The sequence below is a fragment of the Thermobia domestica genome, chromosome 5, assembly GCF_964235325.1.
Source record: "Thermobia domestica chromosome 5, izTheDome1.hap1.1, whole genome shotgun sequence".
Taxonomy (NCBI): Eukaryota; Metazoa; Arthropoda; class Insecta; order Zygentoma; family Lepismatidae; genus Thermobia; species Thermobia domestica.
Genome location: NC_137458.1, coordinates 62,027,988 through 62,100,076, shown reverse-complemented (window position 1 = coordinate 62,100,076; position 72,089 = coordinate 62,027,988). Strand labels below are relative to the sequence as shown.

General features: G+C 34.8%; 1 non-coding gene across 1 annotated transcript; it reads right to left on the bottom strand.

The window, feature by feature from the left end:
* Positions 1–44,973: 44,973 nt before the first annotated feature.
* On the bottom strand, positions 44,974–45,048 carry TRNAQ-UUG (transfer RNA glutamine (anticodon UUG)). Its single transcript has one exon. It is a non-coding gene; the product is annotated as a tRNA-Gln (tRNA).
* Positions 45,049–72,089: the final 27,041 nt, after the last annotated feature.

Genomic DNA, 72,089 nt, shown 5'->3' with positions numbered 1-72,089 from the left:
AAACTAGTTAAAATGTGAAGAAAACTTCTACATATCGGTTAAATATCAGCTGTAGGAAGCGGTAGGCGAATTGAATTTTGACGTTGGCATTACTCTCACAACCACCAATCCAGATACAGTGACGTTGCCAGCGCATTGTAGTCAAAAACTGTTTGGCTCGAAACTGCTATAGAAAGATGACATTTTTGATTGAAACAATACTTTAAGTAAAAGTTGCACAATATCAGGATGTCTAAAAAGTATTGAACCTTTGTAGGTCAAAATTGAAAACATAGTAGTTGTGATTTGAGAATAACTTATGAAACCCATATGCTCTATTTTGGTCAATGACCTTCTGCCAATTTTCCGGAAACACCGTAAGTCAGTCGCTATAAAACATTTATGCTTTCTAGTAAAAATAAAAATAAAAATAAAAAAATAAATAATAAATCTGTAACCCGTGGATTCCACATACCTCTTTTGAAATTGACGTTAGCTATTCAGAAAGTTCTGCAGAGACCGAAACAAATAAAGTATGATGGCGACAGGTCCGGGCCATACGCTGGGTGCATTAAAACCTCCTAGCCAATTTCTGGTACTATCGCGCTAACTGTCGACAGTACAGGTCCTAATCTACTGTTCTGCCCGACGGCAGGAGCTCGTGATGCATGATGCACTTCCAATTTTATCAAACGCACAGCATAATCTTCTTTTGCATCAGTGTGGGCTTTGCCACAGACTTTGTAGCTTCTCCTGAACTCGACCACGATCTTTCTAGCACATTGTTGTCATTGGTTAACCACTTTTCATTACTCGGAAACAACCACTTCAGAAATTGCTCGAGTTCTTTACATTTCAATAGACTTGCCGATAGAAATTCGATCGAGTAAATGTTTCTGAGCCATATCATGTGGTATCCAAATTTTGAACCTTCTTTCAGATCCAGCTTTTTCTAAATTTTGGCGATATTGGCGATATCCTAACTGCTTTATTAGATGTTTAGGTCATTGGCGATATTTTAACTGCTTTGGTAGATATTTAGGTCATTGGCGATATCTTAACTACTTTAGTAGATGTTAGTTCATTGGCAATGTTTTAACTGCTTTAGTAGATGTTTAGGTCATTGGCGATATCTTAACTGCTTTAGTAGATGTTTAGGTCATTGGCGATGTTTTAACTGCTTTAGTAGATGTTTAGGTCATTGGCGATATCTTAACTGCTTTAGTAGATGTTTAGGTCATTGGCGATATCTTAACTGCTTTAGTAGATGTTTAGGTCACTGGCGATATTTTAACTGCTTTAGTAGATGTTTAGGTCATTGGCGATATTTTAACTGCTTTAGTAGATGTTTAGGTCATTGGCGATATTTTAACTGCTTTAGTAGATGTTTAGGTCATTGGCGATATCTTAACTGCTTTAGTAGATGTTTAGGTCATTGTCGATATCTTAACTGCTTTAGTAGATGTTTAGGTCATTGGCGATATCTTAACTGCTTTAGTAGATGTTTAGATCATTGGCGATATTTTAACTGCTTAGTAGATGTTTAGGTCATTGGCGATATTTTAACTGCTGACATGCCAGTCTTTGTGAACTTTTACGAAAATATCCATTTTCGCTATGATTGGTCATCTACTGCAAGGAACATCTTGGAAGAAGAAATTTCCAGAACAAAAGCTACTGGACCAGAATTTGCCTGTTACTTTTGATGGTATATCTTGCCTTAAACAACACTAATTTCTTCACTTGCCTCTGCTGTTTTGTGTCTTTATCGAAATGAAATTGTAAAATACAGCACAGTTTTGCGCAAAGTTCATTCATCTTCACAGCACAATACCTTAAGAATTACAACACCTTTTGCATATGTACTAGTACTAACTGTCAAGCTGTGAAATGATGTTGAGCCTGCCGCTGCGACTTATACTCTCTGAGATTTGGGACTTTAACATCGTTTCGTGAGTAAGAGGCTTAATACCTCGTACTATTTAGATTACCAGATATTTTTCTGAGAATATTTGTGAAGCAACCATGATTCTAGCTTTCGTAAATCAATGTTGTTTTATTTTGCGCGTTTTCTTATTGCGTTTATTGTTTCATTATAAAAATTTATTTTATCAATTAGAGTCGGAATTTAAAGTAAAAGTTTAATTAGATGAAACACCTCTAACATTAAATTGCAATTTGTTAACAAAATTCAACCAGCTCTAAATCCAGATAAGAAGGAATCCAGACGTAACTGAAATTTACAACTACAGTTGCATTGTGGATTCCAAACTCACTGTCTGTCTTCCCGTCCTACATACTGTAATCTACAGAGTTGATCGAAGACACTGAGTTCAAAAGAAATCTCTAAAAGTTACATTACTATAAATATATAAATTAGAATATTGTTTTCAAAATGTGTTCCATGCAGCCCTGAATGGCCGCAAAATATTCAATGATATGATAATTGAGTATATTTAGTATTTATGTATGATATGATCGATATTTTTTACGTAGAAGTAAATTGTTTATTAATTTGAAGTATCTTAGTTGTTTATTTTTAATTTAAATCGTCTTAACTAAAGCCACAATGGCGTAGTAGATAGGTATCTACATATGAATCGGAGAGCTTGGGATTCATCTAAATGGGGGCAGGTTTTGTTTACCTTTTTTCCTCCTTCCAAGCCGGCTGAGGAATTCACGTCTTGCTAAGTGGCATTTTAAATCACTGCTATGGTTGGTGAGCATACTAAATTCTCCACTTTGGTTATTGGTCACTATGAATATACTTCAGCATTTGTTGCTGCTTTATTCGATAAGTAATTAGTTTGTGGATTCCTCCACAACACATGCTTGGCGCTCAGTTCAGTAGATTCGACTCGAGTAACTAAAATACAACGCTTAGAACGAAAACACTTACTTCTGGCATTTTGTAAGTGTTAATGTCCTTTGCTGACGAAGGATAGAAGAATAAATGAAATTACGATAATCGAGGAAAGAGGGGAATACCAGAATACCTACAAACACTTTTCCACCACGAGGTCATATGACTATAAAACGAATCAGGAACCCTTAGTATAAGAGGCGAATATTCTAACACTGTTACCACGTCCCTCGTACTTGTATTTCATGAATTGGTTGTATGGCACATCAGGAGCTCCATGTAAAAAAAAAAAAAAAAAAAAAAAAGGTAGGATATTGACCTCGGGGTTGTGGGGTTCTAAGCTCGATCCTCCGATGGATCTGTATCTTGATATTCATTTTCTTGTACTTCAAAGATCTGGGGCAAACGAAATACAGGGTGGGCACAAAGTTGCTTTCTCCAATATGCGAAGAAATAATATTTTGGGGAAAGTGAGTTTGCACCTACCTTGCGTATTATTTATACCTCCTCCATAACAATTACTATGATTATTATTAACGCATGTAGTACGACGATTTTAATGGTGTATATTTTGTATTGTTAAAACATGCTGAAAATTGTTAGCAAATCAATTATCTTATTATATACAATCAGGTAGATGGTTTTAAATGAATGTAAAGATCAGAGCCGGACGTAAGCCAATTGGTCTGATCGCTCCCAAATGGGTCACGTGTCTAAGGATGTCCGGTGCTAGAGTTTCATGTACCCTCGACTTGTCAAGTACAAACAACACATTCCAAAACAAATGTTCGACCAAAATCATTCCCAATTTGGTTCCTTACCTCCTAAGGCCGACCCTGGTACAGATCATAATGCCGCTTACAGCAGTTTGTTGGTAAAATTTGCAACACTGTTTAAAATTATGTAGTTGTGAGAACCTGTTGGAATCACAACTACCAAAAATCATTACTTTAATGTTGGATAATCAGAGGAAACCAACAATGTATTTTTAAAAATTCTTGGTTTCTGATACTTGATTTCAAAATACTTTTAAATATATACTTTGGTAAATAAACTTTCGATGTAAGAGAACGAACAATATGCATTATAAATATGAGCATATACATACAATGTATAAATATATATTCACAAATGTTCATAATATTATTGGTTTCATAACGATGTTAACCCCGTAATTATATTACCACACATGACTTCTGACGTCCAACTAATACCAAAAGTGTTTACACAAGGATACCTACTGTTGTAGGCTTTACAATCGATGCTAGGAGAACGTCAGCTGTTGGTCAAACGTATGTTATTTCAATGGCCTGTTGGCGCACTGGTTTGTTCAACGATTTGACTGAGATGCTTATACGTTACTAGTTTGCTAGCTTCTATCACTGGCAAAGCAACTGCTAGTTTAAATTAGCTTTCAGAGTCATGGTACGATAAAATTCAATTACACACAGTAAATCTAACATCATAACGTATGTATCCTTCAATAAGAATGAAGTTGGTTCTACGTTTGAAACCAAGAGTACTCAAGTATGTAATATATGTTTCAGTGACAGCGACTTTAGCCATGTGCAGGCAGAAGAAGAATTCGCGTTTATTTTTCCTTTTCTTTCCTTTGAATTCTGCATTTCGTATATTAAATTCAATGTAGGTATATGTGGAAAAGTCTGCAGTTTTATAAAGATTTTAAACAAAGTAGCTTAACAAAACTCCGAGGCTAATCTTGGGCATCCAATTTACTTCTGACAGTATGTAAAGCATAAGCATGCTTATCTAATTTAATAGACGTCTTATTTTGTTATCAATTAGGGGAAAATACATAGTTTGAAGCTATCTGGATAACTGCAATATGTTTCAAAATTTTGATGTTTATTTGTCAGGCATTTTAAGAGTTTCAGGAAATACTATCCACATCGCAGAAAATCGTTTCAAGTTTATGGTACGAATTCTATCGCTAGGTAGATGCATGTGCCAACTTGCCAAAAAAGCTATAGTTTGAAAATTCTGCTTGTATGTTGATTTACAGGGAGGATGAACGACTGTAGTGTTTGTGAGTCATGTAGCTCCGAAAATTCACCGGATATTCCAGTTGGTTATAATTATAACTGAAAAGGTAAACAATGAATGACAAAAGATTTCCGTATATTTAAGAAAAGGAACAACGCCATGTTGGATTGCAACAAAATGGGCATTCTCGCTATTACTCGCACAATCAATATCAGGTATTAATCCAATGTTCTCGAGATTTCTGCCAGAGTAGGTGTTGCTGTGCTGAGCTTTCGTTACCATACAGCGGCAACATCTTCAGAGCTATGTGTTGAATTGTGCTGATCGTACAGATTATATAGTGGTCTATAAGAATCGCTGTGTTCCTATTGGTTGTTTATGTTGGCCAATTGCGTGCTCTGATTTTGCTGGTGGAAACTGCTCTCTGATTGGCTGATGGTTCTTTTCGTACTGAGAAGCTGGAACCAGATGTCAGGTAGATGATAACCTTCGTCTCTGTTGATGGATGGCTTGTATGTACGGATGAATAAAGATTCATGTATTTTTCTGTCCCAGAACTGTTTACATTTCTTTAGCACTTCAATTTGGTCCCACATGGCCGTATGATTGTATTGTATGCAGTGTTCGGCTATTGCAGATTTGCACAATGGAAACAGAAACAGAAGGAAGACTCCCGTTCCTGGACGTACTCGTATACAAGAAGCCAGATGGAAGTCTAGGCCATTCAATCTACAGGAAACCCACACACACTGATCTCTACCTCGATGCGACCAGTTTTCATCATCCTGCACAGAAGATGGGGGTGTTAAATACTCTAATACACAGAGCATACCAAATAGCAGATCCAGATAATATAAGCACAGAACTGTCTCACCTGGAAACAGTATTCAAATTCAACGGATATTCGTCGAAACAGATGAACACAGCCATGAGAAAATACAGTAGCAGAGATTGCACCACAAAAGAGGACAACACGGCAGACAAGGAAAACATTGCACTTATTCCATATATGGGAAAAACCTCCAACCAACTAGCAAGACTATTGAAGAAATTCAACATCAAGACTGTACACTGCCCTCCACCGAAGATCAGGAGTTTACTACCAAGTGCAAAAGACTCATTGGGATTAAAGACACCAGGCATCTATAGGATCACCTGTGAATGTAACGCCACTTACATAGGTGAAACATGAAGGAATATTGAAGACAGAATGAAAGAACACCAGCGACACACCAGACTTAAACAACCTGGAAAATCTGCAATAGCCGAACACTGCATACAATACAATCATACGGCCATGTGGGACCAAATTGAAGTACTAAAGAAATGTAAACAGTTCTGGGACAGAAAAATACATGAATCTTTATTCATCCGTACATACAAGCCATCCATCAACAGAGACGAAGGTTATCATCTACCTGACATCTGGTTCCAGCTTCTCAGTACGAAAAGAACCATCAGCCAATCAGAGAGCAGTTTCCACCAGCAAAATCAGAGCACGCAATTGGCCAACATAAACAACCAATAGGAACACAGCGATTCTTATAGACCACTATATAATCTGTACGATCAGCACAATTCAACACATAGCTCTGAAGATGTTGCCGCTGTATGGTAACGAAAGCTCAGCACAGCAACACCTACTCTGGCAGCAATCCCGAGAACATTGGATTAATAGTAGACGCCAGCAAAGCTTCAAGATCATAATATCAGGTATCATATATCTATGTATCAAGGTCCGGGCTTACTATTTATGTCATGCCAATAGTACGTTCCTCTCCTTGGTGTGGCGTGAGAATCCACAACCTCAAACAATAGTAACGACAGTACAACGTTTCGGCGGTACCATGAAATTGCTCAAAATTGCTCAATTGCAATTTATTTGTTTGTTTATTTATAACCGTCACCAGGTTGTAGAAGCATTTTTGTGGGCGCTTTGTATATTTTGTGAAGACAGTAATTATTTTTCGATTTATAGTTTATTCTACGACGCAATAATTTCTTTCTTCGATGGAAACTGTTTCTCTTCCACGCAACAGGAGAAAGAAGTCTTTCAACGTTTATTCATATATATATATATATATATATATATATATATATATATATATATATATATATATATATATATATATATATATATATATATACAGACTGTCCCATAATTCGTGTGTAAACTTTAATTTCATAGTACTCAGAACTGGTAAAAGATAGAACTGTGAAATTTGCAGGCAATTTAGAGGAAGGTCAAAAGATTTGTTTGATAGCAAAACGAGATCGCGGGTATTATTGTTTGCGGAGTTACAGGGTCAAAGGTCAAAACGCAATTTTTTCCTTATGGGATTTCAATGTTAAATAGTAGTCTCACATGCCATTTTTTTGAATATCCATCTCCGGTAGCAAAAATTGGTATATCGACATAAATTCTGATCCGAAACAATGTAATAACGAGAAATTTGGGCAATCGTGACCCGGTGACCTCTAGCAGGTCATCTGTGACCTATGAAGAAAAAGCTCCCTTTTCAACAGCTTATTGTACACAACTAATTCAGTTGAAGATAATGTTAAAAACACATATGCACAAAGGATCTACTGAACATCCTTTTTAGCAAAACGAAGAGGTCAACAATATTACCAGAGGTCAAAGGTCACGTAGTTAAAAAGTCATATTTGATGTGTTAACAAATAAGAAACTGTGACATTGGAAATAATGCTTTGAAGTGACATAGAACACATGCATAAAGATCCTGCCAACGAGTGTGTATGGGCATAGGGAAAAGGTCATCATAAGAGGTCAAAGGTCACGCAGTTAAAATTTCATGTTTGATGTGTTAGCAACTATGAAACTGTGGCGTTTGAAAAATGATTTGAGCTACCATGGAACACATGCATAAAGGTCCTTCGAATTGGTGTATATGGGCATAGGAAAAAGGTCAACAATGTCATAAAAGGTCAAAGGTCACGCAGTTAAAATTTCATGTTTGAAGTGTTAACAAGTATGAAACTGCGATGTTGGAAATAAGGATTTGAGTTTCCACTGGACATATGCAGAAAAGATCTTCGAATTGGTGTGTGTGAGAGGTCAACAATATCGTAAAAGGTCAAAGGTCACGCAGGTAAAACATCACGTTTGATGTGTTAGAAAATATGGAACGACGACGTTTGAAAAATGATTTGAGCTTCCACAGGACACATGCATGCTGCACAGGACACAAGTCCTTCCAATTGGTGTGTATGAGGATAGGAAAAAGTCAACAATGTCATAAAAGTTCAAATGTCACGTAGTTAAAATATCACGTTTGATGTGTTAGAAAATATGGAACGGCGACGTTTGAAAAATGATTTGACGTGCCATAGAATACATACAGAAAGGTCCTTCCAACGGATGTGTATGGGCACAGGAAAAAGATCAAGAACGTCCTTAAAGGTCAAAGGTCACGCAGTTAAAATTTCATGTTTGATGTATTAGCAAGTATGAAACTGTGATGTTCTAAATAAGGATTTGAGATTCCATAGAAAATATGCATAAAGGTCTTTCCAATTGGTGTGTATGGGCATAGGAAAAAGGTCAACAATGTCATAAAAGGTCAAAGGTCACGCAGTTAAAATGTCATGTTTGATGTGTTAACAAGTATGAAACTGTGACGTTAGAAAGAATAATTGGAGCTCGCATAGAACACATGCAGAAAGGTCCTTCCAAGGGGAGTGCATGGGCTTAGAAAAAGGTTAACAATGTCATAAAGGTCAAAGGTCACGCAGTTAAAACATGATAATTTGTATTAGCAAATATGAAAGTGTGACGTTTGAAAAGTGATTTGATCTGCCATAGAATACATGCATAATTAATGGTCAAAAGTGTCATAAAAGGTCAAAGGTCACGAGATAAGAAGTTTATAGTTCGTATATTGGCAAGTATGAGACGGCAATGTTTGAGAACTAATTTAGTTGGTATGGTATATAAAATTAAGAATATTTTTTGGGCTCTCGGAAATCTTTTCTTTTAAATAACAAGAATACTTAATTTTAGGAAGTCATTATAGAATGCGCACTATTGTGTGCAGGACATTCTAGGGCATAGTGGGTACATGATTTTCTTTCGTTTAGATTCTAAAAAAAAGATATTATTTGGGTAGCATTTTCCAATGAAAATATCACATGTAAATGCAAATCACTCAGGAGTTCTCCAAAAATAAAAAAAATAAAAATCCTGAGAACAGAGTGTACTACAGATTGTTCGTTATTTCTTTGTATCCATATCAAAAAGGATAATGCATTGAAAATAAACTGTTTCCAAGCAATGCATTGTGCTGTGAAGTTTGAGGGGAGAACAAAGATGTCCCGTATTCTCATGAAAAATAAATAGGGCAGCCTTAATATTTCCTTGATGCTTATCCAGGAAATTGAGAAAATAAAAATAATTCCACTGGAAATAAATTGCTTCCCCATATGTAGGAAGGGACGCACTCTTATCGTTTATTTATACCCTTTTGTGACTGAAGCATAAACACGACCTGTTATGTTTTAAACTCACGTCAAATAATCAGTCTGTTTCGTTCACAAGGGTGGTTTGGTGTTACTAGAATGATAATCTGGTTGGACAGAGACAGTGAGGCAGTGAAGTGTGGAGTTGAGCTTAAAATTAAATGAGTTTCTGAATCTTGAGTGTTTGGGAATATTGTGTGTCTTGTGAGTGTGTACGAAAATAAAAGCTGTTGTATTTCTTATTTTCCCTATACTCATAGGCCTACGTGTTTGGAAGTGTGTGTGTATGTGTGTGTAATTGCGTAAGTCACAGTGGATATTCTAACAAAGGAACAACGTGCCGATTTGCACACAGTTCTTAGTAGGAAGTAGGTTACAAAAACGCGGAGAAAGGCGTTTGCACGGTGGGGTGTGAAAATAAGCAATACCCAAATTCTTCATCTTTGCAAACAGTTTCGGAATAACTGTTTTTAGAAAGGAACATCTATCTCAGCGACAACGAAAGGCAGGACCACCTGTAAGGATCTCTACCGAGGATACTAAACGCAAAGTGGTTCGTTCTGTGCTTAGTTCACCAAGAAAATCAATCCGTTGCTGGAGTGTTGTACCCAACGTTGAAAGAAGTTTGCTGAGTAGGATATTGCGTGTGCTTGAGGTTGAGGCGTACAGTATGAAGATTGTAAATAAATTATATGATGATTATTTTGGTGCCAGAATTTTATTTTGTAACTGGTTGATAGACAAATTAAATGAAAATCCCATATTTTTATTTCAACTTATGTCAGATGAAGCTTTAAAAAAATGGAAGAGTGTCTTCGTCACATGAACGGTTCTTGGGACCCAGTCCACCGGCGGAAAGAATTGAACGCTGTGCAGATCAAAGGGATATTATGGTGTGGATGGGACTAACAGCAACTGGTGTAATAGGGCCGTTTTTCTTCGAAGGAAACGTTAATAAACTTACATACCAAAATATATTGCGAGAATTTATTTTGCATGAACTTGATCCCTTAAATCTTGATCCACACAATGATATGTGGTTTCAACAGGATGGTGCTCCAGCACATCGTACTAGGGCAACATTGCAAATTTTAAGAGGAAGGTTTGGAAACCGTTTAATAAGTATAGTTTCTGATGTTGAGTGACCAGCTGGAAGTCCTGATCTAACCCCATGCGACTTCTTTCTATGGGGCTTTCTTAAGCAACAAGTTTATAAAACTCCTTCAGTAACACTTGAAGAACTTCGACGATCGATACAGCGTGCCGTTGAACAGATAACTCCAGACACTCTTGAAAAAATCTTCACAAAGACACTTATACACAGCATGAACTTAAGTTTAGCACATCACGGAGATCACGTGGAATAAATTGCAAAGTACTAAAAAGATTTACAGTCCACAAGGACGTCAGTGTTTGTTGTAGAGGTAAGACAATATTTCAAATATTTTTGTGCAATAAATAGCTATTAATATGTTTCAATAAGAAAAAAAAAACCATTTCGAATGCAGTTTTGCAAGGCTAAATAATTAACAAAAGTGGGACTCATACTATGTTCAATTCATTATTTTAAACATCACAGAAACATATTTACCATTGCCTACAGCATCTGAATTACAAAATTAGGCTTCCTCACCTTATAGCAGTATTGACCTTTTCATTATGGTCATGTACACCCCTTGGAAGGACGTTTCTGCATATGTTCCATGGAAGCTGAAATCCGTATTTAAAATGTCATAGTTTTATACTTGCTAACACATCAAACATGAAATTTTAACTGCGTGACCTTTGACCTTTTATGACATTGTTGACCTTTTTGCTATGCCCATACACACCAATTCGAAGGACCTTTTATGCATGTTTTCTGTAGTAGTTCAATGCATTTTTCAAACGTCTCAGTTTCATACTTGCTAACAAATCAAACATGAAATTTTACCTGCGTGACCTTTGACCTTTTACGATATTGTTGACCTCACACACACACCAATTCGAAGATCCTTTCTGCATGTGTCCAGTGGAAACTCAAATCCTTATTTCACCATCGCAGTTTCATACTTGTTAACACTTCAAACATGAAATTTTAACTGCGTGACCTTTGACCTTTTATGACATTGTTGACCTTTTTCCTATGCCCATATACACCAATTCGAAGGACCTTTATGCATGTGTTCCATGGTAGCTCAAATCATTTTTCAAACGCCACAGTTTCATAGTTGCTAACACATCAAACATGAAATTTTAACTGCGTGACCTTTGACCTCTTATGATGACCTTTTCCCTATGCCCATACACACTCGTTGGCAGGATCTTTATGCATGTGTTCTATGTCACTTCAAAGCATTATTTCCAATGTCACAGTTTCTTATTTGTTAACACATCAAATATGACTTTTTAACTACGTGACCTTTGACCTCTGGTAATATTGTTGACCTCTTCGTTTTGCTAAAAAGGATGTTCAGTAGATCCTTTGTGCATATGTGTTTTTAACATTATCTTCAACTGAATTAGTTGTGTACAATAAGCTGTTGAAAAGGGAGCTTTTTCTTCATAGGTCACAGATGACCTGCTAGAGGTCACCGGGTCACGATTGCCCAAATTTCTCGTTATTACATTGTTTCGGATCAGAATTTATGTCGATATACCAATTTTTGCTACCGGAGATGGATATTCAAAAAAATGGCATGTGAGACTACTATTTAACATTGAAATCCCTTAAGGAAAAAATTGCATTTTGACCTTTGACCCTGTAACTCCGCAAACAATAATACCCGCGATCTCGTTTTGCTATCAAACTAATCTTTTGACCTTCCTCTAAATTGCCTGCAAATTTCACAGTTCTATCTTTTACCAGTTCTGAGTACTATGAAATTAAAGTTTACACACGAATTATGGGACAGTCTGTATATATATATATATATCTGAAACGTTGCTTTGTGGTGAAAACATTTTAGTGAGCGACGAAGGTTCTCCATATTAATTAAGAATATGGAGTTTCAATATTAATTAAGAATGTATCACAATATAGAAACCAAACTGCCAAAACCGAAAACCAACGTGGTGTACACGGGACACTACTACTTGTTTATATATGGGATAATTAATTTAACAGCCATCTCTGTGGTTCACTGTTTGATCCACTTGCACGAATTTAACATGGAGATGCAGACAGAAGGGATTTATTAATAGTAAAATGCAGTTGTATTTGATATCAAAAGAATAAATAGCTATTATCATGTCATTCTGGAATCACTAATTATTTCCGATGAATACTTGCAGTTATTATGAGATTTATTTCTATACAATATCTCTGTTTAGTTATTTAGTGTAGTAAAATATACAAATTATATATATTTATAAATTTATTTATTCTTCTTTCAGGTAAGTGCTCTTCATGTTGCATTGATGTATCAAATATTGGAAGACTCTATGCCATGTGAAGGTAGTATATGTACGTAATTTTCATTAGTAATAATTAAGTTCAAGTATGTATTGTGTAAGAAAGAGAAGTCTATTTCTAATAGTATGTTGCTATACAGAATATTTGTTTTATGGATAATTAAACTTTTAGTATTATGACAAATTTAACCCTTTAGATTAGTAGTTCTGAAAGTGAGATCTGCGGGACTTAGCTAGGAGGTCCGCGACGCCTTAAATTTGAAATGTGTTGTAGTAAAATGGAAATCATAGCTATTATGCAAGAATTATTTTTTTAGTTACGAAAAAGAGAGCAATTAGAAATTATACCTACGTTTGTAAATTTAAATGTTTTCCTCCTTTACTAAATTTATGTTCTGCGAGTATGAAGAGTTGTCTAAAAATGCATTGAACGTTTGATGTTTTTCCCTACCATTTACTTACGTGAGCAGACAGTTTCTGCTTTTTTGCAATATTAAAAGGTTAAAGCGAAATCGGACCTAAGATTGTGTAATCGGACCTAAGATTGATGGCGATAAAACTTATTTCAGATTTCAATGCAGTTATGGAAAAAACAGAAAGAATTTCATTCCTCACATTAGTGACCCCCACATTTGAGAACATTGTTGATCAAGTGGATTTCCTTTTTAAAAAAATGATTTTCAGTCTTGAAAGTTACTGTATTCTCAATGGAAATTTCGTTCACTAGGAAACAATCATGTATCTTTAGAATAGATTATTTTCCTTGATCTTTTTGTTGCCAGTGGTAATTCTAATCAGTATATTTTTTAACACCACGGCGAAATTTCATATAGTATTGCAAGGAGGTCTGCAGATCACTTTCCGAATGAATACGTCTTATCGGAAAGTTTGAGAACCACTGCTTTAGATTATTGCTAATTCATCCCAAGAAAAGAATTTTGTACCGTTATTACACGCTTCTTTCGAACTATTGGACATAAAGGCACGAAATATAGTTTGAGATCTTTGGTACTTCAGACAAAACGAATATATTGTTTAATTTGCTTGACTGCAATATGGAAAATGAAGAAGGAGAGAGTTACGGAGAAAAAGGGACCCCCAACGAAATATTACCTACTTCAGTAACAACGTGAACATATTCTAGTGTTGGTATATTGTGTTGATATATTTCCTATATTGGCATTTTAGTATTATTGGCAGTTACGCAAAGAAATGAATGATGAAGAAAAAAGAAATGAAAATAAAGAAAGAAAGGGAAGAGAAAATAAAAAATGAAAAGAAGGGAAGGAAAGAAAGAAGAAAGAAAGAAAGAAAGAAATGATATAAAGAAACGAAAAAGGAGAAGAAGTTTCCTTGGAAAACGAAAGGAAAGAACAAAAGAGAAGGAAAAGGAAGAAAGAAAATGAAAACGAAACAAAAGAAACAAAGAAAGAAGGTAAGGAAAAGTACATGAAAAGAAAGGAAGAAAACGAATGAATGAAAGAAGGAAGGAAAAGATTAAAAGGAAGAAGGAACAGAAAGAAGGGAAAACAGTTAAAGAAAAGTAAAAGCAAGCAAGAAAAGTAAAATAAGGGAAGAAAGAAAGAAACTATTAGGACAAGAAAGAAAGAAAGAAGAAGAATCAAACTTAGTAATGATGGAAATTGCTCAAAGTTTCATAACACTTCGTTGAGTTTGAAAATGTTTATGTTCAATTACACCTTATACACTATGATTAAAGTAATATCCACTAATCATTTAATATATAGAATATTTCTGTATGTTGAACATTTTCCACTGCTTAGTTTTTTTTTCTTTTTTGAGGAGTCATTGATTTGGATATGCTCAAACTGTATTTGCTGAAGTGATACTAATTATACCTTTGCAATAGAGTAAGCAAGTCTCTTGGGGGTTTATACAGCCGGTATACCCGTTGTACCATTAGAGCTGAGAAGGTTAGTAAATTTAACAAGTTAATAGCTGGAATCGGTCACGTAAGATGGAGTTTCAAGTATTCACCTGACCTTATACGTATTATACAAATAATTATATCTAGACGTTTAAGTAAAACTCATGGTTAGCAAGACTTTCATTAGTGTTCTCGCATGAGGTCGATCCCTAGCCAAGTAAGTGTGTGGTGGACAACATCTTGTCTAGGGTTTCTCTCAAAGTACTCTCCTTTCCTCTCACATTATCATTCCATCCCTTCATTCATCATCATTCATTTGTCTTAGTCATTCATCGTCTTTATCCAAAAGGGCACAATCGTGGGACGTTAAACTGAAAGATTTTATTTCAGTTCATATTAGTATGATGTGTTTCAAAACGTGCAACCATTTCTCAACAGTCAGAACTAAAAACTAAAAATTGGATTAGAAATCGATTTGTGATGCCTGAGAAGATAACTAGTTTTCTGTTTCAAAATTGTAAACTCAATTAAAGTATTGTAGTTAAATAGTTAAATCAAAAGTACTCTTTACTCCAACGTTTTCTTACTCTCTTTTGTAATTTTATAGTTAAACTGGAAAGGAAATATAGGGTGGTTACAGAAAATCGTACACAATTTATGACTGTATGATAGTATAGCTTATCCCACATGTGCACCACAATTCTCGATGAAATATCTAATACGTTCCACCATATTTGATTGAGTTGTACAGTGTGTGAAGACGTAGTAAAACTGTTACAATTGGTATACTCTCCCGGGGATGATCCAGGTTATAGATATTGGCAGCTAAAAGAACAAAACAAAGAGGTTAAGTTCCATAATGCGGAAAGTAGTAATAAATGGTGTTTTTTTTAGAGGTGAAGAACTTTATGTTGAAATGAAACAGAAAAATATTTTTAATATCGATGAAATTGGCTTTATTTGACAGATTATGTTATGGCATTAAACTTTGAATATGATTTTGGGCATGTGGTCACCGCAGCTGACGCGCACATGGCGTAATCTGGAGGTCCAATTTTCATACACTCTTCGCAGTAAATCAGGATGTATTTCAACAATAAGTTTCTGGTTTCTAGACGTAGACACGTGACTTTACATATCTCCAGAGAAAATAATCTAATGCCGTCAAATGGCATGAACGAGGTGGCCAGTTAACAGGTCCATTTCGTGAAACTAATCGTTTGTCAAGTGTTTCTTTCAGTAAATTAATTGTGGAGGCACTGTGCGGCGCCATTCTGTTGAAATCGCATATCTGCAACATTAATTTCTTTCAATTGATGTACGAAAAAATTTAGTAATCATGTCTCTGTATCGCTACTGTTGGCTGTAACGTTCTGATCAGCATTATTTTTGAAGACATATGGACCAATGATTCCACCGGCCGATAGAGCACACCAAACGGCGAGCTTTTTTCGATCTAATGGTGTTTTGACGTATTGCGAAAACGATCCATAGTTTCTAGAATTAATCGCTCTGATGGACGATTATGAGCACCGTAAAATGCACATAATGCCCGATGAGTTTGTCGAATTGAACCATAGTTTTCAAAATAAATTTGCACCAATTTTGCAAACTTTGTTCCGGCATGAGTCTATTCATGATGAATTGCCAAACCAAACTAATCTCAAATAACCGATAACTGAAATATCAGCTGTCACAGAAAACAGTGTTGCCAGTTTAAAGTTCTCCACCTCTAAAAAAAATCCTTTACATGGATTAACGGGTATTACAACATTTATTACATCAAGACGCCTAAAGATGCACAGTGATCGTCTATCATATGGGAATCTTGTGTGATGCTTTGGTTGGGAAGCCTTTGGTTGAGAATGTTTCTGCAAACGTTTAAAAGATATTGAAACAAAATAAAAGACAAGACTCTCGGGGGATAAAGTGTACGAATCAGATTAGATTTGTTATACCTCACGATAATGTAATATTCTATTTGTGTTTCTGCAATGATAGACATCTGAGTTCCTTAAACCATAGCAATAGTTAGTTTGTAAATAATAAGATTATTAACAAATATTTAGCTTTGCTTCCTTAGATTGGAATCTTACAGCAGATGTGTGATACACTGAAATAAATATGGACATTTGTGATACAGTAGACCCATGCTTTACAAACACCCATTCCATATCACTATTCGAGAACCAAAATGTCCGCACACCGAAATTACTTATTTTACCTATTGAGATACTAGAAAATACAATTAATCCATTCTAGCCACAGAAACATGGTACTATATGTATTATTTTCTTTTTCACGTTTTAAAGTGTTTTCTGTAATGATGTATATACAGGGTGTTTCAAAATGAATATCAGGATTTTAATGCTTTGTGGTGTTTATTAGATTTAACGTACAATTATAAATAAGCATTAAATGAAAGGGCAATTCAAATTGTTTTGACTACAAGTGTTCCATGTGAGCACTATTCATCACACGGCACACATCGAGTCGATAGGCGGGTTCTTTCCAAACCTTGATCAGTGTGTTTGAAGTAATTGCTGCAACAACTGCTTCAATTTTCTTTCTTAAATTCCTCAATCTCCTTCAAATTCTTCACTCAGACGTCATTGGGATTGTTAATTCACTTCTAGCCTTCCAAATTGATTTCTTGGGGCTACGTTTGAATGACTCTCTCTCTCTCGTTCAATATGTTTTTCAGTCACTCTTGGTCGTCCCGTATTTTTCCCTTTGCGCAGACAGCCAGTGTTTTCAAACTGATGATATCATCTACGGATGTTATTATTACTTGGTGTATTGCAATTGAACTTAATACGAAAAGCATATTGCACTGTAATTACAGATTCAGTCTTTACACAATGTAAAACACAAAAAGCTTTCTCCTTATTGTCGCCATCTTTGCTACTAGAGCTTTCTAACTGCAGACAGAGGAAACAGTACATGCGCATGCGTGCGTACAAAACTATTTGAGTTGCGCTTTCATTTGATGTACTATTTTACTACAAAGCCTTAAAACCGCAATATTCATTTTAGAACACTCTGTAGAATGACTTTTTTAAAAAAATAACTTCCAGAATGAAAATAACCTTATCGTTTATAAAAACAAATAAGAAACATTAAACTAAACGAATCAGTATGAGAGTTTAAGAACACGAAAAAGTGACACAAAAAGATAGTTCTTTCTATTAAGATACTCTGACAGACAATCTTTAAGCAAATGCACAAAAGTACTGCTGAGCGCATGGAAATGGAAATGAAATGAAATCTTTGAGTTTTACGTCTCACAGTATGCCGGTGAGGCTAAAAGAGACGATGATTATGAGAAATGAGTGAAATGGTGGAATGAAGAAAGTGGGAGGAAACAGGAGAACCCCTAGAAAACCTACAAAAACGGTGTTTGTCCATCACAAAGTCAAAACAGGGCGAGCTGGGATCGAACTAGGGACCCCAAGCACCAGAGGTGAACGCTCTACCACTGAGCCACCGCGCACCCCCTTGAGCGCATGGAATTTTAGGTGCAGGCTTGTGCGTGTGTGTATTTGTACCCCAGATATATTGTTCGTATGGCAGAGGTAAAGAAATGATCAAAAAACTTGTACATAAACCGATTATTCGCTAACCGAGGGCTTTGTAACCTGAGTCTACTTACTATCGTTAGATATGAAAAGGAAATTAGTGAAAAAGAACACACACCGTGCTGTCCATTACAAGTTCTCTAGACCTGGGGTAAAAAAAAAATGGATCACTCACACGAGAGGTTCCCGAATTACTTAACAATCGTATCTATATAATTTCATCAACTGATATCAACGTAAGTTTGTATCTGTGTTTAAATAAATATGTCAGATAAAGAAAAAATAAATGTAGATAAGTAAATACGTCAGTTTTAGAATGTAACTGGATCTTTAGTAGATCTGCAGTAAAAATTGTTTTAAGACTTCTCGTAACTTCAAAATAATAATAAAAAAATACTCCCACTAGTTAAGAAGAAAAAAACCCTTAATAGATACTATTACAGGGAGAAAGGATTTTCTCCTTAAATTGGTCTTTGAGCAACTCTTGAACCCTGCTTCAGCTGCGGACATTATATCTATTGATTTTAGACAGGCTGAAGCTTCTTCCAAATGTTACTTCTTCCTGTGCATGGCTGCGGAAAATTCCAACAAAACCAATTAAGGCACTTAAGAGCTTTTTGTTTTCAGCAATAGATATCTGATACACTAAAATTCAACTGGAAGAAGACCAGATAATAACTTTATTCAGATTGGCGTTTACTTGAAGCCAGTTTTCATTTCATAAACGTTCACAATGTTAGCTTTTTAGTGGAAAATATCGTAACAAAGGAAACAACGTTGAATAATTTCATAGTTATGTTTAACATTAGAAAGAAATAATCATGATATGACGTGCTATTTGGACTTTAAACTATACTTTGCATAATTATAGAAAATAATATGCTACGCCTCTAATAGAAGCGGATGCGAACTCAAGTGCTTTCACTAAATCCGAAGATTTGTAACTGCAAACCCCATCAATTTTTAAGGATTTAATATGATAAGTATTACGCTTGAGAATTAGTATATTAAGTCCATCAGAGAGCGATAAAAACATCTTAATATTTCTTAATTAACTGGAAAGAAATATCTTTCATTTTGTATCACATTGTTATATTGTGAATAAATATAGCTGCTGTTGATTAACAAATTTATCTTCTGTTTGCTGGGGATTAGGTTTTTCCTAGAGAGATACAAAAGAGCCACTGTCCATATCATAGGATTACTTCACACCACAACATTTCTGAATGCTGTGATTATATAATATAGGTCCCATCATAAAGGTCTAACATAATACAGGGTGACGTAGAGTCGATTGACACTTTTCGGAGTAGAATATTGCACAGGCCTAGTAACTTATATTAATTGGCGGGGAGGGAACCGAAAGAGAAAATGAGTCACGTTATATGGTCAGTCACAGTAGAACGTTGCAACACAGAACATCATTTATCTCAATTCGTACAGGGTGACGCAGAGCCGACTGACACGTTTTAAGGCTGAATATTGCAGCTGCTCAATATTTTGGAGTGGGATACGGGTTGGATTGGAAGACAATAAGATGCCAATTTATAGGAATACCATAAGAGTTACCATGGACATTGTTGGACCGTTAAATAATATGATTTCTGTGTTCGTATTTATTACGAAACGAAGTTCGTTATTGAAGTGCAGCGATTGTTCAGATATTGTTCACTGACATTCTGCTAAAGATCCATTGCAACTGCTGCAATATTCTTATGAAATGACACACTACGTTTTCCATCCCCCAATCACAACCCACTCCAAGCTATCGTGCCTACACGGTATTCAACTTTGAAATGTGTGAGTCGGCACTGCATAACCCTGTATTAAAAAAAAAAAAAAAAAAAGTGGTGCTCTCAATAGCAAAATGGTTTAGCAAACACGTATAGTCATGGGTCCGATCTTTAGTGAAAAATCTGTTTATTAGTATGAATACGTAATGTTGAGTTTAATTTACAATGTTTTGATCAAATAGACTCAATAAAATACAAGGTCGTTTATCTTATTTGCCCTTTTTAAATGTATATTTTTAAGCTGCCATATATATATCTTTACTTTTGTGATCTCGTCTATCAAATATTACTTGTTCTGAAATTGTTTTCTCACTTGAAATCCACTTAGTCTTCGTAAATACGATTTTAAACTCACACCGTAAATGCTACTATTCACTCAACATCACTCTATATTTCTACACATTTATTTGGAACTTATATAATTCAATACTCAACTGTACCACTCTAACATAATAACTCAAGTCTTTATGATACACAGGAATATTTCCATATTTACCAGGGAAACTAACTTAATATTTACCACAACTCGCATCCATACACAAAAGCGATTTGACTCACTGAATTATTCATATGCTTCATAAACAAACTAATTCAATGACATCGTAAACTTCATCCTTTTTGCAACCTTTTTTTTATATAGCACGCGCTCATTGTTGTATCTTTTTCACCAAGAATACCTACATGTTATAGAGAAGACGATGTTCTATTCACACGATTTCGGACGAACAATATCCCAGTATGCTGGGATTGTTCACATCGCAACGTTTCGTCTAGTTTTTACAGTTTTGGAGCTGGTGGGGGTACTGCAATCCATGTACAGATTCCTACTCAAATTGAGGGGGTTAGCGCAACAGTGGTCTAACCCACATTTTTAAAAATGGAGAAAAATCAAGTTAAACTTAAACACGTGTGGTTTTTTGTACAATATAACAAAAGCAAGCACAAGTGGTTGAATGTGTCATACATTGTACATACATATATTGTACAAAAATCACATGTGTTTAAGTTTCACTTGATTTTTCTCCATTTTAATAAATGTGAGTTAAACCACTGTTGCGCTAACCCCCTCAATCCTCTTCTATAAGACTCTGCACAAAAGCCTAGTGTATATATAATTCATATGTAGGACTTATAGTTTTTAAACCAGAGTACTGCCCAAACTGATCTTAAAAAATTTCAGTGCGTATATTTCTAAAATAATTCCTTTTAATGCACATGTTTTTATAACAACTATTTTCTAATTTGGTAAAAGAAATCATCTTCCGGAATTTATGGTGTATTTTTCTGCACCCTGTACATAGGATGTTTTATCTAACGTTTTGGCCTCAAATATTTTTTTAGTTGAAACAAAACCTCCACACAAAAGGCTGGATTTGCTGATTGTGGATATTCTTTAATTCTGTGAACCCCGGATGGTGATCCATTCCTCTGGAAATAGACTTACCGTACTTTGTTTGGCGTCGAAAATAATTTTCGATATTATATTAATATTAGATTGAACACGCAGGGTGTATTTTGTTGAGCATTGTTTGCAATAAAATAGAACTACTTAGAAATTTTTAAAATTATTTGTTTTATTATTTTACTGAAAATGAAGTTGCAAACTCTTCAAATCGTTTTAAAGAATCGAAAATAGCTTCGTTTGCCAGATGTATGAAGAATAGTTTGGTGATATTTTCTTGTGTTACACATAAAAACTATTTGCGTAGAACAGAGAGGGAAAAAGCGCATGGAGTACGTAAAAACGTAGGTTTTTATAGCTGACGTATGCAACATACGGATACGTATGTAATATAGAGAAGAGTGTTAGATGCCAGACATCCTGCAGCGGTATGATGTAACATCTAAGTGGGAAAAGGACAGTACGCATGTAACATATGGATAACATATGCTTCGTGCAGATTTCCGTAGGAAACATGAGGATGTTGTATATTTGTACAATATACTGCTCTCCGGATAATGGATTTTCTCAGTGCAATTATTCGTGATCCTGTTCTAAGTTTGCGATTCTATTTCGTCATCAAAGTTAAATATTTTAACATTATTAATGTATATTATAACTTATATATGTGAATTAATAATAGTATTGTACCATGATCAAAGGTAAAAATTATAAAAAGTTTAAAGGGAGTCGATTAAATAGTGAGATCGAAGGTTGATTGCAAAACCTTGGGAACAAATTTAAAAAGGACAGAAGATGTTAAAATAATTTATAGCATATATTGATAGGAGCGAATAGGCTATTGCTGATTAGGTCGCTCACTAGAACTTGTATTGATGAAAGGCTTTCATGATTTCTTTTTCTTTTATTTTTGGGGGAAGGAGAGGGGTATTTAGTAGAGATAAGCATAAGAGAAAATTAAAAATTGTTTAATGGAGAAATTGGTGTATTGTAGTGCTGACAGAAAAATTAAAGTAAAGGTAGACAAATAAACATACAAGCAGATATAGTTTATAAGAAATTGTGTTAATATTTTTCTAAAGCTCAACATACTACGATATGTCCTTTAGGATAAAGGACAAGGATGAATAATGAAAGTGAATAATTCCGAAAAAAATTGGTGGAATGAAAATGTAGGAAGAAACGAGAGACTTCTGAAAAGTCCCACGGACACAAAGTTGTCCACAACAATCTCAAATGTTCTCTTATCGTTCGAATTACGGGATCTCTCGCACTAGTGATAATTTAGTACGGATTAAAAGCAAGTAACGTCAACAAATTTGTTCAATCTCAAATCTTTAATAGAATATTTTAGTGTTAACGAAGATATTTAACTGAGGCGTCGTTGAAGATGTAAACCCTCGTATGTCCAATCTTTGCGATTTTGAGGTTTTCGCATAAACCTGATGAGAAAGCAATAACCCATGTTCTAGCAAACCCTCGTGCGTCACAAGACATCGATTGCTGAGAAAAAATCGATTAGAGCGTTTGCTTGCAAGTCGATTGTTGGCAACTTCAGGTTATGCCATTGAGTTCAATGTAACATAGCCATATGTGCTGTGATGGGAGCAACTGAATCAGCGTGTTTTAAAGGATAAAACACCTTTTAGAATGTCTGAAATGTTAATATTGTGAATAGATATAGTGACGTTTTACTCATCTCCTGAAAAACTAACAAATTGGGCATACGATGTATCACATCTTCAACGACGTGGGGACAGGTTAGGATAATAAGAAAATATTAATATATATAGAAAGAATTGTGTTAATATCTTCTTTACATTTAAGATGCTTGCTAACTGTGAGCACATAATAGGTGAAGTATGAGTATTTAAGTAAGGTAAAGCTTTTCTATGAGAAATACTAACCGACATCAAAAAAGTACTGAAAAACATAGAACAATCTGAAAAGCGTTAAAAAAGAGAAAATAATCTTTTTAATTTTGCTGAAATGGAGGAAATAATTTTTAATAAAATGTGCTAAATATTTATATTATAAACATAAAATTTGAAATCAGTGCTAGGCGAAACAAAGTATTTTCTAATATAAAATTGTAGTTTAAATGGTAGTTTCGTTAAGCATTAATTTACTTGGCTTGGTACAGTCTTTTAAAATGTTTTATTGGTAATAGCACTTTCTAAAATTATTTTTTCTTTGTTTCACTTTTAAAATTATTCTCTACTTTCTTGCGCTTTTCGGGAATCAGATTTTATATATATATATATATATATATATATATATATATATATATATATATATATATATATATATATATATATATTCAAATATAAAATAATTTTATACTTTTTAACGCTTTGCTTAAAATTGGTTAACACTTTTCTTCAAAAGTTCATGTTATTTCTCGTTATTCTGGTAGTTTAGTATGTATATAATTAAAAGTAGGATTCATACTTCCTATGAAATTGGTTGCCCTTATGAAATCTTAGTGTTTGGCCAAACTGAGCAAGTATTTTCCTTCAAATCGGTCAACACGTTACGAAATTGTACGTGGACTCATAACTACACTCAATTACGACATTAACGCTGTCAGCCGTTGTAAAGTTCCATGGTCTATCTCCGAAGACTAGCATCTGATCCTTATTAAATTTACACAACACTACCGCGGAAATATACTCTTTTAGACAAAATAGACTGCTAATTAAGATATTAACATTACATTTGTCGAGGAGTTTCATGATCAATTCAATATATATAAATTAAGCGGATTCCTTTTTTTTCTAAAGACGGTTAAAAGGTGTGAATGTTTCAGTACTTGTAATTGGAGGAATATTTGGATTGTCCAGTAATACTTATTTTATTTATTTATTTATTATTTCTTTTACATGGCGAAGTTAAGGCTATGCAGCCTTCTCTGGGCACTTAACCACATGCATACATTGTTTATTTTCCAAAACAGAAACATAAATTCACAAAAAAATATAAATAATTACAAAAGGAAAGGATTTTTACCATATAAAAATGAATATGAGACTTAAGTAAAGAAAATAGTTAAAATCACCAAACATAAAATGGAATAAGAAACAAAAACAAAACATAAATAGATGCCAATGTAGGAAGAATAGAATCCATAATAAAAATAACATAAAGAAACATTAATTAAATCTATATATATAAAAGAGAACGTACAAATCCTTTGTTAGCTCATCACGCTAATACGGCTGAACCAATTTCTTTCATTTTTGGGGGGTTATTAAGATTTAGACCCTAGATGGTTTTTATCATATCACTTTAATTTTCAATTACCAGTGTCTTGAGATAATTGACCATTCAAGTGTCCATAACGTACAAATCCTTTGTTAGCTCATCATAGCTAAATCTAACCGTATTTATATGCAACCCACATGACCGTGTCACTCGGCGGGTTAACATAAATGACAGGCGATATAATGTTAACATTTACTCCAATCTTCTATGGTTTTTATCATATCACTTGAAAGCGAAAAAGTAAAAATTATCTAAGTAACAAAGTTTATTGCGTTCCGGGGTGACCCCAGCGAAGCGGGGTGAACGCTGTTAGTATTGTATATAGGGACACCAGAAGTATATATATATATGCGTTGTGGAAGTTAACAAAGGTGTGTGTTCATTCATAAGTAAATAATCTAGTAATACGAAGATGCCTCATGGGCCATTAATATCGTTATCCTTGTTTAAGAGAAGGGACTTCGCAGTTTTTTTTTTTAATTTTGCAACTGTTGAAACATGATGTATTAATTGAGGTAAAATTTTCCAAAGACGTGTAATACTTACTGTGAAGCATTTGTGGTATGAATCGAATTATAACTGGGTATGGAAAGCAAGAAGTTATCTCATGATCTAGTGCTCCTTTTGTGAAAATCTGATGAATATAAGAATATAAGAATCTGATACATATCTGGTAAATACATTACCTTTCTCATTGAATATTTTATTCAATTAATAACTGACTTTTAAAAAAGGTGGACCAAAATGTAATCTAGAGAAAATAATTTAATATCAGCAAATTTAAGAAATAAGCAGTAGAAAATAAATCAGTGCCATTCCTCAAAAATATTTTGTATTACGTTCTCCTGAAACTGTATATATAGGAAACGCCGTATATTATTTCGTATCATGTAGAGCTAAAAGCATAAGCCGACGAATCTTTCAAGGCATTTGTACAGTTGATCGCATGCTGTCTGGAAGAAATAATTGGTTTAATCTTTTTTATTCTAGACATCTCTAACCATTTAGGTTGCACGTACGCGTCCAGAGCACATTATGATTGATCACATGAGGAAAACGTGAGTGTGTTTAAAAATCTTATCCCAAAGGTCTACTTAGAAATATAGCTGTTTTTTCCTTACCACCGTTCATGATATCTATATCTATATAAGCTATATGTGGTTCTGTTGTTTTTATTAAATACGTCAATGATAAAACCTCTAAAGACATACTCTTTCGTTGAAAATCCCACGCTATCTACAAGTTGTTAGATCATAAATCCCGATATTGGTTTGTATGACCGTCAGAAAACATAGTATATTTATTTCATACTAGCAGCGTTCACCCCGCTTCGCTGCGGTCACCCGGAACGCAATAAACTTTGTTACTTAGATAATTTTTACTTTTTCGCTTTCAAATTGCAGTAAATGTTAACATTATAGCGCCTGTCATTTATGTTAACCCGCCGAGTGACACGGTCATGCGGGTTGCATATAAATACGTTTATTTTTATACCTATGATGAACTAACAAAGGATTTGTACGTTATGGACACTTGAATGGTCAATTATCTCAAGACACTGGTAATTAAAAATTAAAGTGATATGATAAAAACCATCTAGGGTCCAAATCCTAATAACCCCCCAAAAATGAAAGAAATTGGTTCAGCCGTATTAGCGTGATGAGCTAACAAAGGATTTGTGCGTTCTCTTTTATATAATAGATTTAAAAGAATAACCATTATTATCATTAGTACAATTGTCATGTGTTACAGATTTCAGGTTAAGTTGGTCTACAGCCGAGATTTGAACTCAGTACGCTTTAAGAAGAATTATACGAAAAAAAAGCAAGAAAGTAGCTAAAGACTGTGGAGGTTGGATTTTGCTCATCTGATTCGCAAAGTATTCCCTATCAAGTAAAACTAAGTTTTCTTCTCATACTCAACTATTGTCATATCTAACTCAAACAAATCAAAGATAATGCAAAGTATTCATTTCCTTCAACTCTTGCTACGTCTTCTGCTTGTATTCAACCTTATTATATTCATCTCAACCAATTGAACATAATGCAAAGTATTCACTTCTTGAAGTGCTGCTACGTTTTCTTCTCGTACTTAATCATTGTTATAACTACTTCCATTAAGCAAAAGATACTGTAACGTATTCATCTTTTTATGCTGCTACGTCGTAGTCAATCATTGTTATATATATATCTCAATGAAGTGAAGATAATACAAAATATTCACTTCGTAAAGTTCCTGTCTTTAATTCGTACTCAACCATCATTACAGCTATCCCAATCAAACAAAAGTAATACAGTGCATTCACTTCTTTCAACTACTACTACATCTTCAACTCGTGCTATTGCTATATCTATCTCAATTAAGTGACGATAATGCAAAGTATTCCCTTCTTTCAACTACTGCTATGCCTTTAACTGATATCTCGCTCGTTCGAGTCAACTTTCGGAGACACCCCAACCAACCTTCAGAGCTTTTCCAAATTACCTTAGTTTTCCCGATGTCGCATATACATTTATCTAGATACTGTATGTTCATATACTTCTCCTACGAAATTCCTCATTACATTTTACTGTATAAGAACATTTCCTATACATTTGGGGTGATGTCGACGTTTGTATTTTGCTTTCTTTAGCAAAGCGTATTATACAATGTTTGAATTGTAGTACCTTGTTAAATGCACTTTCGAAAAAAAACTTTATAGAATTCTGCTAGTATTACTATGACGCGAAATAATGAATTAAAAATTGTTATTATTATTGAAATTTATTCCCAACATAATTACCTAGGCCCCTTAAAATAAGATGAAACTTCACAACAACGGTAGATAGGCTGGCAGATATGTAACATATAAGCATATACATAGGTTGTCTACTATTAAAATTCGCAACATATTAAGATAATACTATATATCTATACTATTAAGATGTATAGTATTAAGATAATATATACAGTTTGTCCGTAAAGTTGCACAACCGAAAGTTTGATTGCGTATATCTTTTGATCTAAAAATGATAAACACCTTAGACTTGAAACAAATGTAAGCATGTTCTATGTAAATATTTTCAAAATCATGACCAATGCTGGAATATGTAACGTTTTTGTGTAGTAACGAATGAAATTACTATAAGTGTAAAATAAAAAATGTCCAAAGTAAAGAAAATCAATATTCAGTTCCAGAAAACTGATTTCCTGCAGGTTAATTCCTGTGTATACGTATTTTTTTTTTTTTTACGGAAACGTGGCCCCTGGTAAATTACTGCAACAGGTGTGTTTTAAATTAATTAATAATAAGCAATGAGAATTTGCACATAATTGATAACATTAATTTTTATTTAAAAAATTGCAATAAATTTGCGCAAATTTATATATATATATATATATATATATATATATATATATATATATATATATATATACCTAGGTACTATTAAGTAAGGATAGTTTGCTCACAATTCAACAAACATACAAAAAATAGTCATTGTTGGTTTGGTATGTAGTTGGGTAACTTATGAACAATACCAGACATACCTACAGTCATTGTTAAAAGTGATTATGCTCTTACAAGGGAATACTTTATGTTGATAGTGGGATTTCCTAGTCAAACAGTTCACAAGGGATAGAGAGGTGAAGAAACGTGATAAGTCCAAATTTTTATGCTGACATACAGAAACACGAAATACAGAGAGAAAAGAAGAATAAATAATTATGTGAAGAGAATAATTCATGTTATACTTTTACAGAGAAATATTTTCAAAGTGATCTTAGTAATCAAACGGATACTTCAACAACAGTGTATTAAGCAAAAATTGCTCAATGTTGTCATATTTAACGCAACGTTGCCAACTTCACACAAAGGATAGTTGCATTAAATTGTACGAGGTACCAATTATCACATATAGAAATTTATTTGCGATTACAAACTAAAGTGTGAAACCCGGACACAGAGTATTACCAACTTCAGAAAATATGTGAATTACAAAAGTGCTAAACCTCGTATAAATAAAAGTAAGTGCAGTAAATTATTCTGGCCCATTGAAACCAAAGTACGATGCACAAACAAGAATGTAATTGCTGATTGGAATACAAAGATAACGAACAAAGCCCAGCGTCGAAGAAATGTTGCGAAAGTGGAAAATCAGAATAGTATTAGTATCTTGAACGGTAGTTTGAGATACAGTGTTATGTGCTATCGTGCTGAAGTATCAAACACTCTAATCTAATCCATTATTAATTACTTTGTAATCTTCTCCGTTAAACTTCCTAATGACTTGGGTTGTGTTTTGAATACGACGCTGTAACATCATAATAATGCCTTTCAATTATGTTAAAAAGAAGATACAAATTTATAAAATAATATTAAACATTTAACTTATTAATACCTACTTTTATATTAAGGGAATATCTACTTTTAAACATACTCTGTGATTTTGATCTGCTATATACGTCACGGTACTATATAATCTCCGTTCATGGTACGGTTTTTGTATAAGCGTTACATTTGTTTGTTTACTATAAAATTTCCAAACACGCAGTGTGCGACATAACACATTGTAACAGAGCTCTACATTTTGTATGTTTTAATCTGTTGGGAAAATTTATCTACTTAATTATACACAATCAGTTAATCACTACTATAATCGTCATAATCATGAGTATCTTCCATGAACCCATTCTTATACTAATCTCTTGTTCTGAATGTAAGAACAATCGTTTTAATATTGTGCATCAATTTTAGACTTTTCACTCCCTTCCTAATTTTTCTTCCATTAGTTTCCTTTAATGTCTATTCGTACTCAAATTATTCTAAAACAATATCCTAACCCATTTTCTTTATTCTTTCTGTTTAACACAATATTGCTACTTCTCCCCTACTGTTATTGTCATATCCTCATTGGTTTTCCACTGTGAGAAGTACGAAAATAATTATTTTTGTATTCTTTTCTTCAATGATTCAGAAAATAAATTTTGTGGAGATTCCTTTTGTTACTTTCATGCTCTACGTTATTTTCCATTTATATTTCAGATTTCAATAATTCTTAAATGTAATCTATTTAGAGTTAGCTGCTTGTATTATTTCGGCCCATCTAACTCAGTTAAGATCAGTGGTGGCTCACGAAGAAATCGCAAGAGAAATATTACAATTTTATCCCTGCATGTTAAAGGAAGACAACTTATATATTGTTGTAATTTTTGCATACAATTTTATCTCCACAAGCAAAAGGAAGGAAACTTATCAGATGTTCTAATTCTTGGATAGAATTTTTATCGCTCAAATTAAGGAAAGAAAACTTACCTAATATTCTAATTCTTGTATGCAATTTTACCGCTGCAAACTAAGGGAAGAAAACTTACCTGATCTAATTCTTGTTCGCAGTATATCGCTACAAGCCAAGGGAAGAAAACTTACCTAATATTCTAATTATTGTATGTCATTTTATCGCTACAACCTAAGCCAAGAAAAGTTACATAATGTCGTAATTCTTATATGCAATTTTATCGCTGGAAGCTAAGGGAAGAAAACTTACCTAATATTCCAATTACTGTATGCAATTTTATCGCTACAACCTAAGGAAAGAAAAGTTACATAATGTCGTAATTCTTATATGCAATTTTATCGCTTCAAGCTAAGGGAAGAAAACGTACATAATATCGTAATCCTTATATACAATTTTATCGCTGGAAGCTAAGGGAAGAAAACTTACCTAATATTCTAATTACTGTATGCAATTTTATTGCTACAACCTAACGGGAGAAAATTACATAATGTCGTAATTTTTATATGCAGTTTTATCGCTACAAGCAAAGGGAAGAAACGTACGTAATATCGTAATTCTTATATACAATTTATCGCTACAAGCTAGGGAAAAACTTAACTAATGTGCTAATTCTTGTATGTAATTTTAACGTTACAAGTTAAGGGAAGAAAACTTAACTAATGTGGTTTTTCTTGTATAGAATTTTATTCGCTACAAGCTAAGAGAAAAACACCTAATGTACTACATTCTGCATACAAGAACTATTACATTTGGTAAATTTTCTTTCTTAAGTTTCTAATTATGAAATTGTTATATTAACCTGTCTGGGTTCTCTTACAAGCCGCCAATATTTAACAAACTTGCATCATCATCTTATCTTAAATTTTCAACTACGTCCTATACCTTTCACTACTTTTCTTCAAGTTGTCAAATATCATGTTTAGTTTTTGTTCATTAAAAAAAGATATAAAAATTAAATCATCTATAAAGCATACACAATTAACACTTCTATTTCTAACTTAAATTTACCTTCCTTAGTGGCAATCTTAAGTAGTACTTCTACGTACATGTTAAGTAAGTTTGCCCTCGGAGTAACGTTCCCTGTCATATTTTCCTCTATTCTGGTTCTTGTTCTTTAATTCATATAGGGATTTTAAGAGTCTGAAGTTATTTCATTCCATTCTAACTTCCTTTAGTACTTGCCTTAACACTTGACAGTTCATTCAGTCAAAAATATTCTCGAAACGCACGAATCCTATATCCACTCAATTTATTTCTGAAAATGTACCGTTCACTGCAATAATCCAAGAATCCTTCAATCTCTTTACTCCAAACTGTTCGTTCTCAGCTCCTTTATTTATTCGTTCATAATAAACTTTTGTTATTATATGACGAACAATATTCGAATTAAGTAATACGATGACACAAGATAAATAATGTTCATGTCAATTTCTTAATTAATAAGATAGTTACTCTTTCAAAGACAATTTTTGGACTTTTTCGATATTTATATACAGTAGAGGGTCGATTATCCGAACGTCGGTCAACAGAACGACCGCTTAACCGAACTGTGTACTCGCTCACACCTGTTACTCTCCCACCCTACCGTCCATCATCCCCCTCACTCCCAAACCAAGTTTCCCACAGTAGTCGCCGCACTGAGCCACTGCCGGCGGAACATTGCTTCTAATGGGGCGTTCATAAGGCGCTGCTGACCGGCCAAGCCACCAGTCGCTGTGTTTCAACAATCAGTACACTTCTTTTTATGAATAAATTTACTGTACTGTACTTCTTTTTGGCAAATAAACATGTACAGTTCGATTATCCGAACAAACCAGTTTTCCGAACACCCATGTCCCCCAATTACTTCGGATAATCGACGCTCTACTGTATTTCAATACAATTTTATAACATTTTTCTTTTCATCTTCTTTACTCTAAAATTTCTAATATTTTTATTACCTATAGTGATACCCTTTCCGTCACTAAGATTTTTGTTCCTATTTATCCCTCAATATTACAAATCCTTCATTATCCTCGTTTACATTGTTTTGTTTTTCAATACCGACACTTCAAGTTCTTTCTCACTCTCTTCACATCTCTCGCAATTTTATAAAACTTCAGTTCGTTTCTTTTTCCCATTCTTTGTTTCTAGTACCAAAGTAGATAATCATTTTAAGTTTTTCGCTATTACATTGAATAAACCTTCCAGACATTCATTCGCATTGTATCTCGTAAGTAACCCTTAAATTAGTAAGTATTTAGATATTTTATATTATTTCAGGATAACTGTGTAATTTACAATAAGACAACTTATCTGACAGGTAAAGGTTTACATCGTACTTATTTTAATTTAAATTATTTAGTTAATATACATACAGATGGTGATCAGAAAAATGGAAACACCTGAACGAAATTGCAACTTACCAGATTAATATGGTGTCGGGCCACCTTTCGCCTTCAGAACAGCCTTGATGCGACGTAGGATGGAGGCATAGAGATCGTGAATGGTAGCAAGTGGAATTTTACACCATTCCTCGTGCAGGGCATCGGCCAGTTCTGTGAGAGAGGATGGAGGTGGAAATCGTCGCCGGAGTCGTGTTTCCAAGACGGACCACAGATGTTCAATTATGTTAAGATCTGGGGATTGGGCGGGCCAGGGAAGGTGTTGAACTTCATCCGATGTTCCTCGAACCACGCTGCAACAATGCCAGCTGTGTGAATGGGTGCATTATCATCCTGGAAGATGGCGTCATTGTCCGGGAACAACATCCGGACCATAGGATGCAAGTGGTCTCCTAAAATTGCGACATAATCGTTGGCAGTGATTCGTCCGCTAAATGTGACCACATGACCCAATGAAAACCATGATATGGCGGCCCACAGCATCACCGAGCCGCCGCCATGTTGCACGGAGACACTGCAGATCATAAGCTTCTTTGGGCGTTCTCCACACATAAACACGGCCCGTGGTTGGGAATAGGGTGAAGGATGACTCATCCAACCAAATCCGACCATATCACACGTTTCCAGGCCTCAACGGTCCAAGTTGCATGGTCGCGGCACCATTTGCGTCTTGCGAAAGCGTTATGGTCCCTGATGAGCGGTTTGGCCCGTGCAACACGACCCCGTAAGTTCATGTCATGTAATTTGCGGCGGCCTGTGATTGTCGAAATAGGGTGGGGGAGGTGTTGATTGAGTTCCTCCGTCACTTGCTCCGCAGTGGCATGACGGTTCTGCGTGACAATGCGCTTTAATACCCGGCGTGACCTGTCACTCATGATTTTCTTCCGCCCACTGTTCCTCTTCCCCGATGTGGTTTTCTCGTGTGTTGTGTAGGCCGTCATCACCTTCGACACTGTCCCACGCGACACACCTAACACAGTAGCCACTGCCGTCACACTCACTCCACATAACCGCGCACCAACAATTTGCCCTCTTTGAAAATCTGAGAAGTCTTCCATTTTACACTACCTCCGTCTGCTGCAGCCACTGGACCCTGCTGTTCCACTGCGCCTGACGTAGTATGGAGACCGACCTAACACACCACCACCAGCGGTCCGGCGCTGCAGGCGCCACGACACCACTGCCAACCCATACATCTGACGTGTTGCCAACTACAGGTGTTTCCATTTTTCTGATCACCATCTGTATATACACTGTTTGAAACGAAACAGCTGACCCAACCAAGCCGATAGATATTCAATTTTTGAGGTGTTATGTAAGGACGAAAGTATTCGAAATGGGCATTTCGCGCCTCAATATATCATCGACAACCACGCACAGAGAATAAAGTCACTGCTGTTCATCAGTTACAGATGAACCTGACAAATGTATGGGTATGACCATTGAACATGTTTACTTAAATGTCTATTGTAAAGTGTGCAGCTAGCAGTATATCAGACATTATATTGCCTGTGTTACTAGAACACATATAGTCCCATAGTATGGTAATAAGGTGCTTACCAATCAATCTGGCTCAGACACTGGATAAATTTAGCTTAATACATTTAATGAAATATGTTCAGTTGCCATCGCCATAAGTTTGGCAGGTTCATATTGAACCGAACAACACTTACTTTTTTCTCAGTGCGTAGATCACAGCGATGTACCTGTTATAATGTTACTAAAGGAATAACGTCACATGCCTGCTCGCTTTACTCTCATAGATCTTCCAGACTTTGAGGTTTTTCGGCGTACACTATGTTCTTTACAGTTTCGCAAAGAAAGAGTCTAGGGGTTAAACCTGTAGATCGAAGTGGGTATTCCTTAGCACTTTCTCTTCGTCCTATCAATCTCTCAGTGAATATATGATCGAGAAAATCCCTCACACGGAGATGAAAGTAGAGCAACATCCTATCTTCAATATCAAAAAATTATTTCCGTCATTAAAGTCACACCAGAAAAATGTATGTCCATCTACTATAATTAGTGAAATAATCTATTTTGAAGAACTCATATATTAAATTGAGACACCCTGTATTAACACGCTACGCTCCCAGTATATATGTTTTGTTTCTACAGCAATAATATTTCGTTGCTTTCTAGGTGAATCGTAACTAAAACTACTAAAAATCTAAAACATACGCAAAAGTTTAAGGGGAGAACGTGTTAAGTTTTGTCAAGATGTAGCCAGATATACACGATGGCTTTAGCTCTTTCTTTAATGGATTCTGTACTCAGAAGTAAAATTTATTCTTGACTTCTACAACAAACTTTTACTCTACTTTATTCTTTAGTCTCCTGTTTGAATCTTTGGTGAGCTTTCTTGTTCGAAATAGTGGTTGTTTGTGGCGCAAAGTTTGTCTCGTAGCTGTGTAGTAGAGGAAAGAGGCTGTTTCAAGAGTTATGAAAGGAGGCGGTGGTTTTACATGGTAAAGGTAAAAGGTCTGATTCTTCCGCGGAATGAGCGCGACGGAGTGTGTCACAATGGGAGCACTAAAGCAGAAAAATAGCGGGTGTGAAAAGTCGACGAGGTGGCTCACGGGAGACAGAGCTTGCTTGCTTGGGAGAGAAAATATCTTTGAGTTGGTTAAGAATGCCTCAAAGAACGACTACGATATTGCAGTTAAGACTTCTTTCTTTTGCAAAGCTTGAAAACGTTATATAGAAGGGAGCTAAATTCTTTCCTAAGACTTTGCATGTTGTAAGAAATAAAACTCGAGACTTTATTACGGTTTTTCCAGGTAATTTCTCTTGAACATATTCATACAAGTCGTATAGTACATCTAAAATCCCGATAATGAGTGGAGAAAATGTGCCAAGGACTCTCTTAAATATATTATAATTTTGGTTTTCGAAAGCAAGTTTTGATTTCCTTGTTCAATTAAACTAACGTTTATGATTATGTAATTATGCGTATTACAAAGGTTATACAGAGTCTGCTAGAAAATTGTTTATACCCTTTGTCATCCTGTATCAGGATATTGCCCTTGACAATTGTTCTGAAATTTAAGTATGTTGTAGTATGGATTTTCCCACAACAGATGTCGCATTTTCAATTGTTTTCAGTTAAAATTACGTTGTAGTACGGTTTTCCGCTCAACAGATGTCGGTACTATCAGCATGATAGTGAGATTAGAAATAGTACAGTAAATGAAGGTCAAAATTTGGGCGAACCCGGAAAAAATTCATACAAGCAAGAAACTTTGTAGAAAGTTTCCTTATGATGTCCTAATCAATATACTAAAAGTCCCCGAAAATTCATGCTGTGCTCTGGCCGCCATCTTGGAAAATGGCGGATTTTCCAAATATTTACAAAATACTCCGTAACGTCCTTGCTAATTGAAGTATAAGTCATGAAACTTCCACTAAATTAAAGAGCAATAAATAAGAAATCTGAAAATAGTAGTATTATTGCTATATTTTGTTTTAGTAAGTGAAAAATAATTAAATAATTAAGATTTTGAAACGTACAAAAACATATTTTGAGAAATAGCTCTAAACGTGTGCAAGATACCCGACTTTAATACATAAAATAAAAGGTAGATACTAAATTGTTCTTTCATTTAGCGCAATTTTGGTTACATTATGACAAACCGTAAGGAAGATATGATTATTTTTCTAAACATAAACGAATATTGCTTTACGGGTTGCATAACCACATACAAAACTTGATTTGTTAAACTTTAGTATAATTGATTTCTTTTAAAAGAAAAAAACTTATCCAATCCCATTAGAGCTACACACAAAAAACTAACATTTAAACTTCACTCTTATTTGTCCTTTTTGTCTTATGTAAATGTCAATTTCTCAATTTTAACCACATCTTGTATAATAGTTCGAAATCCGTAATTAATTTAGTATAGAGGATAAAATATCTCTGGGTAGAGACTATACCATTACGTACCTTTCCTCAATTATATTTTCTGCAAAATATTGGAGTATAAAAATAAGTAGTACACGAAAAGATATTAAGATTTGAGATTTTCACGTCACCAGCACAATCAAAGTACCTCGCCTTCATCCTCATACAATTCGTTCACATCATGACAGTTTTCACACGACATTCCTTGGCAGTTACTACACATTGCTGAACAATGAAGACCTTTACTAGCACATTCACATTTTTTTCGGCAAGACAACTTGCATGAACATGAAATAAGTTTCAAAAGAGTAACTGGTGCTGGTTCCAGAGTTGTGGTAACGGGATTCAGTGAACCATCAATAAAACTCCATCCCCATTCGGTAGGATCTAATGCATTTCCTAGCCATTGTTGTATTTGCAAATAGACTCTGAAAGAATGCTGAGCGGCAGCAGCACCTGTTGGTGGTAATACTCCTAATTCCAACTTAGAATGTAGCTGCTGCTTTCCAACGATACGATAATAGTAGAAATACCTATATTCATCTAATGACGTGCAACGGCGAGCTCCATATAATGCACGAAGGAATTTTTCTCCAGCATTTGATATTTCTTCTTTGCTTGAGTCTTTACAGTTAAACACTCTCATTTCTTTTCGAAGGGTTTCGTTCTGTTCCAATAAACGCAAAACTTTTACCTTCCCTTTCCGAAAAAGCGCCGAAGTAGTATCACAACCACTCATTGCATGAGCAAATAATAAAACATCGCAAACGTCTTTGAAAGCAGATTTTTGCTTCAAGATGTTAAAAACTACAGTTTCCTTTTTGTTCGCATGTTTTGTACCAGGCTTTAGGAACCAAATTTTATTTTCAGGTGTAGATAAAGCAGTCAGTAAAACTAACAAATCACTATCCCAACCTACAACAACAACTTCACTTCCCATAGCAGCTTCTCGTAGTGCGACTGATACAATGAGAATGTCTGCGTCAGCTTCGGCTTCTTCAACTGATACTTTGTTTTCCTCTAACCTGGTTTTGAGAAGATTTATGAAACATCGTTTGTTGTTTTCATTTGCAAGAAACTCCTCTTGAGTAGTAGTAGTAGTCATGTGGTCCTGCACTAGAATATCAGCTGATGTCCTTCTACTTGCTCGTCGCTTCTGTTCTTGTGTTTTAGTGGTAGGATTGTCTGGGTAACCGTCAAAAACTACGCTGCAGGTTGTACCATAGTGAGAAATGATATATGACACATACATACTTGCAATGGCTCCATAAGTTGAAGGCCTAGGCCATTGACATGAATGCAAAATATGTCCACCATCTATAACGAACTTGCAAATCGATGGTAACGTTTCATGCATTAGTTTGTCTGTTTTAAACAGTTGAATGATTGATGATTTCTTCGTTTTTCGCATTGATACGTCGTCGAATAATGACGGAGGTTTCGGTGCTAATTCAAATTTGAAGCAATGTTTGAGCTCACTTTCAGTTTTTACGGAGCAAACGATACGATTAAAGATTTGTTGCTGATGGATGACTACAGTAGTATTCTTAATTTTCAATCCTGAGCTAACTGCAGCTAGAGGTATTACTCTGTCTTTTCTCCGTAAGGAAGCAGTAAATACATCCTTGCCTTCAAATGCTTCCATTGATGCTCTTCCCTTCGTGAGAGCCTCATCACAAGTTACATCAAATCCTCCGACAAGTCCGCTTGACAGACAAATAAGGGCCCCTGATTTCTGCTTAAATGGATTGTGTTGTGTTAGCCACTGTATTAAAATACTTGTATCAGACGCATCCTTGCTCTTTCGGCTCTCTCTAAGTTCTACATGATCTGTTGGCAAAGGAATAATTCCAGCTAAACTCTCAATAGCATGAGCAACTTCGATATATGTTGGTGCACACAGTATCCACTTCATTAAAGTATTCTCAGTAATGCCACGTCCACGTGTTAAGCCGCCTATTGATTTAAGGTTCTTCATTAACGATTGTTCTATAATCATATCGCTCCACGTTCCTGACCAATAACAGTTAGTTCTTCTGATTGTAAAGTATCCTTCCATGGTGAACTTTCGGTAATCTTCAGGAGATAGGCGAGATTCCAATTCAAGCATTTCCTGTGCGTACAAATGTGCTGATTTTGCGTATAAGATGTGTCCTGCTGCATGGAAGTATGGTATCATTTTCATAACTGTTGCCACATGAAGAGGCCAGTTTCCTGTTCTTTCTGCTCGAATGAACTGATATATCAAAGTTACTTTTTCAAAATACTGCAACCAAAGGGAGGTCGTTCGACTCTCGGCTCTCATTCGCTCGCATACAAGTTCAAAATTTCGAACAAACTGATTCATGAAATCTGTGGAAACTGCTTCATCAGGTGGTAGTTCCTTTGCAAGCAGTCTTTGGAATAACCTTGCAAGTTCTAAGGCGTCTTCTTTAAGATCTTCACTCTCATTAATGAGAACAGATAGGAGCGCTGTTGCCGTTAAAGTATGAGCACGTACAGCTCGAGAGAAAGCATGGCCAGATAGCATATGGACAACTGTATTTTTCGCATATATGATCTCCCACAAACTTTCCAATCCACTGCCCTTCATTACATATCCTATAGCTCCCAGAAAACACATGAGGAGATGAAACCCTCCTAGTCTTAGTAAGACAGACGATAAGTAACTCGTGCACTCTTCTCCTGCTAATATTTGAGATGATTTCATATAGAGTGGTTGGTCAAATGTAACGATACAAATTTGTTTTCTTTGAATGCATTGTCGTGCAGCAAAATTCAAAGCTGAATACAAGGTGTCCAAATTATTAGGGTCCAAATTAATGAATGGTATTGGAACAATTTTACTTACGCTGAAAGTGCCTGTAGGACGTGAGTTACTTTGCATATATCCATTCCAGCTTGGTTGAGGACTATTACAAACAGGAAATCCAGCCAACCATATTACATCAACCTTAAATGCTTTTCGCATTACTGATATCTGCTCATTATTCAATGCAAAGGTTTTGACCAATTTTGTGCCATTTGAGGAGGTTCGTTTGAATTTAGTAATGTCGATTTTAAAACTTCCACTGTCAAGTTTCTGATCACAATCTCGTAAGACTTTTCCACATATATTAACAGATGAAGCAGGTGTTACACATTCTATACCTCCAAGCGCATGAAAAGTGTCAAAACAATCCAAAGTGCAAATGTTTACATCTGCGTTATCGAAAATAAACTGTATAAATCCATCTTCATCTATTGCAAGTCTATTTGTGTTATTTGCTGCACAAATCATGTACGTGTTGGCTTCAGAGTATGATGAGCAAATACCAAGTCGATTAAGTAAATCTACCAAGCGCCTAGAGCCATATTTATGGTGAAGATAAACAGACAGTCCGAGTTGAATAGGAGATGTAAATGATCTTGGTCTGCAAGCACTAATTATTGCATGATTGATAACTTTTTCTTTTCTGAGTACGTTAGTACAATCTTTAATTTTGCTTTTAGTTCCTCCTGAAACAACACTATGCGTAAAAACCCGCAGTGTTTCAGGTAGAAGATCTATACCACCCTCTTCCATTTCGTCGATAGTTGGATAATTTTTAGTATCATAAACTTTTCGTCGAATATCTTCCCTTATTATAAGAGCAGCTGTTTCTACTATTCTCATCCTTTCACTTTCTTCTGCTTTCCGTCTCTCTGCATACCACTGATCAGAAATGATTTTGTGAGAAGTACCTAAGAAGCTAAAAATAGAAGGTTTTCCTGGTATCTCAGTACATACAAGTCCTGATTTATAATGATCTTTCAAATACTTCTTCAAAGTTTTCTTGTCACACATTTCTTCGGTAACTCCAGTTATATTCTTTGCAATGTCCATTAACTCTGCTAATGTGTACTGGCATTCATCATTTTCATCAAGATAATTAATCAACTCTTCAAATGTCTGTCCTAAAACATTGGATGGCCTCCCTCGGTCTTCTCTCTCTGGCACATTTCTGAAGTCAATATAACAATCGTGGTGATAACGCGCATCCGCAGCTACTAAGTCAATTGCATCTGCTATACGAATCGCGACTTCCTTTGCCAATGAATCGTTGCGAAGGGAACATATTTGTAATATAGTATCTTTAATATCCATAGTTTCAACTCTACTTATCCTTCTTCGGCGATTCTTTGGTAATTTTGTGTTAGGAAATTTGCACTCTTCCGCACAAAACAGGCAATTAACTTTGTAATCAAATTTAGGCACACTTGAACGAAGAAATATTTCAGAAGTATCTGATAAGTCTTCTTCTCTTTTACGTTTGACTGAAACAATACTGCTTGGTCTTGTATACTCTTTCCTACAATGAACATGAACTACAAGTATGTCTAAATTTTCCATCATTTCATATTTCTTATCTTCTCTTTTCTTACTAGCGTCAACTAACGTGTGAATTCCTTTCAATCCTACTTTTACAGTTACATCTTTATCAAGGCACTCACCACATAAAATACAAATATTTTTCTCGTCCATCTTGAGGCTTCTTACTACAATACAATAATACTAAAGCAAGCACAGAAGGTATTTGCACTGTATCGTACTTTTAAGCGTATAGAATGTTCAATGATATTTTATTCACTTTTCAGCCTGTAAAGAGAAGAATAAACATAATAAGCAATTTTCTCACAACTGTCTAAGACGATATAGTACATGTAAATAGAACCACATCTTAATATATGGATTAAATACAAATCAAAAAATAACAAAAGCAATGCTGTGAAATTTCCAAGGTAATTTAAGGAATGCATTGTACCTCATTTTGATCATTTTATGAAATAAATTTAATACCCATTTCGATCTATTATACAACATGTTTTTAATATGGCGAAACTATAATTTTAGGTAATATAAGAAGTATTGAAGATTATATTTAAAAATTTCTGATGGGATTAGTGAAACTTTCATTGATACATTTTAATTATAAGGGCGTCATTACAAATTTTAAGAATTCAAGTTTATGCGCGTGCAACCCGTAAAACAATATTCATTTATGTTTAGAAAAATAATCATATCTTCGTTATGGTTTGTCATAATGTAACCAAAATTGCGCTAAATGAAAGAACAAGTTTGCATCTTCCTTTTAGTTTACGTACTGAAGCCGGGTATCTTGCATACTTTTAGAGCTATTTCTCAAAATATGTTTTTGTACGTTTCAAAATCTTAATTATTTAATTATTTTTCACTTATGGAAACAAAATATAACAATAATACTACTATTTTTAGATTTCTTATTTATTCCTCTTTAATTTAGCGGAAGTTTCATGACAATACGTCAATTAGCAAGGACGTTATGGCGTATTTTGTAAATATTAGGAAAATCCGCCATTTTCCAAGATGGCGGCCAGAGCACAGCATGAATTTTCGGGGACTTTTAGTATATTGATTAGGACATCATAAAGAAACTTCTTGCAAAGTTTCTTGCTTGTATGAATTTTTTCCGGGTTCAGACCTTTATTTACTGTACTAAAAATGACAGGAGCATGCTTGATGTTCGAGCAGTGTTAATACGTTTTGAAATGTTTTATCAGGTTTGGGAATGCAGTGTCAGTGGAGAGAGGAGTTTGGTACTGAACCACCAACTTGCCCAACGATCAAACGCATTGTTGACAAATTTGAGGAGCACGGCAGGATTACAGAGTCATGTGTATCGGTCTCCATTGATATATTGGCCACTGTATCTGCTGCGAGCGTTCGTCGTTCTGTTAGGTGTTTGGCCGCCAACAACAAACATTTTGAACATCTAATGTAAACATATGCTTACTTGAAGGGTTGTAACACATATTTGAACAATAATTAAATTTAATTAAGAAATATGATAAATAGTTTTTTTTAACAGTGTATACATTCTTTCTGGCTCAAGCCTACCTAACTGTATTTGGATAATTAGGTAGGCTTGAGCAGAACCACAAAGGTTGTCAACTTTGTTGGGTATTGAAATGCAACAGAAATGTTAGATTGATATCACACGTAGAGATAAATTTCAATATGTGTGGAGTTTGGTAGAGAAACGAGAAAATAAAATGTAATGCAGTCATTCAGTGACATTTCACATTTTATTTTTGTTCTTTTAATTTCGATGTATCGGTGTTTTGTTGGGATGTCAAGTTTCATATGTTAACTTAAACATTACTTTTTGTCAATAAGTTATTAACTTTTCTATTTAATATTTCTTGTTTCCGACCATGAATCGACAATACAATAATTATTATATTTATTCTCGATCACACAGTAATTAGTTACGGACAATAATTAATATTCTGTTATTTTGATTTTGTCAGTAGATTTATATTTTAGTATGTAGTAATTAGAAAAATTGAATGTACTGATGCTGAAATAATAAACAAAATAAAGAATTATTTGAAATTTTAAAATTTATATAAATAATTAACTTAAATAATAAAAATAAATGTAACATGTATTTAATTAAGTTATTAACTTATTTGTGATGTGGAAACGTGTCTGAGTTCCTTTTGTTGAATCACAAATGTTTACTATAAATGGGAAAATATCTCAGTCAGTAGTAACGCAATTTCCTATTAATTAATAAGTTCTGCGGACTGAGTTCAGTGAATGGTTAGAGTACCTGCCACGGTTTTGATTCCACCGACTGTGCTTTTTTTTAACTTTCGATTCTTCCTACGAGGTGGGTGCTGGGAATAGTACCTTTGAAATCGTATAATTCGTGGCCGACTTAGATCAGAAACTTAAGAAAACAATTCAAGTCTTTACAATTGTGGTTGTATCTGGAAACAGTTTCAAATAAATAAGTACATAAATATGTTTTTGTTAAAAAAAATACTTATTTTGCTTTAAAGCATAGCTAAACTCAAATAATAGAGCGTAACTTCTTTTAAATTTCAACCTTAATTTGTTCCAACCGTAAGTAGTGTTTTACTGCTTACATTATAAATTATTCAGTTACTTTTGCGTCCTATTATTATTATTATTATTTATTATTATTATTATTATTATTATTATTATTATTATTACAAAAAGATAGAACATGTCTTTAATTTTCCATAAATTGAAAATCAACCCACTACGAGGGTCACTACGAAAGTTTTCAGATGTGAAATAACTTACGTACTTAAAATCAATTTAACACTCACATTTTCTCAAAGTATTCACCATTACACTGTACACAATTTTGCATCCTCGAAAACCACTTTTGGAAGCAGTGTTGCCAGTCTTTTTCTTAAAGTGTTGAAAGTTCATTCTCGTAAGCCACTACAGCTTCTTCAGGGCTGCAAAATCTCTTCCCACGCATGCGATCTTTGATCCTGGGGAACAGAAAAAATCACACGAGGCTAGGTCAGGGCTATACGACGAATGAGTTTGACCTCCGTAGAGTCTAAAAACTGAATTGTGATGTTGGCCGTGTGTACGGACGCGTTGTCATGATGAAGCAGGATCCCACGCAATCCAGTTCTTGGACGCCGTTCCCGAAGCTTCTGGAACACTTTTGTTAGGCAAACAATGGTGTACCACTGAGCAGTAACGGTCCTTTGTTCTTCAAGTGGAACAGTTGCAACATGGCAAGATTTGGAGAAGAAAGTTGAGACCATCTACTTCCCCACACTTCGTGATCGCTTCACTTTCGTGGGTGGATTTTCGTCTGGAAAGATCCAAACTGTAGACTGGCGTTTATTTTCAGGGTCAAAATGATAGATCCAAATCTCATCACCAGTAACAATGTCAGAGACGCGTCGAGAATTGCGTCCATCAAATCTTGCAAGCATTTCTTCACACCATTCCACACGCATGCGCTTCTGCTGTTCAGTCAAAGTGTGAGGCACCCACAAGATGAAACCTTCCTGAGCCGAAGATGATCATGAAGAAGTTTTGTTACTGCTTGCGATCCAATGCTCACTGTAGATTCAATGTCCTTGAAAGTTGTTCGAGGATTTTCTCGAATTATTTGTTCCACAGCGGCAATGTTTTCATCTGACACAGCTGTTGTCGGACTTCAGCTCTCTCTTCATCTTTAAGCGATGTCCGGCCTCTGCTGAATTCACCAAACCACCGAAAAATTGTAGCACGGGAAGGAGCAAGGTCCCAAAATGCCCCCTGCAAACGGTCAAGGCTTTGTGTCTCGTTCAAACCCCTTTTGAAATCGTATAGGATCATTGGTCGAAAATGTTCTCTTTCGAGCTCCATTCTAGACAGCCGAATACTGCTCACATCAACAAACAAATGAAGGCGATACGGCCACGCCGATAAGCGAGACGAGTTGAAACTTGCTTCGCTTCTTCGCTCTAGATACCACTACCGAACGCAATTGTTGTAATTCAAATACTGTGCCACAACAATGCGTATCTCAAAACTTTCGTAGAGACCCTCGTATACAGAATTACGCCCTACTAATATAGTCTAAAGATGGACACTACAAACAATGCTAATCTTTAAACAAAACGATTCTTGAAATCTGAAACGTGATAACTAAAAGAAAATGAAGTAAAATGAAACCTTTCAGTTTAACGTACCACGATTATGCCTATTAGGGATTTAGGATTTAGATTTCTGGGCTTTCGGCATCTATGGCCATTTAGCCCGTCACGATTTGAGGGATGACGTCCCTCGGCGAGCACACTATCCGGGGAAAGGGAAGGAAGGAAGCGGCCTGGGACCTATAAGTTAGGTACCACCCCGGCATTTGCCTGGTGTGAATGAGGAAAACCCAGGAAAACCTCATTCCAGGTGGCTGGCCTGAAAAAGCGTGTTACACTTTTTCGACCGAGTGACCCCACCGGGAATCGAACCCGGGACCGCTCGCACCAAAGGCGAGAGCGTTAGCGGCTACGCTACGCGGGGCCACGATTATGCCTATTAGGCTAAGGAAGACGGATGGTTAAGGCAAAAAAATGATGATTTAATAATTGGTGGCATGATAATGTGTGAGGAAACGGCAGTACCCTGAGAAAACTCACGGACACGATATTGTCCCCACAAACTTACTTGGTCGGGGATCGAACGAAGGACCTCACGCACCAGAGATAACCGCTCTACCGCTGAATCACCATGCCCCTGTGAAAATTAAAAACTTCTTATTTTCCTTGACTAGCAAGATGGACATAGGATTACTTTCTTCCTAGATTAATTTTTACTTTCTAAACTATTACGTTATTTAACTCCCAACAAGTTTTGCACAATAGGTTCCTTTAACTTCAAGGATTTAAAAAAAAATCGAGTGAAAAAAATAACATTTGTCCGCTTTATAAATGCATAATGAAACAATGAATATTTTTTTAAAAAAATATTATATTCAATTTTGTTGTATTATCTGTAAGAATATATGAAATTCTTAAAATAAAACAGAGTATAAATTATCACTAAACTTCCCCTATAAGCTAAAAATACTACTATCAAACTATCGGTATTAGAGAGTCCACGTATGAAATGGAGCAGAAGTGCAATAACAATTGGGACCACGAACATTTCGAAATTACCCGTGTTTTACGTCCCCTAAAACACGGAGATAAAATCGCAAACCTAACAAGTTGTAATATATACTCGGCAGAACTCCCTGGCAGACAATTTGAAGCCTCCCAAAGAACAAAACAGTGTCCCTTGCACAAACGAGGTTGTTATGCAAATGTGAATCGATGTCGGCAGAACTCATCGTACGTCGCTCCCCAGAAGCACAGCACGGAAGAGAAAGGATGCATTTGTATGAATATGTAGTGTGTGTACGAGTGTGCATGTTGTGTGTACGAGTGCGTGTGTGTGTGTGTGTGTATTTCTACTGTACAATACATTCTGTCAATTGTCCAGAACAGAACGGAAGACATTCAGTGTGGACAATAGAGATACTACATGACAAGAGAAATCATTTTGGAAAGTCATTACCTCCAGGTTTTAATGTCAAATTTTGCGATATGTTATAGATCATAGATATCTATCCTTGTTTCGATGTTATATTCTTTTTTTTTTTTTTATGTTGCGTGCTTTTATTGTTGTATTCAACGGTAAAGCATCCTCCAATACATGTTCTAATCTCGCTAGTAAAAGCGATCTTTTCAGACTCAGAAGAATTAGAAGACTTTAAGAGAGAGATATATTTTCTTTCCTCAGTATATTTGTATATTATCTCCAGGGCTGTACAGCGAAAGTGGTGCCTCAGTGGTAGAGCGCTCGCTTTTAATGTGAGGAGACTCTGGTTCAATCACAAGCCATGTAAGTTTGTGGCGAACAACGTTGTGTTTGTGCGTTTTCACGGTGTTCTTCAGTCTTCTCCCACATTCTCATTTCCCAGTATTCATCCAGTTCCAATACTTGTCCGTATCCTGTAGCTTACAGGGCCTAGTGATAGGACATAAATCTAGACATTTCATTTCATTTTCTAAAGTTGTATTAGATCTTGATCTAAAGTTTTATTCACTAACGCACTAACGTTTTAAAGTTAAAAGTAACAAGTCGAACATTCACAATGCCTAGAGCAACAATCTATACACTAGAAGGTAAACATGCTTCGTGGTTCATATATGATATTTATGTTAAGTAATAAAACTGATATTATAAATGCATGTATTGTGTTACAGTTATAAAGCCTATTCATTTCAATATAATCCTTATTTCCACTTACACACGATGCAATCTTGTTTTCCACTGTCCATCGTCTCGGATCGATTAATCTTCTGTTAGCTGCTTTATGACATATACCTTTTTCTTCCTTGCTGCATCAACGACAGTTCCCTTCCGTTTTCGGTACGTAAGTGTTTGATATTACGCTTGTCACAATCTTGCATTAACCAGTTAGAAAGCTAACCAAAGTACAGCTAGTTTACTAGTTTCTCGATTCTCAAGCTTGGTTCAGACTTGCCGAAAATGCGAAATATAACGCTAGCCTTAAAATTACTTTAGATTGACGTACCTGCCATAAGACTATCTTTTAAGGTCTTTGCTTATCAAGACTATAGCAAACTTGCTAGTTTCTCGACTGCAAGCTAGCTCTAGATATGCGATGAATGCGTAATATAAGGTTAACTTTAAAATTCGTTTAAATTGATACGAGTATCACAAGCCAATCTTTCGGGGATTGAGGTGTTATAAAGAATATAGTAAACTTGTTAGTTCTTCGATTGCAAGCTTGCTCTAGACTTGCTATTGATACAGCAATTCATTCAAATTGATGCACCTGTCATACTATCTTTCGGGGCTTTAGGGCTTACCAAGGCTATAGCAAAGTTGGGAGTTCATTCATTGGAAGATTGCTACAGACTTGCTATTATTAGTAATGTAAAGCTAGTCTTAAAATTCCTTTAAATTGGCACACCTATTATATTATCTTTTAAGGCAAGGAAAGTCACGGCTGCGAACAAAGGCGCAACAATCGTGCCTCAGTGCCACACTTTGCTTTTTATGTTTGAAACTTAGAAAAAAGTTGATGAAATAAATCGACCAATTCCGTTCATAAATTGCAGACAAACTAATTCTGTAACTTAATTGTAACTTAATCGTAATGAATAGGTCAATTTATATCAGTAACGTTTTCCGAAGTTACAGACGTAAGAAGTGAGGTGTGTGGTAGTACCAATACAGTTTTTCTAGCGAATATAACTGTTCCTATCACGAAAGATAGGTTTTAATAAGTGTTGTAAATGTAAATGAATTTTAAGACTAGCCTGATATTACGTGTCAATGGCACGTTTGCTGGACTAAACTTGCAATTTAAGAACTAGCAAGTTTACTATATGAAGATAATGCTATTTTGCTTACAACTATAGAGTATACACTTGTATGTGTTTGAAATGGAATATTGTGGGAGAAAGAGGTTGATCACTATGCCTAAAGTAAGCTCCCTCTTAGCTAAGCGGTTAGCGTACGCATCTTTGGCGTACTCTACATCGAATGTATAGATTGGATAGTAATTGATGTTCTCAGTGCAGAAGGAAATTAAGTGCAGTTTTGATTATTTTTGACATGTTTTGTCATTAAGATCTCTATCTGAAATTTCTTCCAGAGTTTAAAAGATTCATGCCCAATATTGTGAATAATTCTTATAGATATAACGAAAAATATAGTATTAACATTTCCATGTGCTTAAGAGTACTGTATAAACTTTATTACTTTTTTCTCACAACTTTGTAATTGGAATTGATTCTCTTGTGATCTGGAAACCCCAATTATCTTCTATTACTACTTTTCAAAGTCTAAATATCTGCTGACGTAGCGCAAAGAAAATATAGTTTTGCTCAAAGAAGAAATGTACTAAAATCTGAAAGTATTTTGTTCCTACTGATTTCATATCAAAAGGTTCGAAAAAACGAGACAATTCCATACATATGCTTCGATAAAATCCAGATCTCTCCACCTTGGATCTCTAATATGAACTAGCAGTTATTTATCTTTTATTTATTTGTTGGATTTTATTATGGCACGTACATCCGACATTATGTAAAATCTTATTATAAGCGTGAAATTCAATATACACGTACAGTCAGCGACTAAAGCTGTTCCCATTGGGTAAAATTTATTTTGGGAATAACGGTGGAACGTACATAGTTTTACTGAACTTCAAGACTGGAACTTACAGAAAATTACTTTGTTATTAATTTACTGAAAACTGTACTCAAATTGTCCTTCCATTCTAAAGCTATTTATAAAACTAATTTCATTAAACTGATAGAATTTTTGTCGCTGACTGTACATTCACTGGGAATCAAATCCTAATCTGTTGCTTTAAAAGCCAGAACGCCAACCACGAGAGAGGACTACCACCATTTAAAAAAAAAAATATCGGTCGATGTTCGTGAAATAATAAAAACTAAACGTACCCTTAAGTAGATATATAGTATAAATATTGCCAGAAAACTTTCCTAACATAATTTTGCTCAAAAGTGCTGTTATACTCATCATTACTTCGTTGTTCTGCGCTTGTAATGTACAACTTAGTATCTTTTAAAATAGCAAATAATTTCTCCAAAGCCTATATTAATTTTCTTTCTTCATACAAATTTAATGTCACCATTGTATCACTAAAGTAATGTGTTGATAGTCTCTAAAAGACACTTCTGCTCCTTGTGAATATGAATATAGAAGGAACGAAGAAAACGAGAGACGAATACACGCTTTTGTTTATGAATGTTGACATAATTATATAGCTGTTGAGCGAAGTGCGTATAATTTGCAACTTTTTCATTACTGAAAGTGATAATGTTTTCGGAGCTATGTGACATCGTACCTCTGAGAGGTGGTGAGAGACTTCATAAAAGAAAGTAGAAAGGGAAGAAGGATCTTTTTGTCTCTGGAATTCGCTGTCATTAGGGAGAGAAGGGAGGGATTCTGCAACGTTCCCGTTTCACTCTGTGCATAAATGTGCGTTTGGAGCAGCACTAAGCAGCAATATTGCCAACTCTACTAGTTGCCACTAAATGTTAACTTTACGTCAGTGGCATTATCGTTAGGAAAAAATAGGATTGTTCTCATTCGCGAAAATATTATCAGGTCCATCGGAAATATTAATGAAATATTTAAGGTTTACGTCCCACGATTATGCCGGCTAGGCTAAAGAAGACTGGTGATGATGAGGAATGAAATGGTGTAATGAAGAAAGCAGGAGAAACGGGAGAACCCCGAGAAAACTCACGCACACGGCGTTTGTTCACCACAAAGGTCACTTGGTGCGATCTGGAATCGAACCAAGGACTCCATGTGCCAGAGATGAAGGCTCTACCATTGACTCCGTGGTCTCCATCAGGACAATCGAAATATAATAAGGATCAACCGAATCGTGATGCGTTCCATATTTAAATACATCCTTCTGATGACGATTGTTTATTAATTGAATTGTTAGCTATATCAAAATATAGGATTCTAAATCACCAACTCTTACCTTGTGTCAGCGAATCGCTGGTATTGTTACTGCATGCATACATCTACAAAAATTGGGAGGAGAAAAGGTAAGAAAGAAGTCATCGAAAGAATTTAAGACTGCCAAGGACACTTTTGGTATAAATTCGCTTCATTAAAATTAGGAGCAGCCACCCAAGTAATTGTTATGACCGAGTAATTTCGAAAGAACTAGAATTATGCACAAAGTAAAGCACAGAAAGTCTTAACAAGCGAATAGTATGAATTAATCAAAAATGATTAAATCACTTTTGTGAATAAAAGAAAATGTCTCGTTTCACCCAAATATGTTATATTATCTATCATTAGCACAAATATTTCATGGGGCGATGACTTTCTGTACTTATAGAACTTAATTTTTACCTTGTTTAGGAATCTGAGCAGTTAGTGATTTTCTAAATCTTGTTATGTAGTAGTGCTACTACACCTTTTCTTTCATTGTTGAAATTCAAATATCAGGTAACAGCATTTTACGCATGCGTGCTGTAAACATGATGTAAATTTGTATTGATGTAGAGCTGTATTGCTTCATCAATTTACATTACAGATAAGGTGGTCCCAATTGATTATGTGACTTGAGTAGATCTGTATACTTGTACATTGAGTAGAATTAAGTTTCCCCAATCTAGAAAATGAAAGTACCATTGCAAGTAATCAGAGTACACTTTGAGTATAAATTTGACTCATCAGTGGCGTATATGATCTAGAGTGTACGTAAGGCACTTGGACATGACTAGATAGCCTGATGATTTGTGTAAAATTTTGAAGTGATGACATGTTAGTGGAGAATGAACAACAGAGTGCCAGTGTACTGACCACTGATAACAGGGGTTTGAAGACAACCAGAGAAAAGGGAGAAATTTGAATTTATCAGAAGTTAGCGGTTATGCTTAACGTGGGTGACGAAATAGTCTAGAAACATTCTATCGAGTACGTCAGTGAGTCTCCAATGAATTGTCGTCTTCTCCTCAGAAGTAACAATTGTAACAGACAGATATTTTCTCCAGTCATAAAGGCACGACGCACCACTTTGGTTTTGTTGCATAAGGTGCTGATCTGTGGTAAGAAGATAGATGTATGTAGCTATTGAGTTGTTCTCATTATTGACTGATCATAAGTGAATTTTCTTTCTTGCTGTAAAACTACCAGAAATTTAATTCTGTTTATCTGTACATGAAAGTGAATTATACATGTTCATCTGCTTGAACATGGATGAACAATTACTGCATACTTCTATTCTCATTAACTTCTTAAGGCACGTGTATTATTCTTATAGCATAATGGTTTCTTGTATTTGTTAATACACATCTTGTATTGGATAAGTCTAGTCCGTTTTCCTCATATTGGACAAATTTGCTGGATGTAGATTACTACGTTGAAGTTTTGTACAATCATCTTGTAGCATGAGGCAGTTTTTAAAAAACAAAAACCAATTACAGAATGCTGTAAAGATGATTCGCAATTAAAGAATTTATACTATTTACCTCCTGGATAACCACCTTATGTTGCTATAAAGATTTTTTTTTAAATGCATGTTCTGAATATGTTTATATGTTCTGTAGTTTTCTACGATAGAAATATTTGCGTTTGTTTGGTAATTCGCAAACATGCATTTGTTTTTTTTATGTATATTGGATACTTCGGTAAAGAGAAATAAGCACTCATACCTTCTTTGAAAGTTTTGAATTAAAATTTTGTAACTGATGTGTCATCAATAAAGCATAACTGTAACAACAGAATTTTGATAAATTAATAATAGTTTGTTAGTAAGATCTTTTAAACATATACGATCTATATTATATTTTAAGCTTTAGTTGAATTAGTAACTTACGACGGTATGTAATTTGTTTTCCATCTTGTAGTGCTTTGCAGATAGTAGTGCTGGTGGTGAAACAAAAGTCGACAGGAAAATACATATGAAGAATCGGACTCAAGACGTGCTCTTTGATGTACAATATATGCACATACGGAGTGATAGCGCGGAGCCGACTACACATTTGAATGGTGAATATTGCGCAGGTGAGAAAGCTTGGAACGGGTTGCGGGAGAAGGATGCAGAAAGGATAAGATGAAATTTCGTAAAAGTACAATGAGAGTTGCAATAACTATTGGAGTAATGTCGGCTAAAATTATGTCTTCGGTTCACAATGACTACGAACCCAGAAAACATGCTGTTTGACGGTCCAATGGTCCATTGTTACTGTAACCGTGATCTTATGAAACAACGACCGAAACCCACCGAAACCCATCTTCTTACCTATCTCCATCCGAAACCCACTCCAAGCTGTCACACCTGCAGAACTTTCAACTTTCAAATGTGTCAGACTGCTTCACATCAACTTACCTAATACATTTCAGAACATTGAAAATATTGCTTTACGGATATATTTAATTTGTTTATTATTAGTGCAGTTGGTGTTTGAGCTGTTATTTAAAAGATAACTGAGGGGCTTATAATTAGTTTGCTGCAGTTTTAATCATAATTGTCTATTGCTTTCAGTTCTGGTATTGTTAAGAGTAACTTAATGTGTGCTCCATGTACAGTCAGCCACAAAAGTTCTTTCGGTTTGAAAAAAAAATATTTTGGAAATAACGGTGGAACGTATACCGTTTCACAAAGTTTCAAGGCTAGGACGAACTAAATATTAAATTCTTTTTAATTTACTGAAAACTGTACTCAAATTGTCCTTCCATTCTGAAGTTATTTACAAAACTAATTTCACCAAACGCAAAGAGCTTTTGACGCTGACTGTCCCACGCAAAGGTATGAAGCCGAGTGAATATTTCTATATAAATTTCTTATATATATATCAAGAAGGATATAAGAAGTCTCCGCGATTTTTCGGTACATTTATGAAGGAAAAAATTCTTTACTGAAAATCAATTTTAATCAAGTACATACTGACCATTGTTATCTACGACCTTTTGCCATTTTTGGGTAGCTTCATAATTCCATCGGTGTAGAACTTCCCTGGTTTATCGTCGAAAAACTTAGCCAAGTGATTTTAAGCGGCGCTTTGGTCAGCCAATTTTTTGCTATCAGTTTACCATCACAGAGTTTTGAAAAGACCGAAACAAATGATAGACGGATCAAGGTATGGACCATACAGTGGATGCAACAAAACATACCAACCAAGTTCCGTCACTTTGTTCCGAGCTATCAAAGATCATCCGAAAATTGGCCAACAAAAAGAGAGTTGTGTTCCATCACGACAGTGCACAGCCACACACATCTTTGATGACTGCGGAACCAAATAAATTGATTGTTTCTTTGAAATATTAATTGTGCTCACGATTCTTTAACTTTAATTATCTTGAGATTCTACCTAATATAAAATAACTTTTTGTTTTCAAGTTTAGTGATCTGACTTCTATTTTAGCCTTGATTTCAATGGCTTCTTTTAATATCAATGTATACCTACTGTTTTAATTCTTAATTGGCTTTAACGTACAAACTACTTTCCCATACCGGTTGGAATCAAGTGACTGTGATGTCAATTCAGCGTCTATTAAACATTATTATTTATTTTTAAAAAAAGCGAATATTTTTTATAATACCATATTAATTAAATATTTTCTAGTTTCTCTGTTTACTAAATCTGCTGCAAACTAGACATAATTTTGTATTCGTTTTAATTAAATTATTTTATGTTTAAAAGAGTGTATATTTTATAAGCTATCGTGTATTTCTCTTTAGGCAAATACGATATTTTACTTTTCATCCAGTATTTTTCCTTTCACGAAAATGTAGAAAAAAAGTATAAAAAAACTATTGTCTAAAAAAACAAAACTATGCATGTCACGAACTACTAAAACATCTGCGACACATGTGATATGCATATTAATTCTATATTTAATATGTATTCATTTTGTACACAAGGAAGAAGTTGGAATAACTAATTAGGTTATATGTTATGTAACATTTTCCCCAGAAGTTATATCATACTTTTCATTTCAGAAATTAAAAAAAGAAGAAAAAAACACAAAACACAGAAGAGGTCCTGTAAATTTTGTATTTTATTCCTTTGAATTAAGGTCAAAATCAGTTGCCTTCTGAGTTTTTCTTACTTTTTTCATTATAATGCTAATTTAAATATATGTATGCAATATTATTATACTGTATAATAGTTGCTACTTTTAATGTGAATTGTTACAAAGTTCCTTTATTAAAACTGTCACAAATTCGGAACAGCAAATTAAGATCAATATTTAAAATTTCTACTGCTCCATAAGATCTATTCTAAAATTCTATGATAAATATACAGTAATCAAAAAACTAATAACTGATTAAGAATTACCAAGTGAGTGGTTCTGAGACTGACCAGAAGAAAGAAAAAGACACAAATAAAAATTTTCATTTGACAAACACCAACAACTGGTTTATTTCAACTTATAAAATAATTACGCTGTGTCAGTAGTTGTTAAGGGTACGCGCCTTTGGCATTGGAGACCAGGTTTGAATCTCGGCGGGAGCTCATATGGTTCGGATTCCATGTTAATCAGTACGTCCCGTCTCATATAGTCTCGCTGCTCAAAATCAACTCAACTCAACTATTAGCAGTTGTATATTTATGCACCGATTCTCGAACATATATAGAATAGTTTTTTACAAGAACAATTGTTTATGAAAGAAAAATGCTTAAAATCATTAACTCAGCAGTTAAATACCATTTATTTCAAGGATGTACTATATTGTAGTCTATATTATTTACTAGCAGCGTTCACCCCGCTTCGCTGGGGTCACCCCGGAACGCAATAAACTTTGTTACTTAGATAATTTTTACTTTTTCGCTTTCAAATTGCAGTAAATGTTAACATTATAGCGCCTGTCATTTATGTTAACCCGCCGAGTGACACGGTCATGCGGGTTGCATATAAATACGTTTATTTTTATACCTATGATGAACTAACAAAGTGATTTGTACGTTATGGACACTTGAATGCTCAATTATCTCAAGACACTGGTAATTAAAAATTAAAGTGATATGATAAAAACCATCTAGGGTCCAAATCCTAATAACCCCCCAAAAATGAAAGAAATTGGTTCAGCCGTATTAGCGTGATGAGCTAACAAAGGATTTGTGCGTTCTCTTTTATATAATAGATAAGATTTTCCATAAGAAACTCTCATTCAAGCTAAAATAGCATAAAATAAAAAAATTAAAAATAAAATAAGTAAAATAACAGAGAAAAGATGTGTGCTTAGATAACGATATATGAGTGGTTCCAGGGAATATAATGTTATGTAGCACTTTTCTTTTAAACTTTCTATTAAACTGGGAAATAAAGTTGATAGTTCATATGCAATGCAATGCAATGACACATACCACACAAACCTCTCCGGTCACCTACAGATACATTTCTGAAATTAAACTAAATGCATACTCTTCTGTGGTCCGACTCCAATCCATTCCACCTAGTAATTCAACGTCATCGCAAGTCGCACTCCCCATTGTCTTTCCTCGAGAAGTTCATTTGTATATATTTGTGTGTGTTGGCTTGGTGTAGTGTATGGCGAGTATCAAATAGGCGCCATTGGTTTCTTCTCTTTTTAGTTCCACACCATCCTTTACAATGATTATCCGCTGCTTGTAATTGGTTTGTATGGTTCAATCTTAGCGCTGAGATCTAGGTTCACGTTTCATATAGTATGGATGCTAGAAATGGACTCTATAATTCAACCAACAACGAACCAAAAGTCAGCAAATAAATAACAAAGAAGGATGATAAGAGTAAATATTGTTTCTTCAAAGATGAATCATTTATTTTCTACGCGGAGTACATGAGTTTGACCATTTATTTGTGGTTGTTACGTGGGGCAAGAAAATTATTAGAACACAAGCAATACTGACAAGTTTCCAAAAAACAATAATAGTAAATTCTCTTGATTGATTGGGAGTATAATGCAGACGTCAGCAGGGAGTCAACTTTTTCGCTTGACAATCAAGGCCAGTAACCTAAGCTTCCTTGTTATGTAAAGACTTGAAAGCTATGAGGGAGACCCGGGTTCGATTCCCGGCGGGAGCTCATGTGGTTCGGATTCCATGTTAATCAGTAGGTCCACGTCTCATATAGCCTCGCTGCTGAACGGGACGTTAAACTCAAAATCATCTCATTGAAAGCTATGAATAAAACTTGAAAGCATAGAAAGTAAGAAAAATAAATAATAGCACCAGAAAATATTGACGGAAAATTTTTAAAAATCCTGAGAAAAGTTAAAATTCATATCCATATAGTACAAGTATATTCAAATTATTTGTTTGTTGTTTGCTTGTGGTGAATACGTTATGCAACCCCAAAGGAAATTATGAAATACGGGTGGTATAAACAGTAGGCGTATATTAGATTAATAAAGGCCTACTTCCAAACCATGTTTATTTGTAGTGATGATCTAGAATATCCGTATCCAAAAAATCAAATCAAATTGTTATTTTTTTTTTTTTTACCAAGATCTATAAACTTCGGAACTTCAAGAAGCTTTTAAAACCACAGTATTGCCTGGTAATAAATGATTTAATTGCCGCTCGTAATATGATCATACGAAATAGCCCCCCATCCTTAAAATTAACAACCCTACTTTGGTTCTAAGTGCATTTTTAAAGAGAGCTTGATCGAAACGTATTAAACACAAGTTATGTGGGAGTTCTGCGGGGTAAATACTTCGTGAGAGTTGGTATCACTGTTGGTTTGTCGACAGAGAAAGCAAGGCGGCTGTTGGAATTCAGAAGAGGACAATTCATTATACGTCTGGCTCGCTTTCACAGGAGCTGCTGAGCAGACCTTTTACTAATTTCAGCAGCCAGAGTGTCGAGGGCACGCCTTGTAAGGTCAACAATGACATTTGTCCGCAGAAACCATTGTGTAGGTAGTAACGTACCAACTTCTGTTAGCCTACTCTCGTAGGAGATGGGGCATCTTTTTACAAGTGAAATGGCTTTTCGAGGTTCCAACACATGAATATTACTACTCGAAGAACAGGAATGTAAGTTTTATATCTTAATTTTGTACGGGGAGAGAAACTAATTAATTTATGGTAATCGCGCAAGATAAGTATATAAGGCTATATTGACACCACTGAAATGCTTTCCTGACTGAAATGGTTTTTCTCTAGATTATCAATAACTTTTTTTTTTATAATAACAGCTAAAGTGCTCGTTATTTGCATAATGTTTGTGCAAAAGTAAAGAAATGCGTGAAATATATAACGACGAACTATCTTTTTGCCATTACTCCTATCAATTCTCGTACCAGCTGACATATTTGTTCGTCGCACAGGACGAATAAAGTTAATGCAAAACAATTCAAATGTCTGAAAGAGGTGCAACTGAGACACTGCTTAAACGGTTGAGATACCTACCTCACAAGCTGTATGATTCACTGTATAATTTTTGCAATAATTTTTACCTTCCTAATCTTCCCCCATTCCACGAGTCGAAAATCGACGAAAGAAACAATTGCGTACACGACCATATTTGGTGAAAATCTATCTGTACAAAATTTGGAAGCTCTTGACGACCTCTTTCTATGTGACATAGAGAGAGAGAGAGACAGAGAGAGAGAGAGAGAGAGAGAGAGACAGAGAGAGAGAGATACAGACACGTGCATTCCGTTATATATATTAGTATAGACTGATAAACTAATAAGAATATCCTATTAACACACGAGCCTTTTTTTATTAATGAACATAATTGATGCTATATTGAAGGGAAATGTAATGTACCAATAGATGTTAACATTTGTCTTCCTATCTTTCTAGTTATTTTTTTTATTATTATATCAAAAGTGTTGTTATTCACAATTAATAAACCTTTAAAGGCAGGCAACATACTAGTATAGCTCAAAAACAGTGACAACGAAACCGACTTTGTTTTCTCCCTACTCCAACGATAAACAAAAATACAAGAACTATACGATCCGAAAGTTTCTTAGTCCTTCCACTCCCCCCCGTGTCAAGGGGTCTGCGGGCCCGATATCGAGTCACTGCACAAAAACACGGAAAAATCAATAATCGGAAAATTTATTCGGTAAGAGATAGCAACAAATTGTTTTACGCTTCTTAGTTATAGTATGCATAAGTATTATAAACCTTATAATATTATATTTAAATAAAATTGTTAGGCATATGTCCGCCCGTCTATTGACATGTATTAGAGCTAATACAATAGAAGTAGTGAGAAAAATAATATATTGTAATTGGAGATTGATATATTATTGAAACTGGAGCTGACAGAAAGTTACCACTTCAAAATTAGTTTCTCATAGAGAATACATTACAAGAAATTGAAAGAAATGATATAATATTACATGTTTTAATTACCAAACATCAAATAATATTTGAAAATTTTTCATTCCCTTTGCTGTTGAAACAATGGGTGTTTTCAGCAAAGAGGCAAAGAATCTAGTGAAACAAATAGGTTCACAGTTGGCTGCGAAAACAGGAAATCCGCGGAGCAAACAATTTTTAATACAGAGACTCAGTTTAGCAATTCAGCGGGGAAACGCAGCTTGTATTTTTAAATCATTCCCCTCTGCTCCTATTATGGAAGAAGTTTTTTTATCTTAAATAGTTAATCCGTTCCACGCTAGCCACATCTACCATCAAGTACTGCTATATGAAGGTTCAATTATATCACATTGCACAGCACAGTGTTGCCTGGAAAATCGTATATTATGTAATGCATTGATTCTTTGTACAGTACATCATTTTGTATATTTCGGTTAACTTTTTATCTATGACAGGTTGAGGATATTTCTTTTAATGTTTTGCATGTCTAATTTATTTTATGTTCTTAGGTTTGTCATTTAATTTACATTTTTATATTATGTATGTCCGTTTATAAATTTCCTTTTTGTTAAATTCTAAATGTAAAATAATTAGGCAAAAATTTTTCAAAGTGAAATATAAAAATTGCATTGTTTTAAGTGAAGATAATAATATAAATGTAAATATATGTTTGAAAATATAAATAATGTAAAAAATATACCAATGAAAAACTAAAAAAAATATTTGAAATTTTTTTAATTATGGAAAGTTGTTATTGGGAAATTATAATTTGCTGTTATATAATATTCCTATACATGTATTTAACTTATTTTATAGCTTTATGTGGAGTTAATCCTTGATCATGAATGTTTGTTTAGAATGGAAAAAAGAATTCGGAAAATCATAGTGGGAAAAATTTCGGAATTTTTCCCTCCTCACAATACTACGCAACACAATACCAAAGTCTAACTGAACAGACAACTGTCTGTAAAGGCTTATTTGAAAACGTTCTTGGTTACATTTTTCAGTAGGAAGAAGTGCTAGGTAGAAGTAACCTTTGGTTAAATTAGAAATAAGAAAAGAAATTCATGCTTACAGCAGAGTCAAACCTTGGGTCTTCAACTTATTAGATCAACGCAGTAAACATTTAGACAACAGATATCCGATTCACTTTAATTGTACTGGATTATGTGCAACAAAGAAAATTGTAATTGCTTAATTTTTCATTCTCTCCTCTAAGCAACAACTTTCGTAAGTAAAGAACCCGGTCTGAAAAATTTAGGTTCAGTGAACCGTTGCGTTATGAAGCATTTTTTAAAAAATCTTGGTTACGTGCACTTCGCAGTCAGTTTTGAAAAAGCAAATTCCCAAGTTTCACAACCCACTAAGGCAAGAACATATATGCTTAAGTAGCATATTTACTTTCATTTACTATGTCAAAAAACACGTCAACTTCCACAATTTTCTTATGTTCATTCATGAGTTTTCTCTGCAGGATTTTACCGAAAAAATCATAGATGGAATTCAAATCCAGAATAACAAGAAATGTATGTAATGTATGGAATGTATAATGTCTGATGTACTCTCTTCTACAGCAACTGCGTTATAATAACGGCTTAATGATACGCACTCTAAATACTTGCATACAATAATACATACAATTAAATGTTGTAAATCTACTTCAGAATGAACGTCTTTTCAACTCTTTTCCACAACGATTAATTTGATCAACTCTTTTCTATGTTACTTCATAGTGATTTTTGATTTCGTCTCTTCATCTTGTATGATACTGCTTGGATGCTTATCTTTTGGTACTTACAAGCAAGGGGCGCGATATCGAGACTCGAATTGCGCAATAAGAGTTACATATACTGAAAGAGCATCAGGTAGTTAGTAAATTACCAAATTATTAGCTGCAGTCCGCCAGTAGGGAAAAAGTTATGGGACTGTAAAGTTCAGAGACTGGCGTACGAAAACCACACAAAACGTAGCATTTTGCTTGTTCCTCTTTGTATTGACAAGAGATAATGAATTTTAACGTATTCCCATCAGAGAACATGATGTTTGACATAAGAAAATCTGTATGAGAAGAATTGTCAGTGTTGCCATCCATAGAAATTACAGTGTTGCCAGAATAAGAATATCTCGAAAAACTTGAAAGCAAATAGTACGTGATCGGGACTTGCGTTGCACAATACGGGTTATAAAGTATATTCTGAAAGAGCATCAATCATGAAATGACCACGTTATTAGCTGCAGTCCTCCAGTAGGGCAAAATGATGGGGCTGCGAAGTGAACATGAGAGACTATGGCAAACAGAAGGAATAACCTGTTTGTGTGTGCAATAGCAAATTGTATTTGTTTGGGAAGGGGATATAGCTATGTAAATGACAGTGTTAAGCCAGACAATTGATATGAAGAGCAGAAAGTATCGAATGTCCAAACAAAAACAGTTAGTACAATATGCACATCGAACGATAGCCAGCGACGCGCAGTGATAACACATTTCTGTGGTAAGGGAATCAAAACAGTACTGAATTGGTGTCTGGAATGCTTCCGGTGCGATGTCCAAGTATCCCGCTTTATAGAAAGCAAAGCGAATCATATTGCGGAACAGGGGAGCGCAGAATTGGTACAGCGTGAACAACTGGAGACGCAGGAAATTGTCACGGTGCCAGATGTTCGTTTCGTGCGACAAGACAATTGTGTTTGTGACGAACTTGACGAAGTTCTTGTAAGGACAGAAAAAGTACACGTCCAAGGCCTGCACCAGTCCTGTACATCCAGCCGGGATCTATTGCTTCCTGAATGTGACATTTGCAGGAACAAATTTATCGGAAAGCTCGTCGTCTTTGTTTGGGGTCCACGAGTCCACGCTCCGGGAGACTTGCCATTGATGTCATCTATAGACATTACAGTGTTGCTAGAATACCCTACACTCTTCGTTAATGCACGGACTACAAGAATGAATTTAACGGCGTTGAATGATATATCACTGACAACACGAACCGAGTTTTACGATTCGCTATGCTCGGCATTTGTGTTGTCTGTCTGTCGGTATGCCTCACGATAAATGCCCAACGAACAAACCGATTAGAACCCGAATGACATTTTCACAGGTTTATCGTGAGGTCTACTTTGCGAAGCACCTTCATACTAGTGTTCTCTTGGTAGCTTTTGCACTTCTGTTTAAGTAATATTCAGTAATGTTAATACAAGTATATTACAATACTTTGATTCTTACAAACTAAATAACGTATTATGTAAAACGTAGTTCCGTGCGAACCACGAAAACACGATGTCACAAAACACCGTTATGCTCACTCTTTCATTCGTTGCAAACCTAGCTTTTCGTGGTATTCTTATTCTGGCAACACTGTAATTTCTATGGATGGCAACACTGACAATTCTTCTCATACAGATTTTCTTATGTCAAACATCATGTTCTGTGATGGGAATACGTTAGAGTTCATTATCTCTTGTCAATACAAAGAGGAACAGGCCAAATACTACGTTTTGTGTGGTTTTCGTACGCCAGGCTCTGAACTTTACAGTCCCATAACTTTTTTCCTACTGGCGGACTGCAGCTAATAATTTGGTAACTTACTAACTACCTGATGCTCTTTCAGTATATGTAACTCTTATTGCGCAATTCGAGTCTCGATATCGCGCCCCTTGCTTGTTAGTGAAGAAATGCCTTTCTTTGTTTAACATTTTTTTCTTTGAATAATCCAGATCACTGCCACTTGCATCTCTTTGATTATAATATCCATCATTTTTATCATTTCTCTGACACACATGATTCTTTTTCTGTCCTTGCGGGTGAGTTCTAACTTATATTTCTCTGTGCTTCCTACTATAGTCTATAGTCGGTGAATGTCTAATTTGATAGTGACCCGCGTCTCTTACCCAATGTCAAACCAGATAAAAAACATTCATTGAAAATTTTAAGCTTTATTCACATTGGCATTTGGATTTCCAGTATGAATCAGTTTCTTCCAAACGTATTTCAGCTACGCTTCATACGTCTGATATTTTTTTCTTATAACGTTGCCATTCATGATAAGCTTTCGTCCTAGATATACCTAGGTATACAGTTGTTTTAATTTCGTATTTTCAACATCAATCTCTGAGGGCCACTGCGAAGTTGTGAATATCATTATCATCTTTTCCATATTAATTTTCAATCCGACTTCCTTGTTTTACAAATTAAGGTCATTCCCTATATCTTACTGTATGAGTTCTTGTTTGCAAAGAGAACAATATCATTACCAAAGCAAAGATAGGTTAGATGTTCCTCATTCATAGTTATCCCATCTATTTCCAGTTGAGAGATCGAAACACATGCATAAGCTTACGTTCCTAAAAGCTTATAAGGAATAGTAGAACCCTTATATATCCCCTTCTCTATTCTTACAATCTTTGTGTGGCCAAACAGTTGAATATTCGCACAGAACCGTTTATAGACATGTATCTGTAGCTTCTTCGACATCATTTAACTTAAGAGCATTAATATCTTCAGAAGTTTTCACCGCATCTGAAGTTTTTTTCAAGAGTCAATAAATTTTAATACATTCTACTATGCTGCTGTCACTTTTAAATCCAGTTAAATTCGCTTCCAAATCCAATCTTCCACTTGATTTGACGAGGTGTAACTGTTTTTCAAACTGGAGCGTCAATATTTTCGTAATCTTTGTAAGTTGCAGGGAGGAGATTTGTAAGTCTATAATTGCATATGTCTGCTTCGATTACCTTTTTTCTTATGCAACAGCTTTTACGATCAAGGTACTTTTCAACTTCATGGGAGCTCGATCACTTCTTCATAAGCATTTAGTGTAAAAATGTCTTTTAATTTCTTCTTCACCAAATTCCTTCATTTTCTCTTATGTTATTCCTTTTTCTTCTGTACATTGTTTTCGTTTCATGCTTCTTATAGCAAGTATAATCTGTTCTTGCAACACAGTGAATCTCTTGTTTCCTGTTCATCTTCTCTTTCTTTCACGTCCGGTTTATTCCTTGAATTTTATTCATTGTTCAGTAGTTAAATCTCCTTTAGTATTTTTTCGGACTTTTTGTAGTTGTGCCTTAATTGTTTTTCAACGTTACAACCTCATTCTATTAATTGCTTAAGATCTGCATTGCCTCTTCAGACGTATGTTGTCTTCAGTTCTTTTTCTTACGAGGCCACTCTTAACTTTTATTGTATCTTGTAAAGTTTTGGGAAGTATTAAATTTTCTAGTTTGATCGCTCCTGTCACTATTCATCTTCAATTGTCTTCTTTTCATAAAGAATATTTTGTTTTCGGAGATTATCTTCTCATTCGTTCGTAGTTTTTGTGATATTCCTGTTAGCTTCTGAAATTTTGATATCCTCGTTGAGCAAAACGGCTTTTCAATTCCAGTTGAAATACGAAACTAAGTTCTTGAAGAATTCTCCTTTCTACAACGTTATAGTCACCCAGTAAGTTTTCTTTTCTATTTTGATCTTTAGATAAAATTTACCTCTTACTATTTGATAGTCACTCTCTGTGTTAAACCTGTTCAGAACATTGCAATCTTCAATCATGTAACTTCTCTTTGATGTGATGTAGGCTTTTCTTTCCGAAGTTGGGTGTTGACATTATTATTTTCTGTGGCGGTGGTGGATTTCTCCTGATTAAGGACTGTATAACAAAACCATGACTTCTTCATAAACTAGAATGTTTTTACGTTCGTCTAGTTTGCCATATATGTCATACTGGTTTTACGTTTGGCTTTTTTGACCTGTTCTCACATTGAAATCTCCCATGGTGATCATTATGTAATTATTTTCAAGTGGTGGACAAACACCGTGTGCGTGGATTTTCTCGGGGTTCTCCCGTTTCCTCCCACTTTCTTCATTCCACCATTTCCTTCATTACTCATCATCACCGTCTCCTTTAGCCTAACCGGCATAACCGTGGGACGTAAAACTCAAAGATTTCATTTCATTTTCAATTATTTTCAATGATATTAAATATCTTCGTATAATTCCAGGAGCGTTTTTTTACTATATATATGTGTGTGTATGTGGATTTTGTTTTGGGCAATGCAAGAAATATATCAAATTAGTAAATTAATACTAAATAAAGTCATTTCTTATTTTTATTATCTTTGAGTTAATAAATTGCCTGCCAGGACATTACATAATTTAATAACCAAAATGTTTGTAAATGAATTATTTCTCTTTCTGTATATACATACATACATACATACATACATATATATATATATATATATATATATATATATATATATATATATATATATATATATATATATAGATAGATAGATAGATAGATAGATAGATAGATAGGTATAATAAATTGTAAATATGAATACTTGGGTAATATGGTCCTACATAATAATGCAATTTCTCACTGTTCCATACAGTCTTCCATGTTTTATTATCCCTAGAAACAGAGGTATTTTTTGCTTCCGTTTACCCTACACCAACAGGTAAAAGTAAATACGTAGTTACCTCTATGTTTAACATTTGCTTTTTGCATTTATATTTACATCATTCTTATATATATATATATATATATATATATATATATATATATATATATATAATCAAGTGTATATAATCTCACATATATAATCCCTTTTACAGGCTTTTTTAAAAAGGCTGTATATCAAAATTCATATTACGTACTGTTTTATTTTTTAATTAAGATTAGTATTTTTCAACATTATGAAAACATGTTTGTAAATTTGTGTAACATCAAAGTTGGTTTCGTTGCTATGGATTTGTGATTACTCACATAGGAAAAAGTTTTAACTTTTTTATTAAAAAACTGATATTAAAGGTAACTGCATCTTCATAGCTATATTTCGTGTCTGTATATTTCAACAAACATGTAATAACGGTTAGAAACATGTTAACAGTGAGAAGTCTGATACAGGAATAAAGAATACTTAATCTGCCTTTCACTTTCTTGATGACGAGCATTTTCCAATGTTAAAAATCCTATCTTGCTTATACTCTACCCCTAAGAAGAAGTTTTGAACGTAATTTCACGTTTCCACTTTTACGGTTTCGGAAATCTACTTAATGGTAAGGAAACGTGAACCCTAGTTTAGTCTCGAATTCTGAATCACGTCTTATTCTATAGCTTAGGGTTACAGAGTAATATTTATACAAAGTTTTAAGTTCCTAAATTATCAATGCATTTAATAAGATAATGGACTCCTTATATTGATGTGAATTTCATAAGAATGTATTTTACAAATAATTTTCCAAGTAAGTTATGATTCAAGTCTGAAAGTCTAGCTTGATTGAGGGGAACTTTCAAGCTGCATATCTTTTCAAGCTGTTTCTCCAATATTTTAATCAAACCATTTTAGATTTTTTTCCAGTTTTCATATAATTTTAATCTTTAATGCATTAATGTTTCTACAATTCACAATTCCTACTTTCATTTGTCAGTTGTAGCGTGATATTAAACATAAGTAACTCTCCGATATTGAAAATTTATTGAAAGGGATTAACATTGTCATTGTTAACCAGAAACTCGATGCCGAATTTCTCAAATATAGATACCGAGCTGCAGGCTGTTTTAATGTATTAAGGTTTACTTCTTCTTTCCCCTTCTCCAGAAGACCAAGTAACAACGAAGATATGTATTCGATTTTCTGAATAGAAAATATCAGTATGTTTTTGTTGCTCATTTTTTTAAAAAATATAAATTGTGACACTTTCTATTATATTTCAGACAATTAATCAATTGCGAAGTACAAAGGAACAGGAATTTAGAAATAAATTAGAAGATAAATTTAAATGAGCTGACAATTTCCTTGAATTTCATATATGCCTAGGGTTCCCAAATGCACTAGTTTTAGCCGAGACAGTTCCGGATTTGCATAATATGGTCTCCCAGGAGTTGTTTGTGACTCCGAAGGTGTACATTTCCTTTCAAAACTTAAGTTAATATCATCCATGTGATATATATATATATATACTCACTTTCACTGACTTTTAGTGAGCATTCACCTATTCCAACAAAAACAAGTGCATAACAGTGAGTATTCTGTACATTTTTAAACAGTGTACTGTGTTTTTACTCTAAAAGCATGAGATCCCTAGTCTTGTTGCACTTTTAATTTCTTCGAAGCCACATTGGGTTATCTTGTAGTAGTTTCATTGGAGCTACATAGAACCTTATGTAATATTTTTCTCTTTGAAATAACAAAAGAGTTTATGTTGATTGATTAATTGGGGAGAGGATGAAGAATATGGATTTTGACTAAAAGAATAAAAAGAACTTAGAGAAACACAGTTAAAAGACATATCTTCTTCTGTTACATTTTATTCAGATTACACGATGAAACTGAGAATATACTTAAAAATATTGAATTAAAATATTTTAAATTTCACAACTTGAGATGTAAAATGGTCTAATATTATAATCTGGTTTAAAATAATATAAAATTGGAATTTAACCTGGTTTAACATAATATAAAATTGGAATATAATTTTATATTATTTACAATTCTTAGATGAACGAAATACGTGCATTAAGCTTCGAACTAATTTTGCAATTAAGATTTACAGTTTACTACTCATAGATGTATTTTTTAAAATTTAAAAATAACCATGATGTGCTTGATAGTGAATAAGAAAATACTATCTGTAAGATTGAAATTGCTGGCGTATTGTACATTATACTATACTTGTGTGACGAAACGTCCCGTTGTTAACGGAATTGTACCTTTTGTTCTCAGAAAGTCGTCCGATGTTCCGAGAAAAGTGCGAACAGGTGGTTAAGAGTTCCAATGTTAGCTTGCAGTTACGTATACACTAGTGATTTCTTGAGTGGACTTCAATAGTATTTTGAAGGAAAGACCAACTTTCTACAAGAAATCCAGTCATCAAAAAAACATATGAATTTTAGATAAAATGGCCCTGATTTTTGGTTCCTGTTAAATGTTAAAAGATAATATAAAAATTAAAATTAGAATAAGCCAAAAAATATATAAACTAGTTATTTTGAAATGTTAGAGACTTTTCCCTCCTTTAGAGACGTGAGTAACGATATAAAAATGACTCCATTAGATGGTCTGTCAAATTATCGCAGTTTGTCGAGTGTCAATTATTTTACTCTCTAAATTTGGTCACCCTGTACTATATTAATGTTTCTTGGTGTTCGTTAGTCAACATGATATATACACTTACATATTTTCTACATATTGTTTCCTGCATACTCCGAATTTATATTAAGAATAAAAACAAGCATTCCAATTCACATTGTTTAGAAAGCTTTTTTTTATATATATTCACAGTTAGAGGTTGAAATTGACAATACTTTATTCATAATCCTGCAATTCCAGCTTCAATCTCTTAAACAGAAGATCATATAGTCCACGGCAGTGGCGGCGGTTGGACATTAAAAGTGGGGGGGGCAAGACATGATCTGAATATATAATATCAATGTTAGTTTTCCTGGTTGCTTGTAGGCCTAACACTTTGTTTGACGAAAGGTTGTATAACTATTAGGATACTGTATTTTGCAGTTATACCGTATATCTTGTTTCATATTTTTTTAAGTAAATTGACAAGAGCAACGCACGTAGATACTAGCCCTTTGTACTCTTAAACAACGAAGGTGTAAGAAGAGATTTGATTCCTTGCTCATGAATATCTGTCTGGAAAATTGTGTGATCAGATTAGGGGCCTATTTAGTAACAAATTTGCAAAACAAATAAACAAAAAGGATAATATTAATCAAATAATCATAGTAATGAATAATGAGACTTGTTTTGCAAAGGAAATTAATGAACAACTTATACTTTTAATTCCACGAATGCTATTATATGTGTTATTACTCTTAGAATGACAGTGAATATTATAAGCATATGCTACGACATTTAAAGAAATACTTTTGCAGCTTCCCGAAACATGTTCGCTGCCATTAAGTACAGTTTTCACTTTCTTGGAATATATCAAAACTCAGCAATACTTAGGATCACTCCACATTTCAGTTATACAAAATAATCCTAAAACCTAGAATTATGCTGAATTTACTAAATTTAATTGTATATACAAAACTGTATATGTACACCCCTAAACTCGTATATTACACTGCAAAATTAATATTCCTTACTGAGCTCCTTCGTGGCTAAGCGGTTAGCGTACGCGCCTTACACGTGGGAGACCCGGGCTCGATTCCCGAGGAGAGCTCACGTGGTTCGGACTCTACGTTGATCATTAAGTCCACGTCTCATATAACTTCGCTGCTGAACAGGATGTTAAACTGAAAAAATCAAATCAAAATATTATTATTAGAAAGAAGAAAATACACTTTAGGAACTGTCGATTTTTGTACAATTAAAGAATAACTTGTGAAGGACTTCTTTTCTTGCGAAATGTTATCTTAATTAGTTCCAGAGCGGCTGACTAACATATCGATCAATTACAAGAAGAAATGAAACTACGCTCGAATTGTGGCGCTCCAATAGGTTAATTTTTGGACCATTTTTAGTGTCAGTTCAAACGCAATTCCTGTAGCTTTCTTAATTCCACGGGAAGACAACCAATACGTACTCATAGAACGACAAATATTTTATGGCACCATTTTTATTCTATGAACCAATAATACCTACAAAACTTTATATTTCCAAATGAAACTATATACATTAATGGGTAATTTCAAAAAAAAAGTGGGGGGGCAACTGCCCCCCTTTGCCCCCCCGAATCGCCACCCATGGTCCACGGTTAACATTATATGCTCATAATTTGACCCAAACAGTACCAGGGATCAGATAGCCTTGTGTAGTGCAGAGATTATCCAAAATGACACCAGCATATAGGTGCACATTTAGATACACATTTTCTTTAAGCATCACACAGCGATCGCACCACATATAATGGCACACTTAAAGTGTCAACAGATCGTCTGCAACCATTTTAAATACAGGGCTCACAGGTGCCAATCGCCAGATCTTCCGTGAGAGTCGGTTCTGCTCCCACTAGTGATGGACATTTGGGATGTGCTATCAATAAGATGAGTTCGAACCTCTCGCAGTGTATAAGACAGCACCACAATACCAGATATGATTATTTGGTAACTAATAGTCTTATGATTATTCTTCTCTGTTGTTCTTCTAGGAAACATTGACCAGTGGTTTACGCATTCAAAACAACTAACTCTAATCTTTGGAACCCGGAGGTTCAACACCGCACTCACAAAAGATCTCCATTGACTTCTGTCCTTAGCCAACTAGATCCAGCTTCTACTTTGTATTCCTATTACTGTGGGATCAAAGATAAAATTGTTCTCCGATCTGCGTATAGGTCTTCCTAATTGTCGTTTTTTGATTCCACATCCAGCTAACACTTTGAAATTGTTTCTACTTTCTTCCATTCTGGCTACATGACCTGATCACCTGAGCTTCCTAGACTTGATGACTCTAACAGTGTTTAGTAAGCGATGCAAATTATGGAGTTGATTCTTCTGAAGTTTCCGCCATTCCGCAGTCCCGTTTCCCTTGGATCCGAATATTCGTCTCAGGATCATGTTCTTAAATACTTTCAATCTACATTCTTCTCTCAAGGTAAGCGATCATGTTTCGCAAACATACAGGAAACCAGTAGAATCTGACGAACTTCTACACCCGAAAGCTGGAATGTTAGCGGTACTTTACGTAATAATGATGTTCTAACATGGTTCTTTAATGGATGTTGTCAGAGGGTGTCATGTATGTCATTAGGGGTTGATGACATGGATTTGGAAAGTTGTTATATTTCTGTTTTTAGTTGTGCTGACATGGAAAGGTCATGTACTCTTTTTCGAGTGTGTATACGTGTCTGTAGAGACTTTATACTGGGTATTTTTAAAAATAATAATAATGGAAATTTGAATTAAATCTGGTGATACGTCATTCTGTATCACGTACTTTCGTAGTAGTGATTAAATTAATATTTGAGTCCCACCTGTTAGGCTAAAGGAGATGGTGATTATTTTATTTGTTAAAAATAAGAAGCTCAGAACACTTATAATGTGTGATACGCACTGGGATCGAACCCGGGACCCTTAACACTATTGGTGAACAATGTATTGTACTGAAAATGAGCCTGGTACCCTTAGCACAAGAGATGAATGCTGTATTGTACGGAGATTGAACATGGGACCTTTAGCAACAGAGGTGAACGTTGTATTGTACGGGGATTGAACATGGGACCTTTAGCAACAGAGGTGAACGTTGTATTGTACGGGGATTGAACATGGGACCTTTAGCAACAGAGGTGAACGTTGCATTGCACGGGGATTGGATATGAAACTTTTAGCAACAGAGATGAATGTTGTATTTTATGGGAATTGAATATGGGACCCTTAGCATCAGAGATGAATGCTGCGTTGTACGGGAATTGAATATGGGACCCTTAGCAACAGAGGTGAACGCTGCATTGCACGGGGATTGAATATGGGACTTTTAGCAACAGAGGTGAACGTTGCATTGTACGGGGATCGAACCCGGGACCCTTAGTAACAGTGGTGAATGCTGCATTGTACGGGGATTGAATATGGGACCCTTAACACCAGAAATGAACGTTGCATTGTACGGGGATTGAATATGGGACCCTTAGCAACAGTGGTGAATGTTGCATTGTACGGGGAATGAATATGGGACCCTTAGCAATAGTGGTGAATGCTGTATTGTACTGAAAATGAGCCTGGTACCCTTAGCACCAGAGATGAATGCTGTATTGTACGGGGACTGAACCCGGGACTCCCCCAAACACCAATGGTGAATGCTGTATTGTACTGAGAATTATTGCAATTCTCACATGTAAATTGGCGAGAAAAAAAAACATATGGGAAATACGAAATGTGTGTATGATTGAATGCTTTATTTATTTTGTTAATATTCATTATTTTTATTCCTTATAGTTAACTTCGTGTTTACAGCCAAGTTTGAAATACGGAGCGAGTGAATTGTTCTTCCGTCTCTGAGAGAAGGCTGTCTTAGAATGAATAGAGTTTTATTTTTGTAAAATGCCATTATTTCCGGGTCGTTGCCTTACACGATTTCTCCAGGCATCCGTTAGAACTATGGCTTGTAACACGCATGTATAGAGTGTCAATGCACTTTCTAATTTTATTTCCGCTTGTACTGGAATAACCTTAGACACTTTCTCCCTTGTTTGTTGGAACTTTGACTGATGACATACTGAAATATTTTTCCATTAACGATGATTGTCACTGCGATACCTATCTGCAGTGATGAAGAAGACAGATAGAAATTTTATGTTTCTTCCTCTTTAGAAGATGTATTTTTGTGGCAATATCTGATTTTGGCAGAATATCTAATATCTGATGAACATGTAAGCATTTTCCTTAATTAGATGAAAACTGTACATAGCCTGTCCTGAATGTTGATCGATCGATACCCTGTCTGAATGAGATTTCTCCAGCGGTTGACGAACTTGAAAATAAGAAATTTTAGATGTCTTACCGTAACACTGAATAAACGATGTTAGCGGATATGATGAACTTATTTATTTATTTATAATTAATGAAATCGGGCTGAAAACCCGATGAAAACATGATGCTTGGGGGAGGGACATAATGAAATCCTTATATATATATATATACAGTATTAAAATAAAGTTTGTTATTATTGTTTTTACACAGTTCCATAGTGTGTGTGTGTTGATCTTTTGTGTGTTGAACTTTTTTGTGAGTGATTTAACAGAACGAACTCTGATTTTTAAGGTGAGAA